Raw genomic sequence first — 66,467 nt, 5'->3', positions numbered from 1 at the left:
CCGCCTAAAAAAAAATAAACAACATCTTCTTAAAAAGAAACGTAAATGAAGGTGATAGTATGTACAGAGTTCGATGGATGGAAATATTAAATGTTAATACCATGCAAACAATAAACACAAGAATTTGCATATCAAAATTGGAAATTCTTAAAAGTGGATAACTTTACACGGACGAAAAAAACTGTTTTTCATATGATTGGATGTGAAAATTATATGTTTGAAACTTAAAATTTTTAACACATTGTGTTTAAGTGCAAACATACATATAATGTTCATAAACTAGCATAATATGTTTGCTATATGTCGCAAATATGTTAGAACATATTATGTTTGGGATGTAACATTTTTTTTAAAATATAATATGTGTAGATGCAAACACTTATTAATTTAGAAATTTACTATATTATAACAATAAAATTAAACTTTCTAAAGAGGGCACCTCCCAATTTCGGATAAAATATAAACGACCGCACTGGAAAAAATATCGTGAAGCCAAAGATTTTTTGATATGAGATGCTTAGCATAGAAGACGCATTTCTCTGGTATAAAGCTTTTTTTTCTTGTCCAAAGTCAATAAACTTTCCAATATAGTCGTCTTGTCCTTACAATCGAGTCGAATCACTTCGACTTAAAAATGATTATCATGACATGAAAGAATTTTTTTTTTTTGATTAGAGTCAATTCGGCTTTAATTCTTAAAAATTTTTCAAAATTAATTTTAAATTTGTTATCTTTATGTATCCTTACAAAAAAGCGTTCAAAAATAGGGGATGTCTATCAACACTTTATTTTAAAGATGATTTTTAGCTGAAACATAACATAATTTCTACTTGAAGTCGCTAACACGTTTTTAAAGGACTTTGGTAGCGCATGAAGAAAAAATATGAAAAATCTATAAATTAAAAATGTAAAAATTAAAATCCTTACTCCAATTCTCCGCTTCTTTGGCTCGGAATCAATCATTAGTGTAAGGACAATCATTAGTGTAAAGACAAAAACTTTGGAAACGGTCATGCTTTTTTGAGTGCATGGTTGGCCACTTTTAAGAGGTTTCATTGTATACGCCAAATTTAAATTTAAAAAAGTTAATTGCATCCTTAAATTATCCTTAGAGTAGTATCTCGTGTATCTAGGTTGGAATCAGTGGAAGTACGTAAGCTCTTTTTCCGTGTATACACTGAAAAAAAAAAGCATGCCCGGTTCCAAAGATTTTGTCTTTACCTTAAAAATTTTAGTATTGATTCCGAGCCAAAGAAGCGGAGAATACAAGTAAGGATACTTTTAAGACACAATTCTCTTTTAAATTTGGATTTTGTGTACTTGCTTCTAGGAAGCAAATTTTAATTTTTCGCTTTTTCAGCTTTTTTCCTTCATATGCTATCAAAGTCCTTTAAAAACGAGTTAACGACAACTTTATTTTCCAAATTAAGACTTGACTTCCAGTAGAAATTATGATATGTTTCAAGTAATAAACGTCTTTAAAATGAAGTGTTGAAAAATATGTCCTATATTTGAACGATTTTTTGCTTTGTAGTCAAGATGCAAAAAGGCAACAAATTTAAAGACAATTTCATTAGATGTAAAGAATTTTTCTGAGTTATTAAAGTCAAGTTGACCTTAGCCCAAAATTTTTTTCTTTCATGTTATGATACCCATTTTTAAGTGAAATCACTTAATTATAAGGATAATACGACTTCATTGAAAAGTTTATCGACTTTTGGACAAAGAAAAAAACTTTATAGTAGAGAATTGCGTCTTCCGTGCTAAGCAAAATTTGCATTCGTATTTTAAAGACATGAAATCTTTGACCTCACGACAATATTTTTTTCAGTGTATAAAAAATTAGCCTAGTGAACATTTAAAAATTGATTTTATGGGGCAAAATGAAAATGCATAGGAATCACGGTTGCCACTCGAGCCCAAAATAATCTGCCAAAATTTGGAGGAAATTTTACCAAAAACTACCAATCAAACAAATCTTATTTTGCAAAATTTTATTTCTATAGAAAAATTTGTGAAAATTTTATTTCTATCGAAATTTTCGGCAAAATTTTATTTCTATCGAAATTTTTGTCAAAATTTTATTTCTATAGAAAATTTCGTCAAAATTTTATTTCTATAGCAAATTTTGTAAAAAAAAAATTGACAAAATTTTCTATAGAAATAAAATTTTTACAAAAATTTCGATAGAAATACAATTTTGACAAAATTTTCTATAGAAATAAAATTTTAATAAAATTTTCTATAGAAATACAATAGTAATAACTCCATAGAAGTACCTCTTAGTTTGAGAGGATTTTTTTTTTGCCAAATCTTCCAAAACGTCAAGAATTCTACTATTCTACCAAAACGTAAAAAATCTACAAATTTTGATAGAATTCTACTAACCGTGTCAGCCGTGATAGGAATACAACAGTAAACTCTGCAAAAAAGAACTAAAATACAAAATACGCGATTACTTCAGTTGTAAAAAAACTAATTTGGACTTGAATTTTTTAAGTTTTCATTTGCCTTCTAGGTCGGTATCAAACAAATTCAATTATTGATGGACTTTTATCACATGTCTGAACTTTTAATCTATTATCTAACTAATATTTATTAAATATAAATAAAATATTAAATATTTAACACGACACCACGACAATGCCATCCAGATTCTTTATAATTCATATTTTATATTCATATTTTAGAACATTCTTCATTGATATTGAATCTATCGGATGGCATTGCAAATAAAGATTTCTTGTCCTTAAAATAAAAATGCGAATTTGCTTAGGATAGAATAAGTATAAAGCTTGATATAAAGCTTTTTCCCTTGTTCAAAAGTCAATAAACTTTTCAGTGGCGTCGTGTTGTCCTAATAGGTAAGTGATGAGATGGTTATCTTTACACGAAAGAAAGTTTTGTTTGACTAAGGTCAACTTGGCTTTATTAATACGGAAAAATTTCTTCAAAATTAATGAACTTGTTCTTTAAATTTGTTGACTTTTTGTATCTTGCCCACAAGGGAAAACCGAGTCTGAATATGGAAATGTAAGTTATCGCCTAGCAAAAAAAAAAGCGTCGCCAAAAAAGTAGCAAAAATGTTCTCTTTGGATCCGAAAGTTGTGCAAAATTGGCGTACAAGCGATGAATTTAACATGGGCCTGTCTTAGAATGGATGTCCACCATTCCAACAGCCTTTGCAGTGAATTTGCATCACTTCTTAAGGTGTGATCCGAAGTCAGTGTTTTGGATGTGAATTAATATTTTGTTGATATTTTACCAAATAAATAATTTTTATAATTTTTTATAATTCGAACGCTTGCCTGAAAGGTTTGATCTCAATTATTTTCAAAAATACGAAATTTTTCTGGATTACATTTTTATATTTTTTAATTCTGACTCGATTTATATCCGATTTGAAACGAAAAAGTGCTTTTAAAATTGTGACTTTAGAAATACTTCCACATTTTTTGCTGGGATTTAACAATTTTTGTAAAGGATTAAAAAAAAAAATTATTTCCTCAAGTACTCAAAACTCAAACTTAAAACAGTGTACACTGTAAACGCATTATTGACTGTTCTGATGTGATTACTTCATTATATTTCCTATTTATTTATTTATTAAAATCAACTCGAGACACCTATTTTAAAATTAGTTTTTGGTAACGAACAGTTAAAGCCTAACGGACCTAAATGATTATGGCTCGAAGCCAAGAATTGTGTAGTGGCCATTTTCTGCAGTAAATAGGTAGGGGTACAATAGTCGAAAATCGATTTTTCCACTCAACCGTTTCTTGATATTTTTTGAGTTTGACTCTAATCGACTATGGAGAAAAACGGGAATATGACGAAAAAGTTGAAAGTTCAAAAAGTCTATTTTTACAAACTTTGAAAAAAGTTGACTTTTCGAAGTCAAACAGTGGGATTTTACACATAGTTTCAAAAAGTTGAAATATGGATGCATTAATTTTTTGATATTTTTACAATTCGTGGCATAGACTTTAATGCTATAGTACATTGTATGGTCTGCTGGTTCGACTTCAAATAAAACTCAAGCCAAAAATAATCTACCAAAATTTGGAGAAAATTTTATCAAAACAAAATCTTATATTGTCAAAATTTTATTTCTATAGAAAATTTTGTCAACTTTTTATATCTATTTATAGCAAATATTATCCAAATTGTATTTCTGTAGAAAATTTGTAAAGTACCTCTTAGTTGGAGAGGAATATTTTGCAAACTCTACCAAAACATCAGGAATTCTAGCAATCTACCAAACAATAAAAATTATAAAATTGTTGGTAGAATTCTACCAACTGTGGCAACCGTGCACATAAGCCCTAATGTGACTAAACCATCCAACCATCTTACAGTCTATAGGGCTTTGCCAAAACAAATTTGACAAACATTATTTTCCACTGTTGGTTAAGCTACTCTTGTAGTTTCGTCAACGCAATGGTTTTAAGCTGAGTTCAAAACAACAAAAAAGTTTACTTCTATAGAAAATTTTGTCAAAATTTTATTTGTATAGACAACATTTTATTTCTATAGAAAATTTGTCAAAATTTTATTTCTAGAAAAAGGTTGCTAAAATTTTATATCTATAGAAAAATTTGTCAACTTTTGATTTCTATAAAAAATTTTGTCAAAATTTTATTTCTATAGAAAGTTTTGTAAAAATTGTATTTGTATAGAAAATTTTGTAAAAATTGTATTTGTATAGAAAATTTTGTAAAATTTTATTTCTATAGAAAATTTGTCAAAATTTTATTTCTATAGAAAATTTGTCAAAATTTTATTTCTAGAAAAAATTTTGCTAAAATTTTATATCTATAGAAAATTTTGCCAAAATTTTATATCTATAGAAAAATTTGTCAACATTTTATTTCTATAAAAAATTTTGCCAAAATTTTATTTATAGAAAAAATTTTGCTAACATTTTATTTCTATAGAAAGTTTTGTAAAATTGTATTTGTATAGAAAATTTTGTCAACATTTTATTTCTATAGAAAATTTGTCAAAATTTTATTTCTAGAAAAAATTTTGCTAAAATTTTATATCTGTAGAAAATTTTGCCAAAATTTTATCTATATATATAAAATTCAATCTATGTTTGTTTACTTGTTTGTTTGTTTGTTTGTTTGTATGTTCCAAGTTGGTTCCGAAACGGCTGAACCGATTTACTTGAAACTTTCAGAGATCGTAGGGGGCGTTCATGTGGTGAAAATAGGGTACCTCATTTTTTGACACCTGGTCGCGGAGGGGGACCTCCCCTTTGTCGGACTTTTTGAAAATTGGACCAAAGTTGACCGATATGCTTGAAATTTTCATTGAAGATTGGGGTTGGCATCTAGACAAAGATCCGCTACTTTTTATTTCGATATTTGGTGGCGGAGGGGGACCTCCCCTTTGTTCGACTTTTTTTAAAGTACAATGAAAAAACTAAAATTCTTTAAATTATCTGAGATTTACAGAGAACATGTAGTGAGGTTATGGGATTAATATGGGATACCCGATGATTTCATATGTAGATGGGGAGGGGGACCTCCCCCTTGCCCTACTTTTTGAAACTTGGAACAAAATTATGCGATTTGCTTGAAATTTTCATTGAATGTTGGGGTTGGCATCTAGACAAAAATCCGCTACATAATTTTTCGATATTTGGTCGGGGAGGGGGACCACCCCTATGCCCGATTTTTTTTTTGAAAGTACAAACAAAACTAAACTCCCCCGACTGAAATTTTACGGAAAAAATGAGTTATGAAATTTATATCAGGTTCTTAATTTTTAAATAAAAATAAAAGGGCATAGGGAGACATCCGCTTCTCTTAAGTACATACAGAGAAACAATTAAACTTTTACCGAGTTACTTGAAATTTACAGAGGACTGGGGAGAGGTTACGATAGGCTTATAATTTGCTAGACATTTTCTGGGACGTTTACAAAAGATACGCTACATCACTTTTCGATATTTAGTCGGGGAGGAGGTCCTCCTCTAAAACTGCAAACAACAATTCTTAAGTTTTCTTGAAATTTACATATGCAGTGGGGGAAGGTTATGAACGAAGAGGCAACCTTCCTTGCCCCACACTTGAAGGAAAGTTTCAAGAATTTTCAGAGAAGATTAGGGATGCTATTCACTACGGTGTTTGTCGATATTGTATCGGGGAAGGTGACGTCCCTTTAAAACAATAGAGCAAAATTTAAACATCGCCGATCTACTTGAAATTTACAGTATATGATTTTTCGATATTTGGTTGGGGAAGGGGAAAATTGAAATAAACTTTGTCGATTTACTTCAATAGAATTTGTAGGGACCATTGAGTAGTTGTGAAATTAATATAGGGTACGTTATAGCCCGATAGAGGGTTGTCCGTAAATGGGAACCCGGTACATAATTTTATAATTTTTGCACAGACTTCTTTTTAGTAAAGAACTTAAATTTACATGAAATTGGCAGCCAACGTAGAGGGTGCATCATTTTCCAACATTTTAGCAAATGTTAATGTGGTAAAATTTTTTACTATTTTTGCTTTTTCCGGTTTATTGGATGGGAAACAGTAATTCTTTGTATGTTATTATAATATAGTGCTTAATTTTCAGATATGTTGAGGAGAAGGATACCTTTCCTTGACAAACCACACTTAAAATTCACAAGAAATATAGAAGAAGGTACACCCTCTCCCGCCGTATTTGTACCTATAAACGAAAAATCAAGTAGTCCGATTTGTTTAAAAGAATTCAAATCTTTTCGAATTTGTTTTCAGCACGAAGGATATAGTTGACTAAGTTAACGCAAAATATTCCTCCAAATATGCTTCGGAAGGCGCAGCGAAGCGGGCCGGGTTACGCTAGTATCAAATAAAAATGTTTTTCAACATTTTATTGCTATAAAAAATTTTGCCAAAATTTTATTTCTATAGAAAGTTTTGTCAAAATTTTATTTCTAGAAAAAACTTTGCTAAAATTTTATATCTATAGAAAAGTTTGTCAAAATTTTATTTCTATAGAAAATTTTGTCAAAATTTTATTTCTATAGAAAATTTTGTCAAAATTTTATTTCTATAGAAAGTTTTGTCAAAATTGTATTTCTATAGAAAGTTTTGTCAAAATTGTATTTGTATAGAAAATTTTGTCAAAATTTTATTTCTATAGAAAATTTTGTCAAAATTTTATTTCTATAGAAAAATTTACCAAAATTTTATTTCTATAGAAAGTTTTGTCAAAATTGTATTTATATAGAAAATTTTGTCAAAATTTTATTTCTATAGAAAATTTGTAAAAATTTTATTTCTAGAAAAAATGTTGTCAAAATTTTATTTCTGTAGAAAATTTCGTCAAAATTGTATTTGTATAGAAAATTTTGTCAAAATTTTATTTCTATAGAAAATGTTGTAAACATTTTATTTCTATAGAAAATTTTGTCAAAATTTTATTTCTATAGAAAATTTTTTGTCAAAATTTTATTTCTATAGAAAATTTTGTCAAAATTTTATTTCTATAGAAAATTTGTAAAGTACCTCTTAGTTGGAGAGGAATATTTTGCAAAATCTACCAAAACATCAGGAATTCTACCAATCTACCAAACAGTAAAAAATCAACCATTTTTGGTAGAATTCTACCAACTTTGGCAATCGTGCACATAAGCCCTAATGTGACATTGCGCCTATTGACTGACGAAATTTGTGGGACAAACAACTTTTTGTCAAATTAGAACTGCATTACCATTGAGTAGGTATGACAAATTATCATTAGCCGATTCCGAACAAATTGCCACACATTGTTAATAATAGATTTCTGTTTGCCACTCAGAAATGTGACCAACATATGCTGAATATTACCAAATAATATTTTTTTTGTATTTTGTCAGAGTCTTAGATTGTTAGGTTACAATGCCAGCCTTATGCCAGGTTCAATCTCACACAGACAAAAAATATCACAGATTTTCAATTAAAAATTTAATTGGTTCAACAATTTTTTTAATTGAAACAAAAATCAGTCACAGAAATTAATTGTGTCATTTAATTTTTTTAACTGGAACAATTAACTTTTTAATTGACGTTGGTGATTGATACTATCATTTCTGTGAATGAAGAAATTTCAATCAAAAATTAATTGGATCAACTAATTTCGTGATTGAAGACAAAAAAACAATTTTGTCTGTGCAGTTTCGGCCAAACGCCTCTAAGTTTTTCAACTGTGGTTTATCCCCTTTATGGTTTATGCTAGTCATATCTCTAAGTGTTAAGAGAAGTTCATCACCTGTGATATCACAAGGGACTGAATAGTTTAAATGAGTAATGAATATATCGGCAGCCACTATACCAACCCTAACCGTTCCACCACAATGGTTTCCATCCTAATAATTAGATCTCTTCTGATGCTATTGTGAATTCTTCTTTATCTACAAGTGGAACTGCAACCCTAACTGCAACTATAAATAAAAACTATTTCAGACCTCTATGTTGGTTCAAAAATTTCGAAATTTATTGTACGTACATATATTGAAAGTTACAAAGAAGTATAGTATACTGAAAACTTGGGCCAGGAATATGAATGACAATAAGATAGATATGATTTGCAATTCTATCTAACCTTAATGTTATGTTCGTTCTACGTGCAATCTGACGAATAAATTGACGAAGAATAGGAGGATAACGACTTTAGATTAGGTCAGTCAGAACCACAACTAAAAGTAAAAAAAAAAGAAGAAAAAGAAATGGAGAATGCATCAAATAATTGAAAAACCATGGTTTTTATTTCAGTGTATACAAATATTGTATATAATAATCATACGATCATAATCATGATCTCTAACAACTAAAGTGTACTTGTACGTAAATTAACAACATTATTATCTTCTATCCTAATCCTAAGGCTAAAATTATAATAAGTTTCTATGTAATAGATCAACCATAGTTCGGTCTCGCATCGCCGAACAATTTTTGGAATTTTCCCTCGGCGAGTAGCTTTAGGAATGACTTTGTCTCTTGATCTTGCACTGCCAGAGGATCAACCAATGCCCCGCCTTTGTGGTTACTGGCCTCAGTGAAAGCCGCATGCTGACTCACAATGTCGGCTATAATTTGATCTAAATATGGATTGCCCCGATAGCCTGGAGGAATATACGGAGTACGTATGGGTTCACGTATAATGTGTACATCGTCATTCATTGTCCTAGCCATTGAAGGTGGATATCCACTTTGTATGGGATAATTTTCTTGTGGTGGTGGTGGTGGTACTGAATATCTAGCTTCTGGTCCATACAATTCTTGTGTGAGAGTTGATGGTATATGTTCTGGCTGTGCTGAAGCTTGATATCCAGCATCTGTGGCTAAAAGTTCCGATGATGATGGTGGTGGTGATGGCGATGGAGGTGCAGCAATAGGATACAAATATCCATTATCTGCCCCATACGGTTCAGATGCCCAAGGATCGGGGCCATACACAGCACCTGTTATAGAAAATGGTGTCTGATCATCATATGATTGTATATAATAGCCTTCGGGAGGAGGTGGAGGTGAAGTGAAATGTTTCAAATCGCTGCAGCTATAATGGCCCACATTACGTTTCTGCAGAGGCATAGAAGATGATGTTGCATCAATATCATTATCGCTATGGCCTTCAGAGGACTTGTGATTTTTGTCATCAATTTGCTTAGTGCCAGCACTATCGTGGTGACCACCAGAAGTCTTAGAATCCATAGATTTTTCATTTGAATTTGTCTGCCTGCCCGTTTTCTCATTCAATTCTAATTTCTTCTGTTTGGAATCCCTAGAATCCTTATGATTGTGATTATCAGGGTTATGTTGCTGACAATTGGAGAATTGACAACGACCTCTTTTGAAATTAGGATCTAAGGTTTCAGGCATGTATTGTATAATCTCTGGTAAAGTCAAATCCATTTGTTCCCGATCTTTCTCTAACATATCATATTCCCCTTTGATATCGCGTTTATTTCTTAGCGAATGTGACGACAACGAGGTAGAGAACATCATTTCATGTAGTTTTTCCAAAGGTCTTTGTACATCTTGAAGTTTTGGAAAATGTGTAAAAGATATGAAATTGTCACTCAACTTTGGTAGAAGAGGTGGCATTGGTGTTGTCTCTTCCCTGGGTGGTAAACTTTTGTGGTATTGTTTTATTGTACGTTCGGGACGTTTTTCGTGGTGCGATGACTTACGACTAAGACCAAATATTGAGGAAAGATCTCTCCTGTGTCGATTTTTCATATGGACAATTTCGTCATTTTCCCTTGCAATTGATTGTTCTTTATCAGTTTTAATAAGGGTAGTAAATCTTTGGATTTGTTTCTTATGAAGACTATTTGGATTCGTATGTGATTGTGAATGACGGTTTATGACAGCTTCTATCGGGGATACGTACCTACAGCTGGAGCAGTTACATTTTTCGCCGCATCCACAGGATGGTGTTTTACCATTGTCGCTGCGAATGCAATCTGTAGGAGAGAGAAAGAGAAAAAACATGTATCGTTAGTAACATTATTTAACATTTAATATAAAATTATTTAAATCTAATTTTCAAGTGCAATGGAAATGGAATTCGAAACAAATTTTCTATAAACAACAAATTCTAACCCCCCCCCCATGTTGCGATATTCAAAATCGCAGAAATATACATTTGGCGATTTAAAACACTTTAAACCAAAGTGAAACTTTTTTATCCTTAATCCGAAGTTGCAATATCTTAGTTAATATTTTTCTTTAGGCAATATTTGCTTCGAAGGCATACAACATTAACGAAGGGAAGCAAATTTTAAAAATTAGTGTCATAAATTTAAAGAAAACTATTTGTAGAGCCAAGATTAAAGTTTATAATCCTTTAATTACAATTTTTTTACTTTAACGAAATTCTTCCTTACTTGTATGTTCTAAAATTTAGATTGCGTAATCTTTCATATTAGGTCAATATCTTTCTCAGCGTATAAATTGATAATGGTATTTAAAAATGTAAATCGTAACAATAAATAGTAACAATAAAGCAAGAAAGTTCGGCCAGGCCGAATCTTATGTACCCTCCACCATGGATTGCGTAGTAACTTCTACTAAAGACTGTCATCCACAATCGAATTGCTTGGGTTGTGGTAGGTCTTGCCAATGGCAAGGTATATTACAACTTCGTAACATCGCCTTCTAAATTGTAAGTTAGTCCATACGTGGTATATATTAGACAAAAAAAAGCAGATATAGACTGATGTTTGTTTGGCATGGATGTTAGCGACCAAATTTCAAACCGATTCCAGAAGTCAAATCTGGCGATCGGTTTATATGGGGGCTATTTATAATTACGGACTGATATGGACCAATTTCGTCATGGTTGTTAGAGACCATATATTAACACCATGTACAAAATTTCAAACGGATCGTATGAATTCTGCTCCTCCAAGAGGCTCCGGAGGTCAAATCTGGGGATCGGTTCATATGGGGTCTATACATAATTATGGACCGATATGGACCAATTTTGGCATGGGTGTTAGGGACAACATATTAATATCACGTACCAAATTTCAACTGGATCGGATGAATTTTGCTTCTCCAAGAAGCTCCGGAGATCAAATCTGGGGATCGGGTCATATGGGGGCTATATATAAATATGGACCGATATGGACCAATTTTTGTGTTGTTTTTACAGACCCTTTATTAACACCACGTATCAAATTTCAAGACGATCGCATGGATTTTGCTCCTCCAAGATGCTCCGGAGGTCAAATCTGGATCGATATGGACCAATTTTTGCGTGGTTGTTAGAGACCATCTACTAACACCACGATCGGATGAAATTTGCTTCTCTAAGAGGCTCCGCAAGCCAAATCTGGGGGTCGGTTTATATGGGGGCTATATGTAGAAGTGGTACATCAATAACAACTACCCAGCAAAAAATTTGGAAGTTCTTCCAAAGGCACAACTTTAAAAGCACTTCCAGAAGATGCACTCCCAATCCAAATTCAGTGCAACGGCTGTTGAAATGAAGGACTTCCGTGCTACGACAAGCCCATGTTAAATTCATAGCTTCTGCGTCAATTTTGCACCACTTCCGGATCCAAAAAGAACATTTTCATTACTTTTTTGGCGACGCTTTTTTTGCTGGGTACTTGTGCCAAGTTTCAAGCCGATAGCTCATTTTGTTCGGAACACTCAAAAAGAACTATTTCACTAAAGCCAATTTAACTTATTTTAGTTCATGGAGTTATTATGTTTGGAGAAAGTTTCCTCTACGCTAATAATTTTTTGTGTACATTAGTTAAATTAACTTAAAAAACGGGAAAATATTATACACAAATTAAGCATAAAGATTTACTAAATTCTTATTTCTCACAAAATAGTTCAATATTTCTTTAAATTTGTAAATTTTACTACACTGAAAAAAAAGCATACTCGGTTCCAAAGATTTTGTCTTTACTTTAAAAAAATTGGTATTGATTCCGAGCCAAAGAAGCGGAGAATACAAGTAAGGATACTTTTAAGACACAATTCTCTTTTAAATTTCGGTTTTGTGTACTTGCTTCTAGGAAGCAAATTTTAATTTTTCGCTTTCTCAGCTTTTTTCTTCATATGCTATCAAAGTCCTTTAAAAACGAGTTAACGGCAACTTTATTTTCCAAATTAGGACTCGACTTCCAGTAGAAAGTTTGCTATGTTTGAAGTAAAAAACTTCTTTAAAATAAAGTTTTGAAAAACATGTCCTATATTTGAACGATTTTTTGCTTTGTAGTCAAGATGCAAAAAGACAACAAATTTAAAGACAATTTCATTAAATTTAAAGAATTTTTCTGAATTATTAAAGTCAAGTTGACCTTAGCCTATAAGTTTTTTCTTTCATGTTAAGATACCCATTTTTAAGTCAAATCACTTAATTATAAGGACAGTATGACTTCATTGAAAAGTTTATCGACTTTTGGACAAGGAAAATAACTTTATTTTAGAGAAATGCGTCTTCTATGCTAAGCAAAATTTGTATTCGTATTTTAAAGACATGAAATCTTTGACCTCACGACAATATTTTTTTCAGTGTACAAATGCGTTCATCATGAACTTCGTATGTCACTAAAGACATTCTTGCAATTTTGAACTCCAATTTTTTCCTTCAAACTACAAAATTTTCTTTAACAAATGAAAAAAACTTAATTATGTCTAATAAAATTTCTTGAATTTGTCGAAAAATATTTACTTATTTTTATGACATCGGCGTGATGCCAGCGTTTGTTATACTGTTTAGTTAAAATTTTCTAAAAATATTCAAAATTTTCTAAAATTAACCGAAATTTTTCTTCCTGGTGGGTTCACTGTTTTTTCAGTGAAATTAGCGTGATTTCCACAGACGGACGGACATAGTTAGATCGACTCAGAATTTCACCACGACCCAGAATATATACTTTATGGGTCTTAGAGCAATAACATATTCCCTATGGTGGAGGGTATAAAAATTATTTTAAGAATACGTTCAATACAATGAATTTGAAATTTGTTATCATCTTAATCGATCTTAGTATAAAACCTAAAATTGTATGAAAGAATGATGGCAGCGGTGGTGAGTATGTAATTTCTATAAGAAGTTAGCATATAAGACTCAAAGTTAAAACCTTCGGCAGATCGAATTAGGCAGCGGTGAAACATGTATAGCCAGGTTTGTGTAGATTGGTATCTCACATTTTCTTTTCAATAACTATAATCTTCATGTCTAATAAGTTCGTTCAAAAATTTTCATAATACACTCAAAAGATCCAAAGATTTGACCTTCCCTTAAGGATTTTGGTATTGATTCCAAGCCAAAGATGCGGCTTCTTTAAAATAAAGAAATTTTTTGGCGACCAATCTGGCTTTAAATCTAGGACCAATGAAATTAAAATTAGGGTACAGATCTCGTTTATCAAATTGTCATTCTCTTTTCGCGGTGTAATAATAAAGGTACTAACGTATAAAGAAATGCCGTTAAAAATCCAAATTATAACGGATACTTCAAAGTAAAAAATGTTTTGTTAATTCCAAAAAAACTTTAAACCAAAGGCGCTAAATCCTCCAAATAATCCTTAGCCTATATTTGAAGCATTTTTATCTTAAATCTAAAGTTCTAATATTTCAGTTAATTTAAGGACAATTTATTTAAATCAAAAATGTGTTTCTTTACTGTAAGGAAAATTAACCTTAGTTCAAAGACATGCGACTTTAACGGAGGAACGCAAATTTACAAAATTTGTGTCCTAAATTTAATGAAAAAAATTTTTGAAGTAAAGATTATAAATTTTATTTTAATTAAAATTTCATTATTTTAAATGAATTTGTCCTCAATATTTTGTAAATTTCGCATACTAAAATTTAGGTTGTGTAATCTTCAATATCACGTTAATATTTTTTCAGTGTATGTATAATTAATTTCGACGAAAACCCAGCCTGCATTGTTATAGAACTAAACTACCATAAAAATACTAAAATTGATTTCGGCTGTGAAAATTAATAGTAAGCTGGGGAGAACTGCTTTTAATCATATACATATATTTTTCGCATTAGTACTTTTATTGTTTTTTAATTGAAATGCAAAGATTATTATAAATATAAAAAATATTATTTTTATCAAAACAAAGAAACAGACCTTTTTTTCCATATAGAAAATTGTTATTTCATCCAATTCCAATAAAATATACATAGATTAAATTAAATTATTATAACGTAGTAGCCGAGCATACAACCATAGAAGGAATGTGATCCCTCTAAATATACTTCAAGAGCATAATCTTAATTTTTACATAGGAAATATGGAACATTTTTGTTTTGTCATCAAACATAAAGCATATTATTTTTCATGAAATAATATACTTAATTTCCGAGAAAATAATATGGTTGTTATTAACTTACATACATTATACTTAAATAAATGTAAACTGTGATTTAATTTAATTGCCTTGATCAAAGTGTATAAACTTTTCAATGAAGATGTTTCCACACCCAAAGAAAATTTTAGACAAAAGAATTTTCCCTTTCGTATAAAGTATTTTCTTAAATGGCAAATAAACCCAAATTTATGACAAGCTTTGTATCGATTTTATTTAATGTTTTTTTATTTTATTTAAAATAAAATTTATTAGCATTAAAAGAAAACTTTCTTCGTCTAAAATTTCATTCCTCAAAAAAGAAAACTCTTCTTTCAGTGCATAGAACTGAAATTTAATTTAAATTTCTCGACCAAAAAATTTCATTGAAGACGTTTTCTCCTTAGAAAATTCGAATTAACAATTTGTATCTTTACATAAAAGAAAATTCTATAGAGCTTAGGTCAATTTGTTCTTAGAAATTAGAAATCAATCTTCAATCCTTAAATTCGATGATTCTTTGTGTAAAATTTTTTTCTGATTCAATCATGAAATTAATTGATCCAATTAGTGAAATTGCTTCAATCACGAAAATGATAGTATCAATCGCAGAATTAATTTGAAATAAAACAAGTAAGGAAAATCTAAAGTCGGGCGGGGCCGACTATATTATACCCTGCACCACTTTGTAGATCTAAATTTTCGATACCATATCATATCCGTCAAATGTGTTGGGTGCAATATATAAAAGTTTGTACCAAATACATACATTTAAATATCACTCGATCTGGACAGAATTTGATAGACTTCTACAAAATCTATACACTCAAAATTTAAGTCGGCTTATGCACTAGGTTGGAACACAATGTTAGTAAAAAAATATGGGAAACATTTAAATCTGAAGCAATTTTAAGGAAACTTCGCAAAAGTTTATTTATGATTTATCGGTCGACATATATGTATTAAAAGTTTAGGAAAACTAGAGTCATTTTTGCAACTTTTCGACTAAGCAGTGGCGATTTTACAAGGAAAATGTTGGTATTTTGACCATTTTTTGTCGAAATCAGAAAAACATATATATGGGAGGTATATCTAAATCTGAACCGATTTCAACCAAATTTGGCACGCATAACTACAATGCTAATTATACTCCCTGTGCAAAATTTCAACCAAATTGGGGTAAAACCCTGGCTTCTGGGACCGTATTAGTTCATATCGGGCGAAAGATATATATGGGAGCTATATCTAAATCTGAACCGATTTCAATAAAATTTGGCACACTTGACTATAGTACTAATTGTCCTTCTTGTGTAAAATTTTAAGCAAATTAGGGTAAAACTCTGGCTTCTGGGGCCATATAAGTCCATATCGGGCGAAATATATATATGGGAGCTATATCTAAATCTGAACCGATTTCTTCCAAAATCAATATGACTATAGTACTAATTGTTCTTCTTGTGTAAATTTTTTAGCAAATTAGGGTAAAACTCTGGCTTCTGGGGCCATATAAGTCCATATCGGGCGAAATATATATATGGGAGCTATATCTAAATCTGAACCGATTTCTTCCAAAATCAATAGGGTTCTATTCTGAGCCAAAACACATACTTGTGCCAAATTTGAAGTCGATTGGACTAAAAATTACAAAAATGTGTTCACGGACAGACGGACATGGCTATATCGACTCAAGAGCCTCCCTGAGCATTTTTGCCAAAGACACCATATTTCTATCTCGTCTCCTTCTGGGTGTTGCAAACATATGCACTAACTTATAATACCCTGTTCCACAGTGTGGCGCAGGGTATAAAAAAATAATTGATTAAAAAATTAATTGCTCTCTTTGACACTTTATTTAATTTACTACGTTTTCACATTCAATTAATTAATCTAATTGGAAATGTTTTGGTGATATTTTCTTCAGTAAAGACACTTTACACACAGTAAACATATTTTTTTCTTCAGTCACGATATTAATTGATTTATTAAATTTTTCTTTGAAATTTCTTCAATTACAGAAAAGATAAAAAAATTCATTCTCCAACGTCATTTAAAAAAAAAAAATATGTGATCCCATTAAAAAATGTATTTATTCTTTCCAAATCCACGGCTATAAATGGATTTTGAAGTTTACAAAAACATTACAATTTATCCTCAATTATAAAACAAGGTACAAAAGAAATAAAGAGCTAATTCATCCAATTAAAACATTAATAATTGATAAAATTATTTGTTGTTTTTGTTTTTAATTAGTTAGATCAAATAAATTTTTGAATAAATATTTTAAAACTTTAAAATTTTCATGCGAACAATTATGATGATATTTTTTCTGTGTTAGTGAAACCGCATCCTTAGAAGCGGAGAATTACCGCTTCTTTGGCTCGAAATCATTTGTGTAAAAACAAAATCCTTGGAAATGGGCAACCGTTTTTTCACTGAGATGATGTTAGATTTCGCTGTAGATGGAAATGTATGTTATGTATCTCCCAATTTTTTACATGGAGTAAAATGTTTTTCATTTTCAATTTTCAGGAATCACCTTGAAACATACAGTATGGTAAGTCGTGATTTTTATTTTACTAATGTCTATCAAAACATTTTTAGTTCAACGCCACAAAGAAGCCTTGGAAATTTCGTTGAGAATTGTTATAGTAATATTTTAATATTTCCTCACAGAAAAAAACAAACGTAAAAAAAATATTTTTTCACATTCTTTTCTTGGTGACGAAAATTGAAACCCGGAAAACCAAGTCATATTTCTACAACACCCCATTTTTACCACGCAATAATTGCAATAAAGCAAAAACACGTATCTGTTATTATTTTTCTTTTTCTTATTATATGTTACTTCGTCGTTGGTTGGTTAATAGGTCATGGTTTAGACTTTTGTTTTGTGCTTAGCTATACAAATCATTTCAAATATTGTTGGTCTGACTGATGAAATCAGCCGAAAAGAGAATTAAAAATATTATGCACTTGCATCGAGATTATTAATTTATTTTGCATCAATTTTAACTACACTGAAAATAAATTAGTTTTTATTATAATATATTATTACGACTAAGATATTCTATTCCTGTAGAAATTTTCGTATTTAAACTAACGCTAAATTTAACTTATTTTTATTGCAAAAAAATAGTTGTTAAATTTTATTATTTTTTCGCAATTTTCCATAGCCCAATGAAAATTTCCTTTTGTTAAGTATGTCTCAAATATTTTATGAACTGAACGTGGGTATAAAGTTCAATATGAACTAAAATTTTCGTACGATTCTCAATTTTAACCATACTCTAGCTATGGTTAAAATTGTCATGATTTGACGCCAATAATTGTTTTCTTTATTTTCAGTTCATTTTTTCTTCTATGGGAGGGTGTAATTTAGTGAGTTTTTGTTAAAAAGTACACCAGGGCATTAAATTTTTATTGGTTTTAACAAAACTTTGTAGAAATCTCAAAATGTGAAGTATAATGTAGTTAAATTTTCGCACTATGTAGTTCATTGTTGCTATAAAACAGTTTACTTTTTTCTATGTAGGATGAAGTTCAAGTTAAATTTTTATTAGCTGAATTTATGTGATATTCACAAAATATTTTTATAAAATTGAAATGCTATGAAAAGCTAAGTTATTGAAGAGTTTGAACCAAAAACTAAAATTTCTTGCCTGCACCGAAAAAAAGTGAACTGTTTTATAGGAAGAATGAACAACCTCGCACGAAAATTGAACTAAATTTTACTCCACATTTTGAGATTTCCACAAAACGTTGTTAAAACCAGGAAATTTTAACAGGGCACTGTTGTACTTTTTAACTGCAGTTCACGAAATTACATCATCTCATAGAAGAAAAAATTAACTAAAAGTAAAGAAGAAAATCATTGGCGCCAAATCATGACCATTTTAACCATAAAGTAGTTCATTCTTACTATTTTTGGGAATCGTACGAAAATCTTCTTTTGCTTTAGTTCATATTGAACTTATGTGTACGGTCATTGAACTTTATACTAACGTTTAGTTCATAAACTTTTGAGACATACTTAAAAAAAGCAAGAATTCATTAAGTTGTGGAAAACTTCGATAAAAGTAATAAAATTTAACTACAAGCAAATAATTTTTTTCCAATAAAAATAAGTTAAATTTAGCGTTAGTTTAACTACGGAAATTTTTTCCGGTGTGGGTAATTTTTCTTTGCTCCAATTATTTTTGTTTTTTGAGAATTATTAAAACCAAGTTCTCCTCAGTTCTATAGAATTTTCTTTACATCCAGACACCCATTTCAAATCCTACACTGAAAAAAATATTGTCGTGAGATCAAAGATTTCATGTCTTTAAAATACGAATGCAAATTTTGCTTAGCATAGAAGATGCATTTCTCTAATATAAAGTATTTTTCCTTGTCCAAAAGTCGATAAATTGTTCAATGAAGTCGTATTGTCCTTATAATTAAGTGATTTGACTTAAAAACGGGTATCATAACATGAAAGAAAAACTATTTGGGTTAAGGTCAACGTGACTTTAATAATTCTTTAAATTTTTTGACTACAAAGCAAAAATCGTTCAAATATAGGACACTTTATTTTGAAGACGTTTTTTACTTGAAACATAGCATAATTTCTACTGGAAGTCGAGTCTTAATTTGGAAAATAAAGTTGTCGTTAACTCGTTTTTAAAGGACTTTGATGAAGAAAAAAAAAGCTGAAAAAGCGAAAAATTAAAATTTGCTTCCTAGAAGCAAGTACACAAAACCCAAATTTAAAGAGAATTGTGTCTTAAAAGTATCCTTACTTGTATTCTCCGCTTCTTTGGCTCGGAATCAATACCAAATTTTTTTAAAGTAAAGACAAAATCTTTGGAACCGGGCATGTCTGTTTTCAGTGTAATCACCTAACTCTAAGTACAAAACGCGGCGAATGAATTGTTTATCAACTTTTGGTAAAAAACGCTACTTTGCTATCCAAGAATTGCCTTACTTTTATGAAATTTTGGTTTTAGGAAAATAGTTTGTCTGTGTCAGAAACAAAAAGAGTTCGCACGTGTCCAGATCAGTAAAATACAGTAGATGAGGCAGCAGTTCAATGTCCAATTTGATTTTGGGCGAATCGTGAGGTATGAGCGGACGCGTTATCATGGTAAAAAAGCTCGTTTTTAGCTCAAACAGGTCAGCCCTGTGAGTATATTGTCCTTTTTCAGGTTGTCGATATGGATCACACCTTGTGAATTCCAAAAATGATGGCCATCGACAGTCTGCGTCTTCTTCGGTATACATTCTCCGAGTTTTTTATCGAGTGCTCTCCATGTTTTTCGGATTTCGCTTGTGCATTTCCCCCAAATGACATTGCCCCCAAATGGCGTGAATTATGCGCTTGTTCGTCAGTTTACTCGTGCCAAAATTTTCGTGCAGGATATGAATTTTTGAAATATTGGCTATCGACAGTTGTCGCCCTCTTCGGTGGACGTTTGTCGGATGCAGTCCACTGGTTCAACTGTTTCTTGCTCGACGGTGTGTGTCAGTAGATCCATGTTTCGTCATCTCTCTCGAAATAATTTTTCGGGCTCGAATATTGCTCCGAAATGATGTAAATGTTGTGTTTTTTTGTCGTACCAAGAATTTCGTGCAGGATATGATATACCGGCAATCTACCTATACGACATCTCGTTATTCCCTCTATTTTTAAACGTACACTCAATTTTTAGACGTACACTCAAAAAAAGTTTACTTGTATCCAAAGATTTTGACCTTCGCTTAAGATGCGGCTTCTTTAAAATAAAGACATTTTTACGTACCTCCCTGGCTTTAAATCTAGGATCAATAAAATTATAATTGGATACAGATCTCATTCATCGAGTATTTATTTTCTTTTTGCGATATATTAATAAAGGTATTTATGTACAAACAAATTCCAATTTCATAATCCAAATTATGCCAGGTACTTCCGAGCCAAATATGCGGCTTCTTTAAAATAAAGACATTTTTTACGGACCTCCCTGGCTTTAAATCTAGTATCAATAAAATTAAAATTGGATACAGATCGAGTTTTTATTTTCATTCATCGAGTTTTTATTTTCTTTTTGCGATATATTAATAAAGGGATTTATGTACAAACAAATTCCAATTTCAAAATCCAAATTATGCCAAGTACTTCAAAGTAAAAACAGTTTTCTTAATGCTAAAAAAATTTTAAACCAAAGATGAAAATCCTTAAAATGAGTCTTAGCCTTTATTTGAAGCGTTTTTATCTTAAATTTAAAAAATTCAATATGTCAGTTGAGTTAAAGACGATTTCTTTGAATTAAAATTGTTTTTCTTTATTTTAAGGAAAATTTGCCTTACTTCAAAGATCTACAACTTCAGCAGAGAGACGCAAAATTTCAAGATTTGTGTCCTAAGTTTAATGAAAAAAAAAATTTGAAGCTAGGATTATAAACTTTCTTTTAATTAAAATGTCATTGTTTTAAAGAATTTTGTCCTTAGCATTGCGTAAATTTTGAGTCCTAACATTTAAGTGGCATAATCTTCCATATTAGGTCAATATTTTTTTCAGTGTAGACGTTGAACATTCGTATTTAAATTTAATTTTAATTTATATGCTTATATCCAAACCTTAAGCGTACATTTCTAAAGTCCAATTGTTCAAAAATTCCTTTAAATATTTTAAAGATTTTAGTTTTGATTTCAAACCATGTATGCTGGTTCTTTAAAATAAAGCCATTTTTAAGGGAGCTATATGGCTTCAAATCTTGGTTCTATAAATTTAAAATTAGGATACAGATCTCGTTTATCGAATTTTCGTTCTCTTTTAGCGATATATCTATCGAGGAATTTATGTCAGTTTAAAAATTCAAATTATACACCGAAAACTAGTAAACTGTTTTATAGTAAGAATGAACTACATCTTACGAAAATTGGACTAAATTGTACTCCACATTTTGAGATTTCCACAAACCGTTGTTAAAACCAGGAAACATTAAGTTTTCCTGAACTACATCTTGCGAAATTGAAAATTGTACTCCACATTTTGAGATTTCCACAAACTGTTGTTAAACCCAGGAAAATTTAATCCTCTATTGTACTTTTTAACTGCACTTCACGAAATTACATCCTCTCATAGAAGAAAAAAAAAATGAACTGAAACTAAGGAAAATCATTGGCGCCAAATCATGACCATTTTAACCATACATTAGTTCATTCTTACGATTTTTGGCAATCGTACGAAAATGTTCCTTTACTTTAGTTCATATTGATCTTATATGTACGGTCATTATCCACGTTTAGTTCATAAAATGTTTGAGACATACCTAACTAAAGGAAAATTTCATACGGCTGTGGAAAATTTCGAAAAAAATAATAAAATTCAACTACTGCCAAATAATTTGTTAAATTTAGCCTTAGTTTAACTATGGATTTTTTTTTCTGTGTAGCATATACTTCAAAGCAAAAAAAAATTTCTTAACTTCACAAGAACTTTAAACCACCCAGCAAAAACTCCTATTACCAGGTATGAGTACAAGTATGCCTGTGCCAAATTGGTAACAACTTCCTCGTACATATATCAGCAGTAATACTTTTACACGTACATGTCATTGGAGGAAAGTACTTCGGTGCAAGCATACCAGCAGTCGAAAAATAAGTACTTCCTTGCAAGCATACCTGCTCACCAAAAATGATAGCTTTACCATAAATATACTCAAAAAGTGCGAACTCATCCCTGTTGTTTTGTAATCCAACACACTATACCACGCTCCACGGCATGGATCTATTCAATGATGTTATTTTGTAATATAAATTATGTAATATACAACTTTAGGAAGGTTAGGTTAGGTTAGGTGGCAGCTCGATGTATCAGGCTCACTTAGACTATTCAGTCCATTGTGATACCACATTGGTGAACTTCTCTCTTATCATTGAGTGCTGCCCGATTCCATGTTAAGCTCAATGACAAGGGACCTCCTTTTTATAGCCGAGTCCGAACGGCGTTCCACATTGCAGTGAAACCACTTAGAGAAGCTTTGAAACCCTCAGAAATGTCACCATCATTACTGAGGTGGGATAAACCACCGCTGAAACCCTTTTGGTGTTCGGTCGAAGCAGGAATCGAACCCACGACCTTGCAAGGCGGGCATGCTAACCATTGCACCACGGTGGCTCCCTTTAGGAAACAAGGGTATATTTTATTGACATTATCAATTAATATTTTTTCTGAAATATAATTTTGCTTTACTTTTCGCTGCTATTAACGGTAGCCACTGTAGAGCCGAACCCGGACCTGAAGATATGATTTTGATTACCGGTGTTAATAGAAAGAATCCATTTTTGCCTACACAGGTAAGTTATTACTTTTAAATCCCAGGTAATACTGCATGTAGTAACTTTTTGATTACCGATATTACTGAAAGAATCACTCTTTAATCCAAAGATTCAATATCTCAGTTAATTTAAAGATAATTTCTTTAAATTAATTTTTTTCTTTACTTTAAGGGAAATTTGTCTTATTTCAAAAATGGAAATTTGTCTTACTTCACAAACGGAGGGACGCAAATTTTTAATATCCGTGTCCTAAATTTAAAGAAAACAATTCTTATTGTGAAGAAATTTGCCCTTAATGTTTTGTATAAGTAACGTATCCTGAAATTTAGGCTGCATATTAGTCCAATATTTTTTGCAGTGTATCATATTTTTTTAATTTGTTTTTTTTTTCAATTTCCAAAATCACTCATTTTGTATTTTTCTTTTGGGACACCTACCTTTTTTGTGGGCTGTAATACGATCCACCTTTGCATACAGGTTCCATTTCTCTTCTTCCGCCTTCGGAGGAATCCTAGGCTCTTGAACGGTAAAGTCGTAATTATAAATCACCTTGGCTTTGGGCGGTGGTGGTACTTCGAGCTTATAACCATGTTCATAACGTGGATTTTCTTTCTCCACTGGGGGTGGTGGTACATTAACCCTATAATGCAAAGATTTGGGGCAAGCACAACTATCACCCGTGTATACCACATCAATGGGGACGCAATGGAAGGCCGATATCTGGGATAGTAAGTAAGTTAAGGGTACTTTGTTGAAATTAACCGGGTTTTTTTTCGGAATTTTAATATGTTCCAAATCATTTTATATTGCAGATGATTTTTGTCGCATTTTTGTCATCCAAACTTACCATGGCCAATATTACAAGCACCACCGTAATGCAGTACGCGCTCATTTCGTTTTGTTTTTTTTTTTTTTTGTCGAAAACAAAAAATTTTCAAGTCGATTTTAATACTTTCTTTTGCGTTACGTATTTTAGATAAAACTAATCAGATTGTCTACTTAAATTGCATTTATATAAACTCGGTGTAGATGCAGATTCTTACCATTCCATTCGTTCAGTTTGGAACTGGAGTTGATTTTCGTAGATGGTCTTTTTGTGGTTCTGTTGTTGTTTTTTTTTTTTGGATGTTGGATACCCATAGTTTTTGTTGCTATATTACGTGGTTTTGATCTTGAATTTTTTCATGTTCATGGTGTAGTTTTGGCTTTTGAACTTGAAAATGTTGCCAAACATAAACACGGTTGTTTGTTGACAACTTGCTGTCGGTATTGATTTCAGTACCAATTTTCATCAGTAGAACTTTAGTCATTCATTTGAATTTGATACAGAGCTTTTCTATTCCATATACATATTTGTTAAAGATTTTTTGAAATCAATGGTTTTGGTGTCAAATTGGTGTTATGAAATAATAGGAAGAAGTGTTTAAGTTCAAATGTTACCCTTAGGTCGACTTCTTTTCTGTGAAAAAAGTGTTGTATCCATAAATTTCCTTCCGACTAAATGACAGTGCTATTCAAAAACAATTGCTGATTTGTAATATTATGAGCGACCCTAAATGCAGAAACTTTAATATAGTCGTTTAAATTTTGCAATAAATTTCGAAAATGTTGCACTTTTTCTTAGAATCGAATACGGCATTAATAATTTAGTATTCGTTTTAGATTTACTCGACCATTATTTTTACACTGAAAAAAGTATCCCCTGTTCTAATGATTTTGTCTTTACACTAAATATTTTGTATTGATTCGGGACGAAAGGAGCGGAGAATTGAAGTACACCCAGAAAAAAGTGACCCCTTCTTTAAGTTAAAACAAGTAAATTTTCGATACCATATCACATCCGTCAAATATGTTGGGTGTTATATATAAAGGTTTGTCCCAAATACATACATTTCAATATCACTCGATTTGTACAGAATTTCATAGACTTTTACAAAATCTATAGACTCAAAATTTAAGTTGGCTAATGCACTAGGGTAGAACACAATTTTAGTAAAAAACAAGGAAAATGTTGGTATTTTAACCATTTTTGCCGAAATCAGAAAAACATATATATGGGAGCTATATCTAAATCTGAACCGATTTTAACCAAATATGGCACATATAGCTACAATGCTAATTCTACTCCCTGTGCAAAATTTCAACCAAATTGGGCCAAAACTCTGGCTTTTAGGACCATATTAATCCATATCGGGCGAAAGATATATATGGGAGCTATATCTAAATCTGAACCGATTTCAATAAAATTTTGCACACTTGACTATACTACTAATTGTACTCCTAGTGCAAAATTTCAACCAAATTCGGCCAAAAATTTGGCTTCTGAGGCCATATAAGTCCATATCGGGCGAAAGATATATATCGGAGCTATATCTAAATCTGAACCGATTTCAATCAAATTTGGCACACATGACTATACTACCAATTGTACTCCTTGTGCCAAATTTCAAGCTAATCGGGATAAAACTCTGGCTTCTGGGTCCATATAAGTGCATATAGTGCGAAAGATATATATGGGAGCTATATCTAAATCTGAATCGATTTCAACCAAATTTGGCACGCATAGCTACAATGCTAAATCTACTCCCTGTGCAAAATTTCAACCAAATTGGGCCAAAACTCTGGCTTTTAGGACCATATTAGTCCATATCGGGCGAAAGATATATATGGGAGCTATATCTAAATCTGAACCGATTTCAATAAAATTTTGCACACTTGACTATACTACTAATTGTACTCCTAGTGCAAAATTTCAACCAAATTCGGCCAAAAATTTGGCTTCTGAGGCCATATAAGTCCATATCGGGCGAAAGATATATATCGGAGCTATATCTAAATCTGAACCGATTTCAATCAAATTTTGCACACTTGACTATACGACTAAGTGTTATGTTTGTACAAAATTTCCAGCAAATCTGTATAAAACTGTGGCCGCTGGGTCCATATTAGTGCATATCGGGAGAAAGATATATATGGGAGCTATATCTAAATCTGAACCGATTTCTTCCAAAATCAATAGCGTTCTATTCTGACCCAAATAAGGAACATGTGCCAAATTTGAAGGTGATTGGACTTAAATTGCGACCTAGACTTTGATCACAAAAATGTGTTCACAGACAGACGGACGGACGGACGGACAGACGGACATGGTTATATCGACTCAGGGACCCACCCTGAGCATTATTGCCAAAGACACCATGTGTCTATCTCGTCTCCTTCTGGGTGTTACAAACATATGCACTAACTTATAATACCCTGTTCCACAGTGTGGCGCAGGGTATAATGAACTCATTGTGAAGAAAGTTGAACTTCATATAGCGTCAAAGACATGTTTATTAGTTTGAACGATATGATTTTGGTAGAAATTAGGTAGAATGCATTCCATATATTAGTTAACAGTTTCCTATATTTATTTACCACTATACTACCGAATGAAATTAATTCATATATGGAATGATTTTATTGAACTTTTTTCATTCATTTGGTCAAATCTTAACATACATAACAGGTTGGCTGATAAGTCCCTGGTCTTACACGTAGATGGCGCCGCTAGTATTAAATACATATTTTTATATAGTACCAACTTCAAATGATTGGTGTCAAAATTTGACGTCTGTAAGTCAATTAGTTTGTGAGATAGAGCGTCTTTTGTGAAGCAACTTTTGTTATTGTCAAAAAAATGGAAAAAAGGAATTTGGTGTTTTGATAAGATACTGTTTTCTGAAGGGAAAACAAAAACGGTGGAAGCAAAAACTTGGCTTGATAATGAGTTTCCGGACTCTGCCCCAGGGAAATCAACAATAATTGATTGGTATGCAAAATTAAAGCGTGGTGAAATGAGCACGGTGGACGGTGAACGCAGTGGACGCCCGAAAGAGGTGGTTACCGACGAAAACATAAAAAAAATCCACAAAATGATTTTGAATGGCCGTAAAATGAAGTTGATCGAGATAGCAGAGGCCTTAAAGATTTCATCAATATTTGGATATGCGGAAGCTCTGTGCAAAATGGGTGCCGCGCGAGCTCACATTTGACCAAAAACAACAACGTGTTGATGATTCTGAGCGGTGTTTGCAGCTGTTAACTCGTAATACCCTCGATATGTGACAATGGATAAAACATGGCTCCATCACTACACTCCTGACTCCAATCGACAGTCGGCTGAGTGGACAGCGACCGGTGAACCGTCTCCGAAGCGTGGAAAGACTCAAAAGTCCGCTGGCAAAGTAATGGCCTCTGTTTTTTGGGATGCGCATGGAATAATTTTTATCGATTATCTTGAGAAGGGAAAAACCATCAACAACGTTATTGGAGCGTTTGAAGGTCGAAATCGCGGTGCCACAAGTCATTGAGAACGATGGCAAAAATTCATGAATTGGGCTTCGAATTGCTTCCCCACCCACCGTATTCTCTAGATCTGGCCCCCAGCGACTTTTTCTTGTTTTCAGACCTCAAAAGGATGCTCGCAGGCAAAAAAATTGGCTGCAATGAAGAGGTGATCGCCGAAACTGAGGCCTATTTTGAGGCAAAACCGGAGGAGCACCACCAAAATGGTATCAAAAAAATAGAAGGTCGTTATAATCGTTGTATCGCTCTGAAGGGAACTATGTTGAATAATAAAAACGAGTTTTGACAAAAAAAAAGGTGTTTTTCTTTGTAAGACCGGGGACTTATCAGCCAACCTGTTATTTAAGCCAAGTTGACCTTAGTCCAACAAAATTTTTCTTTCATGTGTTGATTTTTTCTTTCATGTTCTTTGAGGTGTTTCGTTGTCTTTCCATGTCTTCATGGCTAATTGATATTCTATAGTGTTAGATGTATCGCCTTGTTGGATAAATCGAAAAATAAAGTTTCTATATTGCACTGAAAAAAACAGTGAACCCACCAGGAAGAAAACATTTAGTTATTTTTAGAATTTTTTTAATATTTTTAGAAAATTTTAATTAAACAGTATTACAAACGCTGATATCGCGCCGATATCACAAAAATAAGTAAATATTTTTCGACAAATTCAAGAAAATTTATTAGACATAATTAACTTTTTTCACTTGTTAAAGAAAATTTTGTACTTTGAGAGAAAAATTTGGATTTCAAAATTGCAAGAATGTCTTTAGTGATATACGAAGTTCATGATGGGCACATTTGTAATAAAATTTACAAATTTAAAGAAATTATGAACTGTCTTGTGAGAAGTACGAATTTAGTTAAACTTTTTACTTCATTTGTGTATAATTTTTTCCCGTTTTTTAGTTCATTTAACTAACGAATGCAAAAATTTATTAGAGTAAAGGAAACTTTCTCCATATATAATAATTCCATGAACTAAAATAAAGTTAAATTGGCTTTAGTGAAATAGAGAGTTCACTTTTTTTTTGAGTGTGGTTTTAATTTGGAAGACTACACTCAAAACAAGTGAACCCTATATGACACTAAATCCAATTGAATTCTATTTTAGTTCATTGAATTGTTATGTTTTGACAAAGTTTAAGTTAAATGAACTAAAAAAGGGGAAACATTTACACAAATAAAGCAAAGATTTTCCAAATAGTTCAGAATTTCTTAAAATTTTTAAATTTTGCCAATAATGCGCCCATCATGAACTTCTTATGGTACACTCAAAAAAAAAAGTTTACTTGGATCCAAAGATTTTGACCTTCCCTTACAGATTTTGGCATTGATTCCCAGCCAAAGGTGCGGCTTCTTTAAAATAAAGAAATTTTTGCGACTTATCTGGCTTTAAATCTATGACAAATAAAATTAAAATTAGGATACAGATCTAATTTATCAAATTTTCATTCTCTTTTCGCGTTTTATTAATAAAGGTACTCACGTACAAACAAATGCAAGTTTAAAAATCCAAATTATAATGGATACTTCAACGTAAAAAATGTTTTCGTAATTCCAAACAAAAAAAAACTTTAAACCTAAGACGCTAAATCCTCAAAATAAGTCTTAGCCTATATTTGAAGCGTTTTTATCTTAAATCTAAAGTTTCAATATTTCAGTTAATTTAAGGACAATTTCTTTAAATCAAAAATGTGTTTCTTTACTTTAAGGAAAATTAGCCTTAGTTCAAAGGCATGCGACTTTAACGGAGGGACGCAAATTTACAAAATTTGTGTCCTAAATTTAATGGAAAAATATTTTTGAAGCATGATTATAAACTTTATTTTAATTAAAATTTCATTATTTTAATGAAATTTGTCCTTAATATTTTGTAAATTTCCCATCATAAAATTTACATTGCGCAATCTTTGATATCACGTAAATACTTTTTTTCAGTGTATTAAAGACATTTGTGCATTTTTGAACTCAAATTTTTTCTTCAAACTTCAAAATTTTCTTGAAAAAAATTATTTTCTTTAATTATTAATGTAATGTAATAATTGTTTTAATAATTGTGTCTAATAAATTTTCTTGCATTGGTCGAAACATATGTACTTATTTTGTGTGACATCTGCGTTTCTAATACAGTTTAGTTAAATTTTTTTAAAATTAAACAAAACTTTCCTTCCTGGTGGATTTACTGTTTTGTACGAGGATTTCCAAATTAAAACACGTTAGACAGAAGTTACTACAATTGTTTTATGCTAGATTTAATTAAATACAAAAATATATTTTTTAATTCTAAGAAATTTTATTGTAATTTGCTGTTCATATATGACATAAAACCTCATACACATTACACATTCAAAATCTACTTTAACTAGATTTCAACTGTCAGTTGCCTTATAAAAATGGGATTTCAAATCCACTTTTAGTAGATTTCGAGCCTAATGTGAATGAGCTATAACGAAATAAAATTAAAAAAAAATATTTATGTTGTTTTCTTCATTGTGTTTAATTGTAAAGGTAAGAAGGAAAAAGAAACAAGTATATACGGCCGTAAGTTCGACCAGGCCGAATCTTATGTACCCTCCACCATGGATTGCATAGAAACTTCTACGAAAGACTGTCATCCACAATCGAATTACTTGGGTTGTGGTATCTTAAACCTTCTTAACATCGTTTCTAAATTGTGAGTTAGTCCATACGTGGTATATATGTATTAGACAAACAAAGGTATGTATAGGTAAGTCTACAAATAATTACGAATCGATATGGACTTTTGCACGATACGTAGAGAGCCAGAATTGAAATATGGGGGTCGCTTATATGGGGGCTATATACTCGTACAGTTATGAACTTAATATGGACCAATTTTTGTGTGATTGGGGATCGATTTATCTAAGGACTATATATAACTATAACTAGGTCCGATATGGACCTAGTTAGGCATGGTTTTTAACGGCCATATACTAGCACAATGCACCAAATTTCAACTGACTCGGATAAAATTTGCTCCTCCAAGAGGCTCCAAAACCAAATCTGGGGATGGGTTTATATGGGGGCTATATATGATTATGGACTGATATGGACCACTTTTGGTATGGTTGTTAAATATCATACTACCATTACGTACCAAATTTCAACCAGATCGGATGAATTTTGCTTCTCCAAAAGGCACCGGAGGTCAAATCTGGGGATCGGTTTATATGGAGGGTATATATAATTATGGATTGATATGAACCAATTCCTGCATGGTTGTTGGATACCATTTACTAACACCACGTACCAAATTTCAACTGAATCAGATGAATTTTGGTCTTCCAAGAGGCTCCGGAGGTCAAATCTGGTGATCGGTTTATATGGGGGCTCTATATAATTATGGACCGATGTGGACCAATTTTTGCACGGTCATTAGAGACCATATACCGGATGAAATTTGCTTCACTTAGAAGTTCCGCAAGCCGGTTTATATGGGAGCTATACATAATTATGGACCGATGTGGACCAATTTTTGCATGGTTGTTAGAGACCATATACTAACACCGTATACCAAATTTCAGCCGGATCGGATGAAAATTGTTTCTCTTAGAGGCTCTGCAAGCCAAATCGGGGGATCGGTTTATATGGGGGCTATATATAATTATGTATCGATGTGGACCAATTTTTGCATGGTTGTTAGAGACCATGTACTTACACAATGTACCAAATTTCAGCAGGATCGGATGAAGTTTGCTTCTCTTAGAGGCAGGGCTGTGGAGCCGGAGTCGGAGTCTGAAGATTTTTCTGGAGTCGGAGTCGTAAAAATTTTGCTCGACTCCGACTCCGGCTAAACCAAATTTTTTAAAACACTTCACATTTTTGTAACTAAGCAAGTTTTTACGCAAATTAGATTCCATTGCGTTATTCATTCGATCAATGTACAGCATGATTGTAAATGAAAATCAACTTCCAATTACGGCTATCTTTTTATGTTTCTTAGAATGTTAGACTAGCAGATTGGCTGGATCGATCCATTTTAATGCCCATATCAATTTATTTGAAATATTTTGAACAATCGATATTATTTTTATTTTAATTTCATTTTAAGACCCTATACATATGTGAAATATTGACAGAAATTTTTTTCAAAGTTTTTTTTTTATAGAAAATTTTGTCAAAATGTTATTTCTATAAAAAGTTTTGTCAAAATTTTATTTCTATAGCAAATTTTGTCAAAATTTTGTTTCTGTAGAATATTTTGCAGAATTTTATTTACTACACAAAAATTGTTCTAAAATTGTATTTTTATTGATAATTTTTTCAAAATTTTATTTCTATAAGAAAAAATTGTCAAATTTTATTTCTGTAGCAAATTTTCTCAATTTTTTTCTCACTGATACTCAAAATTTTATTACTATAGAAATATTTTTTTCTATATAAAATTTGGTCAAAATTTTATTTCTATAGAAAATTTAGTCAAAATTTTGCTTCTATAGAATATTTTGCAAAATTTTATTTCTATAGAAAAATTTGCAAAATTTTGTTTGTTACACAATTTTTTCTAAAATTGTATTTCTATTGATAATTTTTTCAAACTTTTATTTCTATAAAAAATTTTGCCAAATTTTATTTCTATAAAAATTTTATTAAAAATTTTATTTCTATATATTTGGTCAACATTTGATTTCTATAGAAATTTTTGCCAAAATTTTATTTCTATAGAAAATTTAGTCAAAATTTTATTTACTAGACAAACATGTATTGTATTCAATGAGCATACAATTTTGGAAAAATTGCTGCTAAGTCGAAAAATTGTAGAAATGACTCAAATTTTCAAATTTTTCAATGAATGAATCATAAATGCATTTTTGCGAAATTGTCTAAACAATTATAAATATTTCCCAAATATTGCCCGAGTTTTGTAGAAGCCTGATTTGAGATTTTATCAAAATGTAGATTTAACACAAAGTTGTGCAGAGTATATCATAATCGGCCCACCCGACTTTAGACTTTCCTTGCATTTTTATTTTTCGTTAAAATTGTGTTACGTCCCATAACGTTAGATTTAAATTTTATGTACATAGATTTTGTAGAAGTATATACAATTTTGTCTAAATCGATTCAGATTCAAATTCATGCATATGGAAATATAAACCTTTATATAGCTCGCAACAAATTTAAAGGATTTGAGATAGTATCAATAATTTTGGTCCACAAATACATATACTGTTCGTATCTTCTCATATTATGATGGGCATTTTATATCATTATTTTATTTATTAAACATTGCCCTAAATTTGAATAATAGAGTTCAATTGGCATCTAATGTGAAATTAAGACTTTTTTTACACACATAAATAAATACGATACTTTATATCGACCCACTTACGGTACCCTCACAATAGAACTACAAATTAGTGGTATTAAAATGAGATTTAGTTATATTACCCGGAGTCGACTCCGGAGTCGGATGATGAAAAATGCTGGAGTCGGAGTCGAGCAAAATTCGCTCGATTCCACAGCCCTGCTTAGAGGATCATCAAGTCAAAAAGAAAATTTCGTAGTAAAAAATTAGCGTTCAAAATTGCAAAAATGTCTAGCCCCATCAAGATGGGCGCATTAATGGTAACATCTTAAAATGTATGCTTAATTTGTGTATAATTTCTCACTTTTTAGTTCATTGAACTACCCAGCAAAAAAACAGCTTCCAAAAAAGTAGGTAGATCCCCAATTTGTTATCCGGAAATAGTGCAAACTTGGATCATATCCAATGAATTTTAGTTGGGCTTGTCATAGGACAGAAGTACTTCATTTTTGGATCCTTTGCATTGCTTTAGAAGTTATGCCTTGGAAGTTCATTTGCATGAAGAAATTTAAAAAACTAAAAAACATTTTTTTAATTCACTTTTTATTTTTATCAGTACTTTTTGCTACACTTTTAATTTCTTATTATCTAATTTTTACAAATTGAAAAACTTCTTCCCTTCCACCGTGGATTGAACCTGGGTCTGTTGTTACCATAACAGAACGCCTTAGCACACTCAGCTACAAACGCCATTCAACACGATGCATCAAAACGTCTATTCGAATGTTTGTGATATGAACCTAATATGAGACCACGGTATGACTTTCTAACTACTTCCTGAGATGTTCTTTATTATTATGGTTCAAATCTCACCAACGGGAATTTTTTAATATTTTTTTTAAAATTATTTTTTTTTATGTTATTTTTTATTTTGTTTTTTTTCGGTATATATTTTTGTATAAATATATTTGTTCCATTAAAAATCAAACAAAAATTAAACATCGTAATTTTCAAAACCTTCTCAAAAGAACTTCCATGGAAGTGAAAAAATCAAACGGTTCAAATCCCAGCGAGGATGTTTTTTAATTTTTTTTTTTTTGGTATTATACGTTTTACGTTTTTATTAATTTTCTAGTCTTTCTTGCAAAATTTAATTGTCCAAAACTTAAATTGATTTTCTATTCATTCTTGAGAAATTGTCCAAAACATAAATTTTCACTTAAAACGGCCTAATTGCGTACTTTCTAAGACTTGTCCAAAAGGACTGCATCGGAAATGAAAAAAAAAAATCGATAGGGGATCCCGGGATGCGCTTTAAAAGAAAAGTTTGTGGATCAACTTCCTATTTTTTTGCAGGGATTTGTTTGAAAATTTTAATTCAATTTTTTTTCTTTGATTATTTACAAAATCATACGAGAAAGAAATTTAAAGATTCCCTCTAGAAATTAAACCAACTTGTCAAAGTCATAATTATTTGTCAAAACTTGATAATATGGTTGAAATTTCTCCCCCAATGTGGTAGAACAAATTCATGATGTTGTGCGTTTTTCAATTTTCGCTTTCGTCTACAGAAATATTACAAGAACAAAAATCAAAATTACATTCATTACAATTTGTGCTTAATAAACAAAATTTTCAATAAACGTTCTTGTAAAAAAAAAAACTTCCTTCTTTTTGCATTTCTCTTTCGGTCATTCATAGCCAAATTTTGGTCATAGAATTATTTATATGGTTCATATTTTGATATGAGTTTGATGAATGGGAAATACAGTATATCAAAGATAAGATGTATATGTGGGTAACTTATAGCTAAATGCCTATTAAATTTCAGAAAGATATAGAATTGGTCAAAAGGTCTTACATCAAAAGAAATAATGATTCCCCCCAAACAAAATCCGTTTGACATATTTTTTGGCTATAAAAAGGTTGTTTGGAAGGACATTACATTTTTGTGATAAGTCTTTTACAAAGTGTGAAAATAATTTATCGACTTTACCAATATGGATTGCACTGAAAAAAATATTGTCGTGTGGCTAAAAATGGAATGTCCTTAAAATACGAATTATTTCTCTCATATATAAGGACTTTTATAGCACATGGAGAAAACCCCGAATAAAAATAAAAAAAAAAAAAAAAAAAACAATTATTTAAAATGGTTTCCTAAACAATTTTAAATAAATAACAGTTCTCCGCTACTTTGGCTCGGAATCAATACCGAAATCATTACTGTAAAATCTTGGGAAAAATGTCCAGTAAAGGGGACTATGAGGTGATCATATTCCTTCTCTGCGTGAAGGATGTGCAAATCCGACATATTTGCCGAACCATCCATTGAAAAGAAAATGTTATCTCTTCCATATAAACCATTATAAGTACAAAAATTTATTAAAAAATTATTACAAATTGTCTTTCGTTGTCGTCACTTAAATACTAGTTACTCTCGGTCTCTGATAGACATCTTATCAATAGCTATGCTGACACTTTTTCTTGCCACAGTTACCAAAGGATCCATGCTTCGATTTTTCCCATGTGGCTATGCGCCCTGGCTTATAGCCACAATCAACGGAAACTTTCTCGCTAACCACAGTGCGGCCACTATCTTCACTATGCGATGAATACGAAGAACCGATTTCATGGAATTCTGGATTCTTATATTGTTCAGCCACATAGCCCAATTGTTTGTAGGTTAATCGTGGTTGTTCATCTTCTTCGTCGTTGTGATCTTCACTATTCTCCTCTTCCTCTTCAGCATCGGGATAATCCTCTACTTTTTTGGTTGTGGCAACCTTTTTATTAAGAGTAATTACCTCTTTTTTTAGGGCATAGAGATTTTCCTCATTCACAGAAGACATATAAATCTTGGGCATACCATCGATCGGTTTTTGCATAAAACCATAGGCCAATTTAGCTTCGGGTACCTCAATGGCTTTGCCAGCCTGTACCGCTAAACTTACACTGATGGGATCAGCAGGTATAGAGTCATCTTTGGAAACATATTTCGTTCTGAAAGATAATTAGGAAATTAAAATTTATGAAATATGGTTGGATTATTTTCATTGCAATTTAACATACTCGTGAACATAGGAGTCTGCTGATCCAGAATTGAATATTGCTTCATATGAGGAACTGGAGGTCCCACAACCACATGGTTTCTTCTAGAAGAAATAAATAATATGGACATTTATTGACTGATGTACATGGCAATATGAGAAATAATAATATTTCAATTTTTTAAATTAAAAGTTTAAATGGTCCGGACTTAATATTATGAGCCAGTTATCATGATTCATGGAATACCAAGCCAAAAAATGGAAGTTGTTCAATAAAAAGTAAAAAATAATATTAAAAAAATTATCCCCGCTGGGATTTGAAACGGCACATGTTTGATTTTTTAATTCCGTGGAGGCTCTTTTGAGCAAGTTTTGCAAATTAATTTTTATTTTTTGATTTGATTATGCCGAAAAAAAAAAACAAAATAAAAAAAACGTATAACATAAAAAATTTTTAGAATAATATTTAATAAAAAAAATTCTGGTGAGATTTGAACCAACGTTCTTTATTTTTTTTTTTGATGCATCGTGTTCAATGGCGTTTGTGGCTGAGTGTGCTAAGGCGTTCTGTTATGGTGCCAACAGATTCAGGTTCAACCCCCGGTGAAAGCGAAGTTTTTTCATTTGTAAAAATTAGATAATAAGATAATAAAAGTGTAACAAAAAGTACTGATAAAAATAAAAAGTGAAACTGAAAAAAAAAATACTTTTTTAAATTTCTTCATCCAATGAACAACAACTTCTAAAGAAATGCAAAAGATCCAAATAGGCGTACTTCCGTCCTATGACAAGCCCATGTAAAATTCATTGGAGATGATCCAACTTAGACTATGCAGTCCATTGTGATATCACAGTGATAAACTTGTTTAACTATACAGGAAGTTGTTTTAAGTAAATTTTTTTATAAGTCGCTGTTTTAATATTTTTAATGGATAATTTTAAACTTGTTTTTCAAATGTGAATTAATAAAATAGCACAAATTATTTCAATTTTGTGGAAAAAATTCTAAATCCATTCTAGAAAAATTACGAATTTTTGGAAATTTTTGAGGCGAGCGTTAGAATGCCCCAGCAAAAAAAGCATCGCCAAAAATGTAATGAAAATGCTCTTTTTGGATCCGGAAGTGGTGCATAATTGACGCAGAAGCGATGAATTTAACATGGGCTTGTCATAGGACGGAAGTCCTCCATTTCAACAGCCGTTGCACTGAATTTGCATCACTTCTTTAGGTGTGATCCGAATTCACTGTTTTTGATGTAAATTACAAAATTCTGTGATATTTTGTTAAATAAATGATTTTTATAAATTTTAATGGATCCTAACGCTTGTATGAAACGTTTGACCACAAATATTTTCAAAAATTCACAATTTTTTCAGATTGGATTTAGATTTTTTTTTCAACAAAATTTAAATGGTTTGTACCATTTTATGAATTCTTACTCTGTTTTTATTTAAATCAAAAAAAGTTAAGATTGCCCATTAAAAATATGAAAAAAGCATGTTATACAAAATTGAATGAAAAGAACTTCCTGGACAGTTAAAATAAAGACCATCATTGGGAGTGCATCCTCTGGAAGTGCTTTTAAAGTTGTGCCTTCGGAAGAACTTCCAAATTTTTTTGCTGGGGCATTAAAAATAATAAAAAAATTATAAAAATTATTTATTTGCTAAAATATCACAAACATTTCTTATTAACATCCAAAACACTTAGTTCGGATCACACCTTCAGAGCAACTGCCGTTGAAATGGTGGACATCCGTCCTATAACAAGCCATAACAATTCATAGCACTGCGCCAATTTTGCACAAAGTTTTTGTCGATGCTTGTTTTGCTGAATTACACCTTTGAATGCACCTGGCGCTAAAAAGTCGAACAGATTGATATTCGGATATTTTGGTAACTATCTCGCGATGAACGTCGCCAAAAAGTAGTGAAAATGTTTTTTTTTTTTGGATCCGGAATTGTTGCAAAAACGGCCGTTGCACTGAATTTGCATCACTTCTTATTGTATGATTCGATAATATTTTTTAGGTGTCAAATAATTTATATAATTTTTCATGATTTTTAATGCATTCTAACACTTGTCTGAAACGTTTGGCCTGAAATATTTTTTAAAAGATGCAATTTTTCTAGAATGGATTTAGCATTTTTTCGACAACATTTTAATAATTTGTACCATTTTATTAATTCTTACTCTGCTTTTAACCGATGTGAAACAAAAAATGTTAAAATTGGCCATTAAAAATATGAAAAGAAGCGGATTAAAGAAATTTAATTAAAAGGACTGCCTGTATAGTTGAAATAGAGAATATCTTTGGGAGAACATTTTGGAAGTGCGTTTAAAGTTGTGCCTTTGCAACAACTTCCAAATTTGTTTGCTGGGTAGTAGTGGTGTGCTGGGGCGATGGTGCTGAGTACTTTTGGTATGCTCATGGTCTGCGGCGGAATTTTAATACCACGGTTCATGAATACGATCGGACAGTGAATTACAATCGTCGGCGCTCGAGATCCTGTGGTTAATCGAAATGTTTGGAATGTTTTCTCATCGGAGAAAACCAAATCCGTCCACTTTCGTGCAAGCGATGTAACTCCAAGACTCTTTCCAGTTTGACTATTTTTGTGTATCGGTGAGGTCTTGCACATTTGAAACTTCACTGTATGCTCTGTTTCAAAGATTTTGTCTTTACAATAATAATTCCGAGCCAAAAAAGCGGAAATTTGAATTAAGGAGAATTGTATCTTAATTCTCTTTAAAATTTGAGTTTTGCATATTTGATTCTAGGAAACAAATCTTAATTTATTCAGCTTTGTTCTATCAAAAACTTACATTTTCATAGACACGACTTCAAGTAGAAATTATGCTAGGTATCAAGTAAAAAACATCTTTAAAATAAAGTGTAAAATAATATCTCCTATTTTTAAACTTTTTTTTTGGCTTTGTAGTCAAGATGCAAAAATCAACAAATTTAAAGATGATTTCATTAATTTTGAAGATTTTATCAGAAATGCTAAAGCCAAGTTGACCTTAGTAAAACGAATTTTTCTTTTATGTTAGGATACCCAATTTTAAGTCAACTTAACTGTAAGGGCAAAACGACTTCATTGAAAAGTTTATCGACTTTGGGACAATGAAAAAACTTTATATCAGGGAAATGTGTCTTCTATGTTAAGAGAAATTCGCATTCAAAATTAAAAGACATGAAATCTTTAGTCTCACGATATTATTTTTACAGTGTTTAATAGCTTTAGTCCGTATATGTGAATTTCAATCATATCTGATCTTCAATTTCCACGGCAACTCGGAATGGTACGAGAAACAAAGGAGTTATTCAAATTTAAATGCTGGAGGGCTTTAACACTGAAAAAAATATTGTCGTGAGGTTAAAGATTTCATGTCTTTAAAATACGAATGCAAATTTTGCTTAGCATAGAAGACGTATTTCTCTAGTATAAATTTTTTCTTTGTCCAAAAGTCGATAAACTTTTCAATGAAGTTGTAATTATAAGGTGATTTCACTTAAAAATGGGTATCATAACATGAAAGAAAAAATGTTTTGGCTAAGGTCAACTTGACTTTAATAATTCGGAAAAATTCTTTAAATTTAATGAACTTGTCTTTAAATTTGTTGCCTTTTTGCATCTTGACTACAAAGGAAAAATCGTTCAAATATAGGACATGTTTTTCAACACTTTATTTTAAAGACGTTTTTTACTTGAAACATAACATACTTTTTACTGGAAGTCGAGTCTTAATTTGGAAAATAAAGTTGTTGTTAACTCGTTTTTAAAAGACTTTGATAGCATATGAAGAAACAAAGCTGAAAAAGCCAAAAATTAAAATTTGCTTCCTAGAAGCAAATACACAAAACCCAAATTTAAAAGAGAATCGTGTCTTAAAAGTATCCCTACTTGCATATTCCGCGTCTTTGGCTCGGAATCAATACCAAAATTTTTAAAGTAAAGACATAATCTTTGGAAACGGTCGATAGAACTTCTGATTCCATATAATATTATTACTAATCGCTGGTCTATCCTCCGGCTAAGTACACACAAAATTTTTTTTTTCTGTTTCAATCACGAAATTAATTGATCCAATTAATTTTTTAATTGAAATGTCTTCAATCACAGAAATGATAGTATCAATTAAAAAATTAATTGAAGGTCAATTAAAAAATTAATTGTTCCAATTAAAAAATTAATTGATACTATTAATTTTTGTGATTGATTTTTGTACCAATTAAAAAATTTTTTGAATCAATTAAAATTTTAATTGAATATTTTTTAAAACTCAATTAAAATTTTAATTGGAAAAATTTTCGTGAAATTTTTTTTCTGTGTATTAATCGGAGAATGAGAAACTGGCCATAGATATGTTAGTTGTCAGCGAGCGGTTTAAACATAATAAGAGCCTTGGTTGCAACACATATCAGCCACACTGTAATTAATTCTGAAATTTAGATTACTTTCACGTTTTTTTTTTTTTTAATTTAAAACAATTCTAAATATTTTTACATAAAAAATATGATCTTTTGAATTGGTACTCATACATTAACCATTACAGCTAATATCTGCAAAACGTGACATCATTATTTTACATTCGAAGCAAGTTGTATTGCAAAAGATGAATCGAGTGTGTCCATGGACGAAATACCAAATTGTGATTGTTGAATTTAGTGTTTTGCAAAACATTTCTAGTACTGTGGGCAAAAAGTAAGGTAACATTTAGATTTTCAATTTAAATTTCGCGAGCTTTACATTTCGATGTATTTCTTTTTTTTTACTGTTAATGGCATCTGAGCTAAATTTCATATGAGTACCCATTATTACCAAGCAAACACTCTCATTACTAAATAATCTTGGATGTAATTCAGTTAGCATTACTTTTAAATGAAAATATTCGTTACTTTCGCAAGGATATTTCCTACACGGATGAAAAAGACTGTTTTTCATATGTTTGGCTATAAACATTATATGTTTGGAACACAAATTTTTAAACACAATATTTTTGAGTGCAAGCATATAATGTTCATAAACTAGCATAACATGTTTGGGACATATATGTTAATATGTTAGAACATATTATGTTTGGGACATAAAATGTTTGTAAATATAATATGCTTGAATGCAAACATATATTAATTTAGAAATAGCCTATAAACATATATGTGTTTAGTAGCTTGGAGCGCTATTTAACAGGGAGCGATATTGAATTAAGTTGGTGGTTATTGCTTGTTATAACAAAATTAACATTTTATTTTTCCTTGGGCAATTGATCAGCTACTTCTTTGATCCTTACAAACTGTGTGGTCCGCTGTTCGAATCCCCGTCCGGCAAAAGGTAAAATTAAAATAAAAAAAATCATAATTTTTTTTCTTCTACAATGTTTTATATTTCTTCTACAATGTTTGTTCTTCTACAATGTTTGTATTACAGAAAAAGGTGCTAAGAACTAAAAAATCTCGTGGAAGTGAGAAAGATGTCGGGGAATATACAATTCGGCAGAAACAAAATTTTGAGCATTCAGGTCGAAAACCTATGTTGTTAGCACCTATATTACCTGTTTATTTTCATAATTCATTATGGTTGTAAATATATAAATAAATAAATAAAATTTTGAGCACAATATTGTTTGGGAGAATTTTTTTAAGCATATAATATTTTTGGGTGCAAAATGCTTCCAAACATATTATATGGTTGTCTTGTTTTTTGGCAGACAACATTATTGAATTTGGATGCAAAAATACAAAATGTTTGGAACTTAGACGACCCAAACATATATTGTTTAGACCAATATGCTTTCAAACATATTATCTATTGGAAGAGATCAAACATATAAATGTTTGGGCAATACCCAAAAATGTATATGCTTGAAGCAAAATATGTTTGGGAGTATATGTTACAGAAGCAATTTTTTGTGAGGGTGTATGGGGAAAGTACTTCTCTGCAACATTGCCAAGAGATAAACTGTAAGCGTAGAGGATATATGAGCAAATAATATAGTTCGGAAGAAATAAACAACAAATTTATTGGATAGATGGCATTGTTCATGAAAATCTGATATATGGTAGTCGAAACCATAGACCAAGAATAGACAACGAAAGTGAATTCACAGCCCTGTAGTTTGTCTTCATACAGTAGATGGCTCTTTTTCGTCTGCAATTGAGTGATTTTTTAATTTGTCTTCAATTTGTTTTCTTGATGAAACACCAAACATTGTAAAAGCATATAAAATTCTATATATCCACACCTTTTTTGTAATGCAAATTCCCGTTTTCAAAAAAAGAAATTGAGTCACTTGACTGCGCAATTGAGTGGAATGACTGCGCACTGCAAATAAACAAAACCATGGTGAATTGTCAATGGTGCGCAGTCATTCCACTCAATTGCGCAGTCAAGTGACTCAATTTCTTTTTGGAAAACGAGAATAACCGTATAAATTAGTAAATTTGCATTACAAAAAAGATGTGGATGAATAGTATTTTATAAACTTTCACAATATTTGGTGTTTCAACGAGAGAACAAAGGAAAGAAAACAAATTAAAGCCAAATTAAAGAAACACTCAATTGCAGACGAAAAAGAGCCATCTACAGTGTGCAGACAAACTACAGCGCTGTGAATTCACTTGAGATGTCTATACCTTCCTTGGTCTATGGTCTCTATTTTTAATTGGTCTATGGTCGAAACCATCTTGCGATTGTAATTCAATATTCTCAAGCATACCGTATCTCAAACAAGTTTCAAAATATTTTTTCTCGTCTGACAGTGACAATTCATTTTATTGCTTGCAAGTTGACCAAAGCATTTCGATTTCCGCAATAAAGTTACAGCGAAACCTCTAAGTGGTCAACACCTATGGTCGTCTAAATTGTGTCCACATTTCGAAGGTGTCCAGTTATGAAAGATTAATTTTAATGTGTTAATATAGAAAACGTACCCGGACAAATGTCCGCATTTGGGAGGTGTCCACCTTTCAGAGTGTCAAAGTTTGGTATTCAAGCGTGATTGATTCATATTTGATTGGACTACCATATGTGGCTGTCGATAGAGCTGTCCAGCATTTAAATGTGATTAAATCTTTAGAATTGCTCGTGATCGTGATACTGGCAGTGTTGCATAGGTTAGAACCACCGTGGTGCAATTGTTAGCATGCCCGCATGCAAGGTCGAAACGTAGTTTTCAGCGATGGATTATCCCACCTCAGTAATGCTGGTGACATTTCTGAGTGTTTCAAAGCTTCTCTAAGTGGTTTCACAGCAATGTGGAACACCGTTCGAACTCGGCTCTAAACAGGAAGTCCCTTGTCATTGAGCTTAACATAGAATCGGGCAACACTCAGTGCTAATAAGATAAGTTCACCGCTGTGGTATCACAATGTACTGAATAGTCTAAGTTAGCCTGAAATAACGGGCTGCCACTAACAGGTTGGCAGATAAGTCCCCTGTCTAACAAAGAAAAACACATTTCTTTGTCAGAATTCGTTTTTATTATTCAACATAGTGTTCCCTTCAAGAGCGATACAACGATTATAACGACCTTCCAATTTTTTGATACCATTTTGGTAGTACTCCTTCGGTTTTGCCTCAAAATAGGCCTCAGTTTCGGCGATCACCTCTTCATTGCAGCCAAATTTTTTCCCTGCGAGCATCCTTTTGAGGTCTGAGAATAAGATAAAGTCGCTGGGGGCCAGATCTGGAGAATACGGTGGGTGGGGAAGCAATTCGAAGCCCAATTCATGAATTTTTGCCATCGTTCTCAATGACTTGTGGCTTCCACCGTATTTGTTCCCTTCAGAAAACAGTATTTTATCAAAACACGAAATTCCTTTTTTTCCATTTTTTTCACAATAACAAAAGTTGCTTCACGCTCTATCTCACAAACTAATTGACTTACAGCAGTCAAATTTTGACACGAATCATTTGAAGGTCGGTATTATATAAAAATATTATGCATTTAATACTAGCGACGCCATCTATGTGTCAGACCGGGGACTTATCAGCCAACATGTTATCATCTAACATAACCTTGGGTTTCAAAAAGTGGACGAAAAAAACGGCAAAAACACCAGAAATTTTGCAAAAAGTAAAGCCCAAATGTGATCGAATTCCTCGGCAACACAGATTGAAAAATGAGCATTGAAGTTCTAAAAAGTGCAAAAGCTCGATGCACAAAAATGTAAGACTGAAAAGAGTCAAGGAGTTGCTTCGCTTGCAGGGTAATGAGTGAAATTGGGTTTTCTCCGAAGCCATTCCAAGTTTAGTGAGTTTACTTGACAAAGGATGTACACATTAGATTGCACGCGAGAACTCAAACGTGAACCACGAAAATTTCGTGTCACGTGTACACCTCTAGTTCAAGATCGAAACTTTTCCTACCATTTGTAAATAGAGGTGAGTATTTTTCACCAGAGTAAATTGATATATCACCATAGTAAAAAGGTTCGGTTTTCAGTACATTTTCATGTACATTTGATTGATTTTCGTGGTGAGACATGAAACAGTCTAACATTGAGATGTTAGACTGGAAAGAGCCAAGGAGTTGCTTCGTTTGCACGGAAGTGACCGAATTTGGTTTGCTCCGAAGTCATTCCAAATTAAGCAGGTTTACTTGACAAAGATATCAGCTGAAAATGTACACATTAGATTGCCAACCTGAACTCAAGCGCCGCCGATGTTATTGGTGTTAGCCGCCGTAACGTCCGATGGTCCTCTCCGCTCGTATTCATCGATCTAAAGACTATTGATGTCCTGAGCAGACACCATCGCAATCAGAACGTGTCAATTAAGAATGGCTTAAATAAGAGGTTCCTCACTTCATTTCTACCACACAATGTCCACCAAAACCTCCGGATCTCAATACTTTGGACTTTTGTACATGGGTCATTTTACTCTCCAATACACTCATAGAAAAAATCATGCACGGCGTGCTCCTTTCAAAACGATGCGTTCATGAAAGTGAATCAACACACTTGTCGATGTCGAACGGAGTACAGTCAGGTGTCAATCTGACAATGATAAAATGACACCATGCGTTGTCGAAATAACAACCAGCGTTCACGATCTGAAAACGTTATGGTTACGAATTTATAAACAGAATTAAAAAAAGATTTCCGCTACCGTGACTCGAACCTGTGTTTTCTGCACCATACGCGTTAACAGTCGCCTTAGCACATTGCACCACCGAGGGAGTTGCCATAATAACGTCTAACGATTATTTTAAGACATTTCATGGCCAAAGAAAAACGAATGCCGTTCATGAAATCGTGAACGCCCGTGGACGAAATTGTGAACATTCCGTTTTGATTTTTTGTGAACGTTTCCGTTTCATTTTGCAACCGTCTGTTCACGACTATGGAACGTAATTTTTTCTATTAGTGTACTAAAAAATACCAAAGTGTCAAAACGGCGCACAGTGGGGTTTTTGATGTCAAAAGCGGGAATTAATTCGAAGTAGCTTTCCCTGTTTATAGTTTTAACTTTTTTTCGGCCAAATTCACTAAAAGACATAAAACCAATCAAATTTTAAATATTTTTGAGTCCACATTTTATTTGTTTTCCATTAGTTAATTTGCAACAAAAAAAAAAGAGAGAATGAATATCTGCTTTTTGATCTGATTCTTAACAATTATTATCATCATCATCACAATCATCATCGTCAGTAAAATTACTATATGTATCATTATCATCAACACTGGCATTTTGATCACCATCAAGATTTGACTCAAATATCAACATTTGAATTGCTTCCATAGGCAAATTGTGGGATTTCTTCTCCTTTAATTTCTCATTTCTGATATAACTGGATCCGAAGTATGTTAATTAACAGTCTTTTAAATATCTCTTCAAAAAATGCTCTCTACAATTTTTAAAATCTTTGTTTCGAGCTTCTTGCGCTTCTTCCGACAACTGTCCAATTGGAAGTAAAGCGTGGTTAATTATTTCTGCTCCAAGTAATAAATATTTGTGCACAATTGGGGACATATAGTACCAGGGGTTGAAAAATGTATTTCCATTTAATTTCAAAATGTGCAAAAAAGTGCAGACAACTTTTTCATCTATGCTTTCAAAAGAGTTTATTGTTTTAGAAAAAATAAACTTGTTTACTTAATTTGGCTTTATTCACAACTAGTTGTCGACATATTTCTCGAAATCCTCTAATTTAAAGACTTACGAGCGAAACTAAATTTCAAATAATAACACAAGTCACATATAACAACAAAAAACACAAAAATAATCTTATTAACCTGAGGATGAAGGTTCCATTATTATTTTTTTAATTATCGCTTTAGAAAACACTCAAAACTAATTTTTAAGACACCAATAACTTACATTTATATCGCACGCAAGGAAAACGTAAAATAACTCCAACTTCAAACATATATAGTGGCACAAGGGTACTTGTCACAGACACAATTTTTGCGCTAGTGATGTGGAATTTTGTGTACTTTTACCGACTATAAAAATTTTTTCGGTTCTCCTAAATTTCATTTTACAATTAATTCCCATTTTTGGTATCAAAAACCCCAATGTGCGGCGTTTCCATTAAAAATGGATCAATGTTAGTTTCATAATGAATTCTTCCTACATACAAACAATTTTGTAAAACCCCCCTATGGATCTTAATTATCGTTTGACTTTCACTACCAATCACAAACCCTTTCCAATAAAGTCTAGTGAAAAATTAAAAATATTAACCTATAGAACTTACTTTCAATGCTTTCGGAACTACAGCAGGCTCAATCAGTTTCTTGGTACAATAGCATTTATCACCAATAGGTTCAACATCAAGTGGTGGCTTATCATCCGTACGCCTATGTTTAGGTCTCACAAATTTCCGTTCGGTACAGCCCGCACAGAAGTCGTCACCCTTTTCAGAGCAGACACATCCCGCATCTATCTAAAATCAAAAAAGCACGGGCGGTATGGACCACCGTTTTAATGGATACCATTGGAACGTCCACTCTTACCTTCGAAAATTCTATACCTTTAATGGCATCAAAGTTGCAATTATCCAAACAAGGAGTGTCATATAAACCAGCCATTTGTGGGCTACCATGGATCTTAGTGAAAGTCTCATTATGCTTAGTCGTTGTTATATCCTACAAAATGCATTTGTTTTCCACGTAGAATAAGCCGAAAATTAATTGGCAGACAAGTAGGGTTCAATATCCGCTTAACTTACACACACTTACCACAGTCAGGGTCCAGAGTTTTCTGGCGAAATGATGAAACTCTGTTCACTATGGAGGGCTTCTATTTAAAACATTTTGTGGTCTTCATTTTCTCTGCTTATTTATCATCCATGCAGTTCGTGCACTTGGTCATACATTGTACGATTCCACCATTAGATAATTCTTTCCGGTGTCGTTCTTTTTATTCTTATGGGGATGGTTGTGGTCATCGTCTCTGCTCCGTGTTTCTGGTGAACTTTTGAAAATAATTTCAAGAATGTTTTTTTTTACGAAGAAACCCATACATTGATTGTGACGAGTAAGCCAATGAGCCACCCAATGGTGGCAAGCACTAGCAATAGTTCGATTAAACACCAGTCAATATTCAATTCTTCCAGTCATTATTTTGGGGGATTTTTCAGTAACTCAGTGGAACCTCTTTTAATCAGTAATACCCATGTGTAATTGTGTGCTAATGAAGGGTAGGCTTTCTGAAAATAGTGGAGGAAAAAAAAACAGATTTAGGGTATGGAGTATTTTATTTTTAATAAACATTTCTTTAAATACATTAAGGTGGGTTATTACATAATTGTAACCATAAACACTATTCTATTAGCGATGCAATTAGTTTAGCCATTTTACATTAAGTCCAATTTTTGTTTAAAATAATAAAATTTACTTAATTCAGTAAAAATTTCCTAAACTGAAAGCAGTTAGAAATAGTCCACCGCTGTGGTACATGATAAAAAAGTTTTTGCATTTGTATGTAACGCCAAGTAGGACCAGTCTAAAACCGATCGTCTTTGAATTAAATTATAAGTCTATCATTGAAAACCGGTTCAGATATAGATAAAGCTGCCATATATATTTAGTTAAAGCCTAAAGGAGTTTCATAAAAAAAATATCTCCAAAATATTTCCACTTAAAAAGTTGATTGAAGTTGAACCCCCATATACCAAAAAGTTAAAGAAAACGTCAAGCCTACTTTTACCATATAAATTCATTCGATAAACTGTCAATAAATTGTTTTGCATATGGGCAGAAAACTTTTTCAATTAAAAAAATTAATTGAAATTTTTTATATTTTTAATTAAAAAATTATTATTATTTTCATAAAAAAAATTAAAAATCGAACTGGGAAAACTAATCCCCATTTTCATGTTGTTCCGTTAATGCTACGTTAGCTAACGAACTTTTAATCCGCACTATTCGAGGTGTGCATGTGAAACGAAATTGTCGTGACTCACGCATGAGTCGAATTTCGGAAAAATACGCCCACGAAAATAATCCCGCCCACGGACATAAAACGCATACGAGTTGAATTCATTTACAATTTTAGTGACACCTGGGATGTTAAGAGTTTAATAACGCTCTCTATTTTAATCATACACATGTTTTCAGACCAGGGATGGAAAATGCAGTACTATAGTACTTTTTTCAATACTTTTTCGCCCTGGTCAGTATCCTGGTCAGTACCCCCTCGAATGAATTAGTACCTTTTGTGGAGACATTTTTGAGCTGATATCAGACTTATGGTACAATAGTTTAGACCAAATATTGTAATATTTTGAGAAACTCTTTAACAAACTTATTTGCTAATAGTCTTTTACAAATTCGGAAAAAACAGACAAGTTCATGCGGGAAAAAATCTCGATTTTGTAAAAGCCATAGTCGAAAACACGATTTTATTGAATTTCAAGAATGTTTTAGTCGAAAAAAGCGTGTGTTTCAATATTACGCTTCCACGCGAACAATTTCTAGATAAGAAGTTATCGATCGCGTACTATAATAACCATTACAATCACGGTCGAAACTTGAGACAAAAATATAATTTTGCAAAAATTTATTTCTTCAGAAAGTTTTGACAAAATTTTATTTATTTGTCTTTTAATGACCAATGTAATATTTAAGTTTTTAATTCTTTGTTATGGTAAAAAAAATTATTTCTCCAGAAAGTTTTATCAAAATTTTATTTCTATTGAAAATTTTATCAAAATTTTATTTCTGTTGAAAATTTTATCAAAATTTTATTTCTATTGAAGATTTTGTCAAACTTTTATTTCTACAGAAAATTTCGTCAAAAGTTTATTTATATAGAAAATTTTGTCAAGGTTAGGTTAGGCGGCAGTCCGATGTATCAGGCTCACTTAGACTATTCAGTCCATTGTGATACCACATTGGTGAACTTCTCTCTTATCACTGAGTGCCGACCGATTCCATCTTAAACACAATGACAAGGGATCTCCTTTTTATAGCCGAGTCGGAACGGAGTTCCACATTGCAGTAAAACCACTTAGAGAAATTTTGCAACCCTCAGAAATGTCACCAGCATTACTGAGGTGGGATAATGGGATTTATTTCTATAGAAAATGTTGTCAAAATCTAATTTCTATAGGAAATTTTGTCAAAGTTTTATTTCTATAGTAAATTTTGTAAAAATTTTATTTTTTTTAGAAAATTTTGTCAAAAATTTATGTTTATTTATCTACAGAACATTTTTGAAGTACCATGAAGTACAACTGTGGCAACCGTGACTACAAGACTACGTTATGCTTTGTAAGCGGATATAAAACTAAAAAAAATATTTAAAATTGAGGGATTGACAAACAAAATTGTATTTTCTTTAAAATTCAGTCTGAAGTAGCTCTTGACAATAATCTTCCAATGTAATTTTTGTTGAATTTTAGTGAAAAGTACTTTTTCGCTCAAAAAAAAAATACCTTTTTTGTACTTTTTTAAAAATTGTATTTTCCATCCCTGTTTCAGACACGTCTCTAAGGTAAATTACTCATAAAATTATTCGTGAGTCACAACATTTTTCGTTAGCCGTACTATGGACATATCGATGTCTCCATTCCAAAGTACGCTAAAAAAAGTCTAAAAAGTGAATTTTGTAGGAAACAAGTTAAAAGTTTTTTTTTTGAATTTCTCAAAAACCGTATAAGATATAAATTCACTTTTTTCGTAATTTTTTTAGAATGTACGACCTAACCTAACCTAACCTAATAGAACATGGCTAAAAATTACATAGATCGCTATAGACCGAACAAAGCTTTTTGCCCTTTTTTATTGGAAAATTTCAAAACTTTAGTCACAGGCTATGTACAATATTAACCATAACTTTTGATAGAAGTGTCCAATAAATTCGAACTTTTGACAGGATGCAATTCACATCAATCCGAACAAAAAACAACGAACTCCATCAAAAAATGCTAATGAGGACATCGATATTTGTCACCTTGCCTAAATATTCAAAAAAAAAAAGCGTCGCCAAAAAAGTAGTTAAAATGTTCTTTTTGGATCCGGAAGTGGTGCAAAATTGGCGCAGAAGCGATGAATTTAACATGGGCTTGTCATAGGACGGTTGTCCACCATTTCAATAGCCGGTGAACTGAATTTGCACCACTTCTTAAGGTGTGATCCAAATTCAGTGTTTTGGATGAGAATTAAGAAATTTTGTGATATTTTGACAAATAAATAATTTTTAAATTTTTTTATGATTTTTAATGCGTGTCTTGAATGCTTAAAATCAAATATTTTCAAAAATTCGCAATTTTTTTTAGAAAATATTTAGCATTTTTTCGGCAAAATTGTAATAATTTGTACCATTTTATTAAATCTTAATCTGTTTTTAACGCATTTGAAACAAATATTTTTTAAATTTCCTATTAAAAATATGAAAAAAGCGTGTTATCAAAAATTGACTCAATTGAAAATAACACCTTTGGGAGGACATTTTTGGAAGTGCTTTTAAAGTTGTGCTTTAGAAGAACTTCAATTTTTTTTTTGCTGGGTAGTTAAGAACTTAACTGCTTAACATTTTTCAGTTGAAGTTAACCTGTGGGAAGATATTTCCATTTTGCTTTCTGCTAACTGGCAGTTAAAGCCTAACGGAGCTACATGAAAATGGCCGTAAGTCTGTTAAGAAAGTGATTAATTAAAAAATTAATTGTGTTTTGCAATCAACATCAATTAAATTTTTAATTGAATTAATTAAAAAATTAATTGAAATCCATTATTTTTTAATCAAGTATTGTTTTGAAGCCCAATTAGAAGTGTGATTGATGTTATCAATTTTCGTGATTGAAGATATTTCAAGAAAAAAATCTAAGTTTGTCTAGTCAGGTTGAAACCGGTTCAGATTTAACGGGGTTGGCTGGTAAGTCCCCGGTCTGACACATAGATGGCGTCGCTAGTATTAAATGCATATTATTTTTATATAGTACCAACCTTCAAATGATTCGTGTCAAAATTTGTCGTCTGTAAGTCAATTAGTTTGTGAGATAGAGCGTTTTTGTGAAGCAACTTTTGTTATTGTGAAAAAAATGGAAAAAAAGAACTTCGTGTTTTGATAAAATACTGTTTTCTGAAGGGAAAAAATACGGTGGAAGCAAAAACTTGGCTTGAAATTGAGTTTCCGGACTCTGCCCCAGTGAAATCAACAATAATTGATTGGTATGCAAAATTTAAGCGTGGTAAAATGAACACGGAGGACGGTGAACGCAGTGGACGCCCGAAAGAGGTGGTTACCGACAAAAACATCAAAAAGATCCACAAAATGATTTTGAATGACCGTAAAATGAAGTTGATCGAGATAGCAGAGGCCTTAAAGATTTCAAAGGAACGTGTTGGTCATATCATTCATCAATATTTGGATATGCGGAAGCCCTGTGCAAAATGGGTGTTCACATTTGACCAAAAAAACAACGTGTTGATGATTCTGAGTGGTGTTTGCAGCTGTTAACTCGTAATACACCCGAGTTTTTCCGTCGATATGTGACAATGGATGAAACATGGCTCCATCACTGAGTCCAATCGACAGTCGGCTGAGTGGACAGCGACCGGTGAACCGTCTCCGAAGCGTGGAAAGACTAAAAAGTCCGCTGGCAAAGTAATGACCTCTCTTTTTTGGGATGCACATGGAATAATTTTTATCGATTGTCTTGAGAAGGGAAAAACCATCAACAGTGACTATTATATGGCGTTATTGGAGCGTTTGAAGGTCGAAATCGCGGCACAACGGCCCCATATGAAGAAGAAAAAAGTGTTGTTCCACCAAGACAACGCACCGTGCCACAAGTCATTGAGAACGATGGCAAAAATTCATGAATTGGGCTTCGAATTGCTTCCCCACCCACCGTATTCTCCAGATCTGGCCCCCAGCGACTTTTTCTTGTTCTCAGACCTCAAAAGGATGCTCGCAGGGAAAAAATTTGGCTGCAATGAAGAGGTGATCGCCGAAACTGAGGCCTATTTTGAGGCAAAACCGAAGGAGTACTACCAAAATGGTATCAAAAAATTGGAAGGTCGTTATAATCGTTGTATCGCTCTTGAAGGGAATTATGTTGAATAATAAAAACGAATTTTGACAAAAAAATGTGTTTTTCTTTGTTAGACCGGGGACTTATCAGCCAACCTGTTAAATATAGCTCCCATATATATATTTCGCCTGATTTATACTCTAATGACTACAGAGCCCAACTCCGATTTACGTGGCATTTTGTACAGATAGTAAAATTAACATTCTACCTATACATGCCAAATTTATGTCAGGTTTTGGCAAAGATACCCAACTGTTACGTACAATTTCAGTGATAATTTTCCTATACTATGCTAAAATCATATTCTACACACGGTAATGGCTCCCTTCATATTTAAAGGATTTGAGATGGTATCAAAGTGGTGAATAAGACCCATACTTGTTGTCAGCCCGAATTATTCGTCTTTAATAATCAGGTAGCATTCGGTGACGCTAAAATTTTGTGAAAAATTGGTTTGTGATTTTCTAATATTTGTAGGGATTGGAATCTTAAAAGATGACAAAATCGTAATGGCAGCAAATTATTAAAAGTTAAAGATTGAAGTTTCAAAACATACTTTAAGTAGTTACTTGGAAATTTATTTAATTTTGTAATATATTTTATTAGACATTCCCAGCAAAAAAAGCGTCGCCAAAAAAGTAGTGACAATGTTCTTTTTGGATCCGGACACAGCAGCGATGAATTTAACATGAGCTTGTCATAGGACGGATGTCCACCATTTCAGCAGCCGTTGCACTTAATTTGCATCACTTCTTAAGGTGTGAGTCGAAATCACTGTTTTGGATGTGAATTAAAAAAATTTTGTGATATTTTGACAAACAAATCATTTTTAAAATTTTTTTATGATTTTTAATGCATTATAACGCTTCACTGGAACTTTTGTCATCAAATATTTTCAAAATTTCGCAATTTTTCTAGGGGGGACCTAATTTTTTTCTGCAGGGGGCTAAGCCCTGCCCCCAGACGCCTTACTACGCTTATGATGACCATATGTAATGGCATTCATTTTCGTGCAAAAAAACCTGTACTAAGTTGATTTCGTTTCACAAAAAAATATGTTGCCTTGGTGTTACACTACTTTGTCCCTCATTGTATTATAAACCCCCAAAAATAGTATTATTCCAAAATTATTGTTAATTTATAAAACTGTGAGGAATACATGACCCATAAGCTATGAGAGCGTCATTCATACGATTACAATTAATTTCGAGAAGGTTGCACCTTTTATTCCAATCGAAATCGCCATAAGGTTCACGAACCTTATGGCGATTTGGAATCGCAATCGCCATCCGAAATCCTAAAATTTAGTTCAATTTTCGCACGAGGTTCTTCATAATATATATGCGAATAACATATATATGGACAGACGGGCCTATTTTGAGTGGATTGACTTACAATGTGAAGACTGCCATCAATATTTCTGCAATATCCCTTAAAGGTTAATCGGATGAAAAGTTGAAATTTCTACACTTGCAAAATATTCTCCTGCACTAAAAAGTTTTTTTTTCAAAGATTTTGACCAACCCGTAAAAATTTTGGTATTGATTTCGAGATGCAGCTTCTTTAAAATAAAATACATTTTATTTTTTTTGTGGTGATTGTAACTTCTAGTGAATATTAATAATTTTTTTTTTCATTTTTTAGTGTAAGGAAACGTGGTCATTTTTACATTTTGGAAAAGTCGACTTTTAATTTTTGCGATTGTTTAAATAATGAAAATAATATGTATATAACAGTGGATTTTCTTAAATGTTTCTTAAATAGACGAGGTTTGATTTTTTTTTAATTTCAAAAGTACACAAATTTCATTTAAATATGGACACAGTTTGGAAGAGTTGTTCCCTTAGTTAATTAAATTAAAAAAAATCATAAAATTCTACATAAAATATGAGAAAATAGTATACATTAAAATTTCAATACATACAATAGTAGATTATAGTTGACTATTCCTACACTGAAAAAATATTTACGTCATATTAAAGATTACACAACCTAAATTATGGGGAGCCACCGTGGTGCAATGGTTAGCATGCCCGCCTTGCATACACAAGGTCGTGGGTTCGATTCCTGCTACGACCGAACACCAAAAAGTTTTTCAGCGGTGGATTATCCCACCTCAGTAATGCTGGTGACATTTCTGAGGGTTTCAAAGCTTCTCTAAGTGGTTTCACTGGAATGTGGAACGCCGTTCGGACTCGGCTATAAAAAGGAGGTCCCTTGTCATTGAGTTTAACATGGAATAGGGCAGCACTCAGTGATAAGAGAGAAGTTCACCACTGTGGTATCACAATGGACTGAATAGTCTAAGTGAGCCTGATACATCGGGCTGCCCCATAACCTAACCAAACCTAACCTAGGAGGCGAAATTACAAAATATTAAGGACAAATTTTTTATAAAGTAATGAAATTTTAATCAAATTAAAATTTGTAATCTTTGCTTCAAAAATGTTTTTCATTAAATTTAGGACACAAAGTTTGTAAATTTGCATCCCTCCGTTAAAGTCCATGTCTTTGAACTAAGGCTAATTTTCCTTAAAGTAAAGAAACACATTTTTGATTTAAAGAAATTGTCCTTAAATTTTTGAAACTTTAGATTTAAGATAAAAACGATTCAAATATAGGCTAAGACTTTGTAACGGTTCGAAATATATTTCGCCCTTACATACTATCTCCCACTACCACATGATATTAAAAAATACGAATTTTTCGTACCATTACTTATAATCGTTTTACACATCTACTTTTATGGGCAGCCTTTTTAGTGAGTAGGTAGAATTCCAACAGACGGACAGGTCAATTGGCATACATCCGTCTAATCAAAAGGAGTTCACCCCCTTACGCATTCGCTTGCTTCCGCACTAATTGTTTCGGCAATTAGCTTGCTTCCGCATTAATTGCTTCGGCTTTTAGCTTGCTTCCGCACTAATTGTTTCGGCTTTTAGCTTGCTTCCGCACTAATTGTTTCGGCAATTAGCTTGCTTCCGCACTAATTGCTTCGGCGTTTAGCTTGCTTCCGCACTAATTGTTTCGGCAATTAGCTTGCTACCGCACTAATTGTTTCGGCTTTTAGCTTGCTTCCGCACTAATTATTTCGGCAATTAGCTTGCTTCCGCATTCGCTTGCTTTCGCACTAATTGCTTCGGCTTTTAGCTTGCTTCCGCACTAATTGTTTCGGCAATTAGCTTGCTTCCGCACTGATCGCTTCGGCCATTAACTTGCTTCTACATTCGTGTATCTTCCCTTAGTATTAGTCACCGAGCAGTCAACGAGCACCGGATCGACGAACTACAATCAACGAACCACCAGCATCTCATCATCGAGAAAGCAACGATCACGAAATCAACCTATCAACGACCACCCTATCAAGACATCGTCAACAACAACCCCGAATTACCGACAACCCTGAGTTACCAAATCAACAATCAAGCACGAATCGTCAACAACAAACCTGAACTACCGAAACAAATCGTTGAAGACAAGCCTGCATCACCGAACCGATTTATCAACCGAACAGTCAACGACAACGAATCGTCAACGACGATTCTGAACTACCGAACGCTGTGTCAATGGATCGTTAACGACAGGCTCGAATTAACGAATCGTCACAAAAACCTAATCAACAACCGACTAGTCAACGACGCCGAATCATCTACGACAATTCCGACTTACCAATACCGAAGCATCGTCCACGAACGCCGATTCAGTGGATCGTTAACGACAGCCGAACAGATCGTTAACAAAAAGTCAGAATCACCGAACGGTGGCCGACAACCTTTAAACGAATCGTCAACAATAAAACCCAAATCAACGAACCTAGCTCGTCTTCACGGTCGTCAAATCAACAGTGAGCCTCAGCAACGAATATCTACAACATCCCTGAATTCCAAGCTTATAAAACGAATTATTATTGTACGTATATACGATAAAATAACCATCAATAAAACCTGTACTGTTCAACCTATTAAGGCATAAATCGTGTGTTTTAATTTTAAGGTTTGTGGGTCCTTAAAGGTAATCCTGGACAACTACTGGTCTATCTCAGCCTACGAAAAAACCACGTTATAACTTATTTTGAGGATTTAGCGTCTTTGCATTTAAATCCTCAAAATAAGTCTTAATAAGTTTAAAGCTTTTTTGGAATTAAGAAAACATTTTCTATTTTGAAGTATCCGTTATGATTTGGATTTTTTAACTGCCATTTGTTTGTAAGTGAGTACCTTTATTAATAAACCGCGAAATGAGAATGAAAATTTCATAAATGAGATCTGTTTTCTAATTTTAATTTTATTGATCCGAGATTTAAAGCCAGATAGGTCGCTAAAAATTTTCTTTATTTTAAACAAGCCACATCTTTGGCTAGGAAAAAATACCAAAATCCTTAAAGGAAGGTCAAAATCTTTGGATCCAAGTAAACTTTTTTTGAGTGTAAAGTCATCTTTTACTTTACAATTTCAAAGGACGATTTTTAAAAAATTTCAAACGTAGAAAAAGTTGAGAAGTATTTTTTTCTGATTATAATATGTATTTAAAATTACAGCGATGCCAGTAAGAGATTTTTCGGGGTGAAGTCCAGAAAAAAACAAATCTTCCATATATTTTATTAATTTATTTCCCTTTTATTATATTTCACCATTACCTGGATTTTAAGCAGAATATTTGTTTACACTTAGTTCAATAAACTTTTATTTGTTAAGATTTTCGTACATATAATTGTTTATTTTTTATTTTTAAAGTTTTTTGTAATATTTCAATCAATTATAAAATACTGGAAATTTAAAATATTAAAAAAAGGAATGCTAGTTTTGATTTGTTAAAACTGGAATGGAAAATCAATTAAGAATATGGTTACCATAAAGTTCTTTTAATATCGATATGAACCTATTGGAAATGACATGAAACAAAAATCTTTGAATTATTTAAAAGTGATTGAGTTAAATATCTCTCCACGTACCTCTTGCAAGATCGAATTAATTATAGATTATAGATTTACACCATTATATTTTCTATTTATATAAATATTTTGCACTATAACAATATATCCGATTGAAAATAAATTTCACCACATGCACTTGGAAGACAAAACGATTCTCCCTGAACTAATTATAAAAGCGACTGAACCATCATAATACCAAAAATTCTCCATGACCCATTTAAGATGGTTTTGAAATTAAAGTTGCTGGTTTACATGACCCACTTTTAGCATTACAATGCACTTTCCCAATAACTTTCTATATTGGTACCAATGTACTCTCATTGGGCGAATTACACAGCAAATTCAGCAGCTTTTTTTTTTGTATATTTTTGTAGAGAATAACGAAAAACAAAGCTTTCTGTATTTTGATGAATAATTTTTTTTTAGTACACATTTTTTGTTTTATTTTTTTGGTTCGAATTAGGTCATACCGTATATTTGTCTTTCTTTTTTAATCCCGATTTTCTTTCATCATATGGAAATTCCACACAAACGGAAATACCACTAAAAGACAAAAACCCGACATAAATTCTTAATTTTGAAATGTCAGCTGGAAATGTTAATAAATCTCATCCAACTCAATTAAAGTATTTTAAGAAACTGCCGCGATAGCTTTAAATGACAATTTGCAGAGTGCTAGTTTAGGTAAAAAAAAATAGGTTTTTTTATCACAATTATTAATCAGTCAGTTGGCTTTTTGTTCCAACCAGTTTACACCCAAGAAAAAATCTGTATTTTTACCAATTTTGTATGAAAATTGCAAATTAAAAAAATTTAATTTTTTATATATAATTAATTATTATTTTATATTTTGCATTTAAGTTCCAACCAGTTTACATTCAAGAAAAAAATATGTATTTTTACCAATTTTGTATGAAAATGGCAAATTAAACTTTTTTATTTTATTTATACATAATTTGTTATTATTTTATTTAATGTAGCATTTAATGTGAACTAAGTTCATATAATTTTTTTCCAATTTTTCTGTTTATAATTTAAAAAAAAAATGTCATGAAAAATTCATTTTATTTCAATTATACAAAAAGATTGGCTCAATTATTAATTATAAAAATTAGAATAGTCGATTTCAGTAAATAACAAATTCAATTTTACATTTCATCTCCCACAAAGGATAAAAAGCCGTTTTTTTAGCAATATGGTTTATAAACTATAGCGCAAATTTTACCAATTTCTCAGAAACCCTAATCGCTTGCATTAATTTGCAATAGAACAGTTTGTGTTATAAGAATTTCTTTGATTAAATATATTGAATAATTCATTCAAGTTCAAATGGCAAAATCTAATCTGGTGTGAATACAGCCGTAATAATTCAGTGATTATACAGCTTCTTTGTTCTAAAGTTTGAAATATTATGAATCATCTCACCAAAACTATAATCTCAGAATATGTCATAGGGGTTAACAAAGATTCGAAATGTTTGGCTTTTATAAACGTTTATTCGACTGTTTAAATTTTCGGAAATGTTTTTGAAATTTCGTGTATGTGTACCAAGAAAAATACACGCAGAGAAGGAATATGATCACCTCAACCATGTTTGGAGAGCAAAATGTTATTTTTGGACGGTGACCATGGAGCTTTTTTGTCGCAAAAATGTTGTTTTCGCGGCAAACATATACATGGTTGCCGAAGTCAGATATAGGCCTTTTGAGAAAATAACATGGTTGACGCAAACATGTTACATGTTCTCCGTCCAAAAATAACATTTTGCTCTCGAAACATGGTTGAGGTGATCATATTCCTTCTCTGCGTGTACACTCTTAGAAAAATATGTTTTTCATATGTTCCGATATAGACAAAATGTGTTTCGGGCACAATTTTAAAACACAATATATTTAAGTGCAAACATGTAATGTTCCTAAACTAACACTAAATGTTTGGGACATCTATGTTAATATGTTAGAATATATTATGTTTGGGGCATGAATGTTTCATAAAAATCATATGTGTAAATGCAAACATGTATAAATTTACAAATTTCGACTAAACATACATATGTTGTGATATTTTATTCAAAGCGACAGAGAGAGTATAGAGAAAGAAATAGAGATGGAAACCGGGAGAGTTGACAAAAGATATCAACATAACACAGCGAAAGAATCAAAAGAGAACAATTTCTTTGAAACCGCTTGTATGTTGTTTCAGAAAACTGTTTTATGATAAGGCCAAAAATTTGATATGCTTAACTTTAAATATTATTTAATTTGAATAAAGAGAATGGACATTCGGAACCAAGAGAATAGACATTTGAAAAAAAACCTGTGTTTTCGCCTTGAGAGCAGCATTTTCTGTATGTGTGGACATGTGTTTTGTTTATCATTTATCATTATGGGCACAATTTTTTTCTTGGTTCGTTAAAAGAAATGAGGGGTCTTCATAAAAATAACGAAAGGGCACTATACTCTTTTTAGAGTTGGGACAGTAAAATGAAATAAGGAGGAAATAGTGAAAAATTACACAGTAAAATGTATAAAAACAAAGTTTAGTTCCTCTTTATTAATAAGTAGTCCAAGAGGAGTTGACGAACACCTTCAAATATAAAAGCGGGCATTAAGTTCGAGTTTTGCAGCTAAAACAATTTAAAAATTTTATTTTCTTTAAAATGAATTATTAAACAAAAATAAAAGGCATTTTAGACCGATGGTGTTAAATGCTAGTAAAAAACTGCTCACGCCTAAATAAATTTATATTTATATTATAAAATTATTTATGTATGTTTATACTCGAATCCACGTTCTTCTTTTGTTAGTCTTTGAATTCCTTCCAAATTTTAAAGTTTTGTACCAAAAACAGTTTTTTGTTACAAAATTGTTATTTTTGCAATAAAAAATAATATTTTATCCAAAAATCAGTCAATTTCGTTTATATCAAGCACTGTTAATGACTATAAATCTTTAATAACCCACATTTCGAAGTTTCATTATAAAAATTGAATATAAATATAAATGTGTAAATTAAAAAAAAAAAAACAAAAAAAAGTGTTCGGTCGGAGCAGGGATTGAACCCACGACCCTTTGCATGCAAGGCAGACATGCTAGCCACTGCTCCACGTGGCAAACAAATGTATGTTTCTGTTAAATAATGTTATGTTTGCATGGGCTCGTGGGCGCTGCAAACTATGCTATATAAATGTAACTTATAACGATAATTATCTGCTGGTGACCATAACAGCTACGTAGCCCAGGGGATAGTGTGTTGGCTTACAAACTGTATGGTACTCGGTTCGATTCTCCGTGCAGGCGAAAGGTAAAATTTAAAAAAAAATATAAAAGTGAATAATTTCTTCAACATTATTTGTATTACAGAAAAAGGGCACTATACTCTTTTTAGAGTTGGGACAGTAAAATGAAATAAGGAGGAAATAGTGAAAAATTACACAGTAAAATGTATAAAAACAAAGTTTAGTTCCTCTTTATTAATAAGTAGTCCAAGAGGAGTTGACGAACACCTTCAAATATAAAAGCGGGCATTAAGTTCGAGTTTTGCAGCTAAAACAATTTAAAAATTTTATTTTCTTTAAAATGAATTATTAAACAAAAATAAAAGGCATTTTAGACCGATGGTTTAAATGCTAGTAAAAAACTGCTCACGCCTAAATAAATTTATATTTATATTATAAAATTATTTATGTATGTTTATACTCGAATCCACGTTCTTCTTTTGTTAGTCTTTGAATTCCTTCCAAATTTTAAAGTTTTGTACCAAAAACAGTTTTTTGTTACAAAATTGTTATTTTTGCAATAAAAAATAATATTTTATCCAAAAATCAGTCAATTTCGTTTATATCAAGCACTGTTAATGACTATAAATCTTTAATAACCCACATTTCGAAGTTTCATTATAAAAATTGAATATAAATATAAATGTGTAAATTAAAAAAAAAAAACAAAAAAAAGTGTTCGGTCGGAGCAGGGATTGAACCCACGACCCTTTGCATGCAAGGCAGACATGCTAGCCACTGCTCCACGTGGCAAACAAATGTATGTTTCTGTTAAATAATGTTATGTTTGCATGGGCTCGTGGGCGCTGCAAACTATGCTATATAAATGTAACTTATAACGATAATTATCTGCTGGTGACCATAACAGCTACGTAGCCCAGGGGATAGTGTGTTGGCTTACAAACTGTATGGTACTCGGTTCGATTCTCCGTGCAGGCGAAAGGTAAAATTTAAAAAAAATTATAAAAGTGAATAATTTCTTCAACATTATTTGTATTACAGAAAAAGGTGCCAAGAATTAAAATATTTCGTGGAAGTGAAAATAACGAGTATGTTAGGGAATGAGCACAATCGTCTTTGGGAAAAATTCTTCCAAGCATATAATATTTTTGGGCTCAAAATGTTTCCAAACATATAATATGTTCACATAAAACAAGCATATTAATGTTTCGGCAGTATCCAATAATATATGTGCTTCCTGCAAAATATGTTTGGAACATATGTTAAAGAGGCGATTTTTTTGAGGGTGTAGGTCTTAAAAAAAACTTAATTTTATATAAACAAAATTTTTTGAAACAATGTTATTTATGCTTACGAACAAAAAATCATTGTTTCCGCTTAAACAAAGCAGAAAGAAAATCGAAAGTTTTTGTGATAAATTGGAAATCATAATCAGATTCAAAAAATCAAGTTTTTTACTTCTTCAAAATATAGAAAAATTCACTTTCTACTTGGTCAAAATTCGCATTTGGAAAATTCGTACACCTAAATTGTATATATAATACATACCTAAAGTCGATAAATAAAAAATTAAAAAAAGATAAATTTTAAAAATTGAATTTACGTAATATATTGTTTTCAAATCACAAATAAGAAGTTTGTGCTAAACATTGATATTTTCTCTCTTTGTTAAACAACTTATGACCATGTGCCCCTAACAATATGCATTGAAAATATTCTCATAAATATAATAGAATACGTATGACAGGTAGTTTAATTGCTATAAAAACAAAAAATTATAATTTTCACTTCCGGTTATACAAGAATTTTGCTGAACCATTTCCTTTATAAACCACCATAAATTTTGTTTGGTTATTATACCGAACAACATAAGGTTATAATAAGTTAATCATTTATGACACATCGAAATATCGATTACCGACTATTGACTTATTGATGAAATATAAACTGCTATTTAAACCCTGCGCCACACTGTGGAACAGAGTATTATAAATTAGTGCATATGTTTGCAACACCCAGAAGGAGACGAGATAGACACATGGTGTCTTTGGCAATAATGCTGACAGTGGGTCCCTGAGTCGATCTAGCCATGTCCGTCTGTCTGTGAACACATTTTTGTGATAAAAGTTTAGGTCGCAGTTTTAGTCCAATCGACTTCAAATTTGGCACAAGTTTCTGTTTTGGGGCAGAATACAAACCTATTGATTTTAGAAGAAATCGGTTCAGATTTAGATATAGGTCCCATATATCACTTTCGCCCGATATGAACTTATATGGGCCCAGAATCCAAAGTTGTTTTCTGATTTGTTTGAAATTTTGCACAAACATCACGCTCAGTCGTATATATATATCACGCTAAGTATGCCAAATTTTATTGAAATCGGTTCAGATTTAGATATAGCTCCCATATATATCATTCGCCCGATATGGACTAATACGGTCCCAGAAGCCAGAGTTTTACCCCAATTTGATTGAAATTTTGCACTAGGAGTACAATTAGTAGTATAGTCAAGTGTGCCAAATTTTATTGAAATCGTTTCAGATTTAGATATAGCTCCCATATATAGCTTTCGCCCGATTTACACTCATATGACCACAGAGGCCAATTTTTTGCTCCGATTTAGTTGAGACTTTGCACAGAGAGTAGGATTAGCATTGTAGCTATGCTTGCCAAATTTGGTTGAAATCGGTTCAGATTTATATATCTCCCATATATAGCTTTCGCCCGATTTACACTCATATGACCACATAGGCCAATTTTTAACTCCGATTTAGTTGAAATTTTGCACAGGGAGTAGAATTGGCATTGTAGCTATGCGTGCCAAATTTGGTTGAAATCGGTTCAGATTTAGATATAGCTCCCATATATAGCTTTCGCCAGATTTACACTCATATGACAACAGAGGCCAATTTTTAACTCCGATTTAGTTGAAATTTTGCACAGGGAGTAGAATTAGCATTGTAGCTATGCGTGCCAAATTTGGTTGAAATCGGTTCAGACTTAAATATAGCTCCCATATATATGTTTTTCTGATTTCGACAAAAATGGTCAAAATACCAACATTTTCCTTGTAAAATCGCCACTGCTTAGTCGAAAAGTTGTAAAAATGACTCTAATTTTGCTAAACTTCTAATACATATATATCGAGCTATAAATCATAAATAAACTTTTGCGAAGTTTCCTTAAAATTGCTTCAGATTTAAATGTTTCCCATATTTTTTTACTAACATTGTGTTCCACCCTAGTGCATTAGCCTACTTAAATTTTGAGTCTATAGATTTTGTAGAAGTCTATCAAATTCTGTCCAGATCGAGTGATATTTAAATGTATATATTTGGGACAAACCTTTATATATAGCCCCCAACACATTTGACGGATTTGGTATGGTATCGAAAATGTGGATCTACAAAGTGGAGCAGGGTAGGTTAGGTTAAAGTGACAGCCCGATTAAATTTCAGGCTCACTTAGACTATTCAGTCCATTGTGATACCACATTTAACTAAAAGTACCTATTACATATGGCCACTTTTAGTCTTAACCACTGAACCTTCTCTATTAGTTACTTTTGTTGAACCAACCAGATTGCTCCAAAACCATTAACAAACTGCTTAAGTTAACGTTTTCCAGGTCCGCCAGTAATCTAAAGCTATATGCTCCTAAAATTCGCTTACGCCTTACACAAGAAGCAGAACACTCACACAAGAGGTGTTTAATTGATTCCTTTTCCTTCACATCATGACAGCTTATACAATAGTCATTATACTTCGCACCTATAGTTTTTGCAAATTCGCCTATCAGCGACCAGTTATAGCAGATATCAGGAGGGCTATCTGACGCCTTGAGAACACTAGCATATCTACACTCTTAGAAATATATGTTTTTCATATGTTCCGATATAAACAAAATGTGTTTCGGGCACAATTTTAAAACACAATATATTTAAGTGCAAACATGCAATGTTCCTAAACTAACACTAAATGTTTGGGACATCTATGTTAATATGTTAGAATATATTATGTTTGGGGCATGAATGTTTCATAAAAATCATATGTTTGAATACAAACATATATAAATTTACAAATTTCAACTAAACATACATATGTTGTGATATTTTATTCAAAGCGACAGAGAGAGTATAGAGAGAAATAGAGATGGAAACCGGGAGAGTTGACGAAAGATATCAATATAACACAGCAAAAGAGTCAAAAGAGAACAATTTCTGTGAAACCGCTTGTATGTTGTTTCGGAAAACTGTTTTATGATAAGGCCACAAATTTGATATGTTTAAGTCTAAATATTATTTAATTTGAATAAAGAGAATATACATTCTGAACCAAGAGAATAGACATTTGAAAAACAAACAGCTTATGTTTTCGCCTTGAGAGCAGCATTTTATGTATGTGTGGACATGTGTTTTGTTTAACCTTTTTGGCATTATGGGCACAATTTTTTTCTTGGTTCGTTAAAAGAAATCAGGGGTCTTCATAAAAATAACGAAAGGGCACTATACTCTTTTTAGAGTTTGGACGGTAAAATGAAATAAGGAGGAAATAGTGAAAAATTACACAGTAAAATGTAAAAAAACAAATTTTAGTTTCTCTTTATTAAAAAGTAGTCCACGAGGAGTTGACGGACACCATCAAATATAAAAGCAGGCATTAAGTTCGACTTTTACAGCTAAAACAATTTAAAAAGTTTATTTTCTTTAAAATGAATTATTAAAGAAAAATAAAAGGAATTTTAGAGCGATGGTGTTAAATGCTAGTAAAAAATTGTTCACTCCTAAATAAATTTATGTTTATATTACAAAATTATGTATGTATGTTTATACTCGACTCCACGTTCTTCTTTTGTTAGTTTTTGAATTCCTTCCAAATTTTAAAGTTTTGTACAAAAACAGTTTTTTATTACAAGATTGTTATTTTTGCAATAAAAAATAATATTTTATCCAAAAATCAGTCAATTTCGTTTATATCAAGCACTGTTACTGACTATAAATCTTTAATAACGCACATTTCGAAGTTTCATTTAAAAAAAAAAATAATATAGTATAAATATAAATGTGTAAATTAAAAAAAAAAAAACAAAAAAAAATGTTCGGTCGGAGCAGGGATTGAACCCACGACCCTTTGCATGCAAGGCAGACATGCTAACCACTGCTCCACGTGGCAAACAAATGTATGTTTCTGTTAAATAATGTTATGTTTGCATGGGCTCGTGGGCGCTGCAAACTATGCTATATAAATGTAACTTAAAACGATAATTATCTACTGGTGACTATAACAGCTACGTAGCCCAGTGGATAGTGTGTTGGCTTACAAACTGTATGGTCCTCGGTTCGATTCTCCGTGCAGGCGAAAGGTAACATTTAAAAAATTTATAAAAGTGAATAATTTCTTCAACATTATTTGTATTACAGAGAAAGGTGCCAATAACTAAAAAATTTCGTGGAAGTGAAAATTACGAGTATGTTAGGGAATGAGCACAATCGTGTTTGGGAAAAATTCTTCCAAGCATATAATATGTTTGGCTCAAAATGCTTCCAAACATATAATATGTTCACATAAAACAAACATATTAATGTTTCGGCAGTATGCAATAATATATGGGCTTCCTGCAAAATATGTTTGGAACATATGTTAAAGAAGCGATTTTTTTTGAGGGTGTAGTGTGCGGTTTAAGTTTAAATGGGGCCATATTTGCTTGGTGTCGTTACAACCCTTGCAATTCTCCCATCGAATATTGGACATCATAACAGCCTTCTCACGCAGTAAGACCTTGCAGGTGGCCAGAGGCATACCAACAGATTCTAGTTCCCCTGGAATATGTAAGGTAGTTCCTAGCCTTGCTAACACATCTGCTTCGCAGTTTCCCGGTATGTTCCTATGGCCAGCCATCTCGTTGAGAGATTTGCGGCAGTCTATTTTTGCAAAAACTACAATAAATATTAATACATTTTTCGGATGTAAATCAATATTTTGGATTACTAGGCGGCTACATTTGAGACGAGATGAGTCGACATATTCGGCGGCGGCG

The 66,467-nt window shown here is 32.0% G+C and overlaps 2 protein-coding genes across 5 annotated transcripts; both read right to left on the bottom strand.

Annotated features, from left to right (window-relative positions):
- Nucleotides 1-8,721: 8,721 nt before the first annotated feature.
- Cp7Fb (Chorion protein b at 7F) lies at nt 8,722-24,109 on the bottom strand. Its single transcript, XM_075302990.1, has 3 exons — nt 23,955-24,109; nt 23,545-23,827; nt 8,722-10,444 (listed from the first exon to the last, which is right to left on the bottom strand). The coding sequence occupies exons 1-3, from the start codon at nt 23,997-23,999 to the stop codon at nt 8,895-8,897; spliced, it is 1,878 nt and encodes a 625-aa protein (XP_075159105.1). The 5' UTR covers nt 24,000-24,109; the 3' UTR covers nt 8,722-8,894.
- A 10,956-nt stretch (nt 24,110-35,065) lies between these two features.
- Nucleotides 35,066-57,812, bottom strand: Cp7Fa (Chorion protein a at 7F). Of its 4 annotated transcripts, none has more exons than XM_075302987.1 (6): nt 57,663-57,812; nt 46,950-47,429; nt 46,752-46,866; nt 46,476-46,664; nt 35,793-35,875; nt 35,066-35,723 (listed from the first exon to the last, which is right to left on the bottom strand). In XM_075302987.1, exons 3-6 carry the CDS (start codon nt 46,842-46,844, stop codon nt 35,183-35,185), a joined length of 906 nt encoding a protein of 301 aa, XP_075159102.1. In that variant the 5' UTR covers nt 46,845-46,866; nt 46,950-47,429; nt 57,663-57,812; the 3' UTR covers nt 35,066-35,182. The 4 variants fall into 4 exon arrangements, with proteins under 4 accessions (XP_075159102.1, XP_075159099.1, XP_075159100.1 ...); XM_075302984.1 differs by having other exon boundaries at nt 46,960-47,429; XM_075302985.1 differs by lacking the exon at nt 57,663-57,812 and adding an exon at nt 57,211-57,487 and having other exon boundaries at nt 46,960-47,429.
- Nucleotides 57,813-66,467: the final 8,655 nt, after the last annotated feature.

Source organism: Haematobia irritans, chromosome 3 (genome assembly GCF_050003625.1).
Source record: "Haematobia irritans isolate KBUSLIRL chromosome 3, ASM5000362v1, whole genome shotgun sequence".
NCBI lineage: Eukaryota > Metazoa > Arthropoda > Insecta > Diptera > Muscidae > Haematobia > Haematobia irritans.
Note: the sequence above shows the minus strand (reverse complement) of the source record. Positions and strands in the feature narration are given on the sequence as shown.

Excerpts from the sequence above, each read along its gene's own strand:
- Cp7Fb (XM_075302990.1), bottom strand. The coding sequence starts at position 23,999 with ATGAGCGCGTACTGCATTACGGTGGTGCTTGTAATATTGGCCATG. Across the intron at positions 23,828-23,954 it reads TGCTTGTAATATTGGCCATG|ATATCGGCCTTCCATTGCGT; the intron begins GTAAGTTTGGAT and ends TTACTATCCCAG. Across the intron at positions 10,445-23,544 it reads TATTACAGCCCACAAAAAAG|ATTGCATTCGCAGCGACAAT; the intron begins GTAGGTGTCCCA and ends TCTCTCCTACAG.
- Cp7Fa (XM_075302987.1), bottom strand. The coding sequence starts at position 46,844 with ATGAGACTTTCACTAAGATCCATGGTAGCCCACAAATGGCTGGTTTAT. Across the intron at positions 46,665-46,751 it reads CAACTTTGATGCCATTAAAG|ATAGATGCGGGATGTGTCTG; the intron begins GTATAGAATTTT and ends TTTTGATTTTAG. Across the intron at positions 35,876-46,475 it reads TAGTTCCGAAAGCATTGAAA|AAGAAACCATGTGGTTGTGG; the intron begins GTAAGTTCTATA and ends TATTTCTTCTAG.